Source organism: Pempheris klunzingeri, chromosome 9 (genome assembly GCF_042242105.1).
Source record: "Pempheris klunzingeri isolate RE-2024b chromosome 9, fPemKlu1.hap1, whole genome shotgun sequence".
NCBI lineage: Eukaryota > Metazoa > Chordata > Actinopteri > Acropomatiformes > Pempheridae > Pempheris > Pempheris klunzingeri.
In genome coordinates this window covers 19,705,146-19,766,093 of record NC_092020.1, presented here as the reverse complement: position 1 = coordinate 19,766,093, position 60,948 = coordinate 19,705,146, and the positions used below count along the sequence as shown (strand labels likewise).

The 60,948-nt window shown below is 41.4% G+C and overlaps 2 protein-coding genes across 2 annotated transcripts; both read left to right on the top strand.

Moving 5' to 3' along the window:
• Positions 1-6,191: 6,191 nt before the first annotated feature.
• On the top strand, positions 6,192-9,882 carry nkx3-2 (NK3 homeobox 2). The gene is made up of 2 exons (XM_070836898.1): positions 6,192-6,831; positions 7,600-9,882. Exons 1-2 carry the CDS (start codon positions 6,459-6,461, stop codon positions 8,022-8,024), a joined length of 798 nt encoding a protein of 265 aa, XP_070692999.1. The 5' UTR covers positions 6,192-6,458; the 3' UTR covers positions 8,025-9,882.
• A 4,782-nt stretch (positions 9,883-14,664) lies between these two features.
• On the top strand, positions 14,665-41,874 carry rab28 (RAB28, member RAS oncogene family). The gene is made up of 7 exons (XM_070837145.1): positions 14,665-14,889; positions 20,306-20,402; positions 23,271-23,359; positions 25,349-25,478; positions 37,167-37,270; positions 37,376-37,453; positions 41,738-41,874. Exons 1-7 carry the CDS (start codon positions 14,815-14,817, stop codon positions 41,828-41,830), a joined length of 666 nt encoding a protein of 221 aa, XP_070693246.1. The 5' UTR covers positions 14,665-14,814; the 3' UTR covers positions 41,831-41,874.
• Positions 41,875-60,948: the final 19,074 nt, after the last annotated feature.

The window sequence follows — 60,948 nt, the reverse complement described above, 5'->3', positions numbered from 1 at the left end:
GCTTACAGGGCTGAGTGCTACAGACAGAGAACGGAAGACAGAATGAGAGACAAACACATTTTTGTGTTTGTCAATGGACAAAGTTAATCGCCAACAGTTTCGATAGATTTGAGGACTTTCTACTTTTCTCATATTTATAAGATTAAAATTGATTACATTTGTGTTCAGGACTGTTGGTTGGACAAGATGTCACCTTGATTTATTTTGTTTGTCCAGAAAAGATTCCATAATCGAAAACAATCGATAGTTGCAGCACTGCTTCTTTCCCCTAAACCATAAACATCTGTCAGAGAGATAAATCTGTCATCTGCAAATGTCCAAAATGCAGAGTTTGTCCTCATGAAGCAGAATCTGCAGCTGCAGTCTTTGACAACCACTTCAGCGTCTGAAAAGAAAAGGCCCATAATATCTCAAGAATTTCTAAATGGTCCTTGAAGTTTTCATAACTACATCACCTCGCATGTTCAGAAGTGGCATTTTACATGTGACACGTAACCACCGAAAAGGGGTGCGCGGCTTTGAAGGACGTCTTTATTTAGGCGTGAGTGGAGGAGAAAAGAGAGGACCTGAGCAGGCAGAGAGAAGCCCTTCAGACCTGAGGAGCCTTTCATGATGTGCTTGAGCTGCACGCATTATCTGTTGCGTGCCAGAGGCGGATGGAAGCTCGTTTGTCAGGACAGCAGAGCCGAAAATAAACTATAAATCACGTCTGCACTATCTACACACATTAATTGGACTGTAACAGCGGGCTATCCCCCCACTTCTGCTCCTGTGTCTGCAGTAATGCAGCCATTGCTGAGATGTTTTGAATAGCTTCCAAGAGACGGAGCAACTTCTCTCTGCTTGTCTCTTGGTTCCATTTACTGTATTAAGTGTTCTGTCCCAAGGGCTCTTCCATTTAGTGCTCCATCGCATGCAAGGATAATTTTTCTTTGGCAAAGAGGGTTCAATCGTAACTTAGGCGACTAAAAGCATACTTAAAGCTGGCAGTAACTCCCCCCTTCCCTTCCCCTTTCCTTCCACTTTCCAATGTTGAGGTTGATTAAGGGTGCTATCATGGTGGATCTGATATTTGGTGAGAAATCTAGAGGGCGTTTTGGGAGCATTTACTGCAAATGAGTCTTGGCAGTGCCCTCTCATGTGTTTCTCCATCTGAACACAATTTGGCAGCTATTCTCACATAAGAACAGGAGGTGTGTGTGTGTGTGTGTGTGTGTGTGTGTGTGTGTGTGTGTGTGTGTGTGTGTGTGTGTGTGTGTGTGTGTGTGCGTATGTGTGGCGTGCTGTGAGCCTCCCTCTTCATACCAGCAAGCTAGAAAAAAAACTCAAAACCTGTCATAAACACACCCTGGAGAGGAGGGGAAACAGAGACGTTACCTCGGCGACTGGCATGTTGCTGCATCAGGAGAGATTTCTGTTTAAAACATGAGATTAAAGTTACAAGAAGAGGCAGGAAAAAGGGGGCTGGAAGGGGGGCAGGTGGGTGGAGGCGAACGTAATAGTCTAATATGCCATTAAAGTTTATTTCCTTACTGGAAAGGTGGAGGCAGTTTCACCCCGGTGTTAAACTGGAGGGGAGTAGACAACAAGTCTGGGGATATTAAGGAATCGTGTCATTGTGGATAGAAAAAGAAGACAAAATACACCTTTTCCCGGCATGGCCATTATGTAGTGAACATCTCATCTTTCCATGTCATCTTCTTCCAGGACAGCTGGTTGTCATCCTCTCCAGCAGAGGGAGCCCTCCTGTCCAGAAACAGTGATCCAGCTGCAGCCTGCTGCTGAAAAAGAGTTTATACAAACAGAAAAGTGTCTTTTTCCACGTTGTTTTGATCATTTTTGTTCACCAATTATCTGTGCTAAAACAGTTAATCAGGTAGTTCTCAATAACTTTCATTAACAATTAATCATTTATCAAGCAAAAATACAAAAAAAAAAATCTACTGACTCCAGTTACTCAGATGTGAGGATTTGCTGCTTTTCTTTTCTTTTTGTATAATTTTTAAATTGAATATTTTGTGGGTTTTGGACTGTTGGTTGGACAAATCAAGACATTTGAAGACGTCTCCAAACGCTCTGGATCACGTAGTGAGCAAACTTTGCTCCTTTATTCAAAAATGAGAATCAAAAATAATCCACAGCTGAATCAATAATGAAAATAATCATTTGTTGCGGCCCTACGCTTCATGTATCTCTCCGTTAGTAGATGTGCTTTATGTTATTATTTCATTATTTGCAGAATGTGACTGGAAATGTAGGTTTTCCTGCAATAACATCCATTAGGCACCATTACTTCTCCTCCTCTGAAGACTGATTAATAATAATAATAATAATGATAACATTCAAAATAGTAAAAAAGGAACAACATGCAGCTCATATCGCTCACACTCACCAACATCTCCAGCAGTGATGGAAAGTAATTAAGTCAAGTACTGAACTCAAGCTCAATTTTGAGTATTTCCATTTTATAATTAAACTACAAATAGTACATGATGGATTTAAAGTATGTCTTACATATTACTGTAATAGCTCTGTACTAATGAGCACTGACACTGACAGGCTGGCTGACTGACTTCAAACTTCAACTTTTACCTAAAAGTATTTTCATTGTGTGTTATTGCTGCTTGTCTTTAAAGTTAATGACTTTTTGAATACTTCTTGCACCAGTGGTTGCTTTCAGAATAAACTACCTCTCTGACATTTTTATTACACATAAAATAGTTTTTTATCACTTTTAACCCCTGTAAATGTAACAGACAACCTGCTGACCTGAAATCTGCCACTAAATCTTAACGTACTATCCCTTTAATGATGCTTGTCTTAACTAGCTGATTAAATCCCACAAAAATATGAAACACAGCGGGCGCATGCTATTCTTAAGCTACTCTATATATGGTCATAGTAACAATTATAATTTTTTTCATGCTTTTGAAGGTTTTTCAGATAGATGCACTTTCACAACAGTATTTTGATAAATATATGTAAATATATTTTCAGTCGCTCAGATGATCAGTGTGAATCACAACAAACCGGCGATGCATCTATTTTAAATCCCCCTGCAGTTGTCTGAATGAAAACCACACCAGTGTTGGTGCTGCTGTTTACATTTCCTGCCACTTACAGCTACTTACTGCTTATTACTCTTCCTCACAGTGTGGTTACCAAAACACAGAGTAACCCGTGGGGCTCTGCTTGACATCACAGTGATAGGCACACACTGACTCACTTTGTTAGAGAATTGGCAGACAGTTTTATTTATTTTCCATTTTTCTCAGGGCGAAGCACGTGTACGGGTCAGTTCGGCTGGTTTTAGGACAAAAAAAAACAACAGTATTTTTATGAAACACATGCATGAAGGACACAGAGACAAAACTCTTGTACTTTTACTACACAAGGGAGAAAAAAAAAGCCCTGATGTACCACTTGTGTACTGGCCTTGGGGGGAATGAGCAGTTTCTAAAAGAACAAGGGCAGGGTGTGTGAAAATATCCAGATGGTGTCAGTGGTTTGTGCTTTTCCCTTTTCCCAGTTGTGTTTTCACTGCTTGCGGTGACAAGCTTTCATCCCCAAGGTCACATCCAGCCCTGAGACAATGCCACATAATTTCATTTAGTCCATCCTCACAGAGCAGGACGACACAGGCAAAACCAAGTCAGTGTGTTCAGGTGAAGAGGACTCATCTCAATTATGTGATAATGAGGCCATAATGAGTATTGATAGTGCTGGTCCTGCTCCACACAGTGTTTTCTGAGGTGAACCCGGAGGCACAACAAGTCAAGAAGTCAAGATGAGGAGGTGTTTTCAGTGGCCACTAGATGGTATAATGTATGCATGCAACAGGGTCTGCACGAGGTGACAGCAGCACCGAGGTTAGATGGATATCATAACTGTTTTTCACACTTCTTCATTCTCACCATGCTCTAACTAAGATTTTGATAAAGTTTATGATTGATACAGAACATGTTTTTAGGGCGTGAATATCATAAATCAGGTGACCTGGAGGAGAGAAACTGTCATTTATGTTACGGGTCAATACGCATCCAAAACCTTTAATTCGCCTTTCTATCGATATATATATATTTTTTTCTTACCAGCGAATTCCCTTTGAATGAGACATCAGGGAACTAAGAATCAAGACAAAGCTTCAGATATTAAAGAAAATCTTTCCAGAGTAATTTAAGTTTAAAGTCTGTTTATTCAAAATACACCCAAACCCTCCCCCCCAAAAAAGACTGATGCAAATTAAAATGATTAATGAATGAAAAACGTGTTTCTCTCCTCTCAGTCAGCCTCATCATTCACCCTCTGCACCGACGGCGTCTGAGCGTTTCGACTTTAACCACAATCTCTTATCAGCTGAAACTCTTTCAGTTTTGAAAATCAGGGAGTTCACAGAAATAAGATTATTACTATTATCATTATTAGTAGTAGTACGAGACATTTTTATTATCATTATAATTATTATCATCGTCATCATTAGTGTTACTATTATCATACGGAGCTGTTGGTTTATTTAATGCCTCATTTTATTAAACAAAATTCATTTTATCGATGCAGCGATGATGCACTTTAGCTCATATTATTTATCACTGAACAACAGTCTGACTGTTTTTACTTCATACTTATTTGATACATAAAAAAATGAAGAGTCTAAAGATTTCAGGGTTATTTGTGAAGGCTGCTTAAATGAGTGAAGACTGATAAAACAATACCAGAGAAACAACTAATTATAAGGAATAAAAAAAAATGTGTGTGTGTTAATTAGCCCGCAGAATATAATCTGAAGATATGGCTGCATCAAAGCTTTTTTTTTTTAAATGCAGAAACCAAGAATAATCAAATAATAATATTTTCCTTTTAACATCTTTCTAAAATATCTCTTCCTGCGCGAGTAAAATCAAATCATTTACCAAAAATATCATCTTTTTTTATTTGCTGGTTAGTGAAGAGCAGAGGAAAAGCTGTGAGATGTGCTCTGTGGACAGACGACGTGAGAAACGGCAGAGGTCACGATGCGGATCTGCAGGGACAGATGTTTGTCCACTAAAAGCCCGACGCACAGCTGGACTCCGCACTTCACATTTAATGGAAGTGTTCATACAACATCAGGAGGCTCAACACCAGGCGAAAGGAAACAATCAAGCTTTTCTGTCACAAAAGCCATCTGAGGTTTAATTCTCACATTCAAATCTTCATGTAAAGCATTAAATAATCTGATGATGGAACGAGAGAATTTCACACGTTTGCTGTGTCACTAATTTCAGTGTTTATGGCGCTGAAATGATCATATTAGATGCCGATAACCTGCTATCACATATTCTGCCTCGTTTAATGAAGCATTTTCAACCTTAGAAATAGCCAACAGCAAGTCAGGTTGCTTGTTTTTATCTGATATTTATGTAATGCAAGAGTTTGCGCACAAGCTGAGGCCTACCTGGTCATGGCGATCCATGATGCAGGCTGCCATGGAGGTGACAAAAATGAGCACTTGGATGACTTTAAAGGTTTAATAAAAGTAGACAGAGTGACTCGGTATCAACCTGTCACAATCTGCTGGCCAGAGGACAAAGTGTCACCAAAGGAAAAAAAAAAAAATACCGTCACATTACGCGTTACGCACCGGACTCCCAACAGCCCTGTGTGGTGGATGATGAAGGGTTAAGTTTTAAAAAAGATGACTTATCCTACGAATTTATTGTCCTGATGCTGCATTCAGGTGATGCAGGGGAAAGTGGGAGACACGACTCTCCTGTTTTATTTTCGACTGGTAAATCTGCTTTCTGAAGATCTCGGACTCTTGCGCACTGGACTGTGTTTGTTCTGACTGCGTGGATTTTTGAGCATCAGCCCTCCAGCACAGGAAATTCTGCACTTTAGCTAAATTAACCTTAAACTAGTATTCGAAATCAACAAGCAATTTTGCTATCACAAGCCACGCATGAATGCAGTTTACTCTCCTGTTTGTTAGTGAATTTTCAGTTGAGATAAATGTGGTCGGTTTGCAACCTGTGCGTCAGTTTATCCTCCTGTGAAAAGTTTCGACCAAACTTTACTTGAACTTTTTACCACCCTGCTGAAAGCAGCATGACGTCGTTTACAGTGGCCAATCGTGAAGCGGCTTTCCTCCCCTGCGGGCCAATAGGAGGCGACGAGGAGTGCCTGTCAGTCACAGGTGAGGGTGGATGATGAAAAAAAGTGGGTGAAAAGGGCCGGAGAGTGGAGCGAGCCCGGGCTGATGGCAGAGCTATGCGGAGGAGCAGCATCGTGCCTGCGGATGTAGCAGAAACTTTCCACGGCTTCTCCCGCGGGGATGCGACCAGGAAGCAACACTGGAGGGAAAAGTTAAACCACAGCATTGCTCCACGGAGGGAGTAGCCTAAAATGTGGATGAACTGACATTTCCTCCACTATCCGGGCCGCTTAATTACTCAGCTTGAAGAACCTTCGCTTTTCTGAAAATGGCCGTTCGTGGCAACTCCTTGATGCCTTTCTCAATCCAAGCCATCCTGAACAAAAAGGACGACAGCCGACACTTGCCAGATTTGGACATGTGCTTCTCCAAGACGGCGTGCTGGAAAATATTTGGGGAGATGAACGGCGGGTCTCGGAGAGATGATGGGGAGGCTTGTGAGCCGACGGACCAGAAAAGCTACGACTCGGACTCGGGACTCAGCGACGACAACGACAGCAAGACTCCGGCCGTGTGCAAGTCGGAGAAGGACGGAGACGCCGCGTCGGATGTGCCGGAGGAGAGTTTGCAGGAGGAGACGGACCACGAGTCTGCAGCGGCGGAAAATGCCAAGAGTGACAGTGAGCCCAATAATGCTACCGGTGAGTAGGACAGAAAGACTCATATGCAACCGTGCACGAAGTAAAAAAATAAAGCGTGGCTCTTTAACTTCAATAAAACCACAGAAAATCCATGCAACTTCTGACTTTAAGAGTCCAGAAACATTTTAATACAGCAGTTTAATTCTGCTGCTACATGTTTGCAGAGTCCTGAGAACTACTCTGGTTGTTATTGTAAAAAAAAATCAGGCCTATTTGCAAAATCTCTCCCCATCCTGCTAACTTTTACGCACGCATTGGCCTACTTTTACGCACGATTATTTACAGATACCCCAGGTCTTGCTCACAATTTTCTACTACAGCACTAATTGTCATGGATTTATTTGAGTCCTCAGTTCATTTATTCTTCATCGGCACGATTTAACTTTGGGCAAAAGTTTTAAACTACCAGAGACACGCGGTTAATTGAAGCTTATTTTAAGGAAATAAACTCCAACTCGTGCTAAATAAACATCTACACACTAGTTGTGATGTTTAGGCCTGAATGGAAACTCTGATTAGACATTTTATACTTTAATTTGAAAACTACAGCATTCACTGTTAATTTCGAGCAATTTAAAACAAAAAAATGGATCCACTGTCATGTATAAGTGTAAAAATTTATTTGAATTTGGATTAATTCCTTTTGGTTTGAATCGGTTACGCACCGAGCTCACACGAAACGAGCACGTGTGGCCCCAGCTGTACTAAAATAACAAACAAATACAGGAACTCACTTGCATGTTGCATGTGCGTGTCTCCCTCTGCCAGACTGCAGCACCCTGGACGAGAAGAGCCTGGATCAGCCCAAACAGAGGAAAAAGCGCTCCAGGGCCGCCTTCTCTCACGCGCAGGTCTTCGAGCTGGAGCGCCGTTTCAACCACCAGCGGTACCTGTCCGGGCCGGAGCGGGCGGACCTAGCGGCCTCCCTGAAGCTCACAGAGACTCAGGTCAAGATTTGGTTCCAGAACCGCCGGTACAAGACGAAACGCCGCCAGATGGCCGCGGACCTGATGGCGTCCACCCCGGCGGCTAAGAAGGTGGCGGTGAAAGTTTTGGTGAGGGACGACCAGAGACAGTACAGCCCGGGAGAGATCCTGCGGCCCCCGCTGCTCTCCCTGCAGCCGTCCTACTATTACCCCTACGCCTACTGCCTCCCTGCATGGACACTCTCTGCATGTGCGGGGAACCAGTGAGAACTCGGTGATTGTATTTATTCCTTTTTTTTTTTTTTTGTTTTATTATTTTGCTCCCAGGAAACCGAACTAACTCTGTATTTCTTCTGACAAGAGGAGGAGACCTGAGGGGACTGTTACTCTGCTCAGTGATTGAACTGCCTCAATCGTGTTGTCCAGGCCAGACCAGGGGTTCCCAAACTTCTCCTTTCACATCCCCAAATCCTTAAAACCGCCTCCCTCTGTCGTGTAGTCAGACTCTCTGTGGAGGAACCCCGTTAAAGAAGATATTTCTCATGATTTAGGCTGTAAACTCGTAACTGTCTGAGCTGTGGGTGAGCGGGGAGACTGGACCTCCGTATAAAATGTCAGTATGTTAACCTCTGAAGAAAACTTTTAAGTATTCCTCTCTTTGCTCGGGAGCCCCTCAAGGACCTCTGAAGCCTCCCGGGCCCCACTTTGGGAACCGGCGGAATAAACAGACTGAAAAATGTCACCTTATGTTGGTTTATATTTTACATGCGCCTTCCTACCTCTGCAGTGATTGGAAATAGGCATATTCCATTGACTTTGCATATAACTGTCTCTGTTACAGGTTGTGTGTTTTTTTTCTTGCTGTGTTTGTAAAGGTAAGATATTTCAGCACTTTCTGAGCATATACGTTACATTACTTCAATGTAAAAATGCATTATAGTGTGGGCATGTACAGTGTCAGGCGGTGCAGAGGCGGATTCTTGTGTTTTTTTGGCCTGAAAGTGATCGTGTGGCAGGAAGCAAGCTGCAACAGACCAACTTCTAATTGAAATGTACATGTCTTATTTGTCTTTAAATGACTGTTTAGATCGAAAAAAACATTAAAACATATCAGGCATTACCAGCATTTGGAAGCAAGGTTTTTATTACCGAGTGTAATATTGGATACCAATAACAGAGCAGCCAGATTTTTAGCAATTATTATAAGAATTAACAATAATCATAGTATTTAATGATGCTATGCTTTACAAATTAACTTTAATTTGATGACTCAGTGGCTGATTGGCTGGAGCAGAAAGCGTAAACATACACATTGACTATTTCTCTGTGCGTAAAACCTGGGTTTTACAGTTCCTGCTTTCTTCTGCAAACGGACACAAACGTGATGTTTTGTTCTTTTATGACCAGAGAGCATCTTAAAGTTTAAATAAATTGAAATTGGCCTACATTCAATAGAAAGTAGCTTATAAACACCTGATTGAGGGCAGATGTTTGCGTTTCGGGGGCACAAACACATCTAAATCTGGATCTAATAAAACAGAAATAGTCTGAAGCCTCAATGGCCAAATACGCGTTCGTTCAGTTTCTTTACAGGCTTTATTCAAGCGTGTAGAACGGGTTTATTTTCTCCATCAAGTCCTAAACTTCCCCGTGATGTTCGTGCTGTTACACCTTGTAGATCATCTGGGCCACTATGACTTTCTTCCCAAAAACACCTGTCAAACAATGATGAATAGCTCTGTGATTCCCGGACAGGGCAAACTGACAGCTACCTTTAGGGCTGCATGTCAACACAAGGAGAGGAGTGTTCCGGGGTTAAGGAGGCCCATGTCACTGCGCCTAAATTTAAGTCAAAGAAGAAGGGGGGAAAAAAAGGAGGCTCTCATTTTGGGTTGTTGGCAGACAGAAAACAATGTGTTTTTTCGGATAGGAGAATCCTTGAGGCCTAATACTGGGATTGAAGTATGAGGGGAGTACCTTTTTAGGTGATATTCTGTCTCCAGTAAGAGTCTGAGAGTTAAGTCGGGGTCAGTAGGGAGCTGCTGCACATCAGCCATCCATCTTTGGCCTCATAAGAAAATACCAACATCCCTTGCAGACACGTATAGTTTGCGAGAAGCTTTACATCAGGGATTAAAAGAAAAAGAGGTGTTATGTGTGGTTGATACCAACAACTGCAGAAATGAGGCAAAAAGTAGACAGATGTGCAAGAAATTGCGATTGTTACAGTCCAGCAACCTCCACAAACGTGGGCAATGAAAGCATCAAAGACCCAGAGTAACGGAGGTGTGGATTGTGTGGACACAGCAGGGAGCGTGTGCATTTCAGCGCAGAGCAGCGGCTGCGCCTTTACGCACCAACACCCGGTTACGCGCAAGGTTTTTGGTTGATCCTCTTTAACCCTATATGGTAAAAAGAGAGCGGCGCCTATATGTCCTAAAACTCTGATCTCCTCGATGCAGGTATACGCGCCACCTGAGGCCATCTCCAGAGGCAGTGATGCTCCTCATTGGCTGCCGGGTGGTTTTAAGGACAGAGAAGGATACCGAGGAGTGGACCGTCCCACATAGCTTCCCTTCATACCTGCATGTGGAGATATCTGATATAGAGGGACATATCGCGGCTGTTTTTCCTTTCAACCTGCGATCGTTGAAATGCAAACACCCCCATCTTTGTGCATTAAGCCACCCCAGCGTCTCCCCGTTATTTTTTTTTCTCATAATTTATATTTAGCGCGTGGGAAATATACTTATTGCGTTTTATTAATTAAACCAAGTGTTCTTTCCCAAATTTAAAAGAGAAACTACCCCAGAATAGGTATTTTATTTACACCCTGTAACATCTACTATAACAGTTAAGTAAGTTTACGCACGAGTAGCCTTTTCTTTTTTTTTTTTTTTTTTTTAATATTATCCAAGGGAGAGTATCCCTTTCTGTGTTGTTTTTTAATCTTTTAACGTCTTTCTGCACTTGGAGCGAAGCGTGGATTTTGGGGAATTTTTATTTGGAGCTCAGGGAGTGCAGTGGCTGTAATAACGAGTTTCCCAACAAGAAATTTCACACATTTTCGCACGATTTCTGTGTTATTTGGCTTCTCTGGTCATTTCTGCCGGAATCACAGGGACAGTTCGGCTGCTCGCTCTTCACTTTTTGTACTGAGCAATTAACTGTCTTCATTTGAGTCTCCCCGTTTGTTACTGAAGATAGAAAATTGACTTTTAACGCACATTATTTCTCCCATAATACAGGGACAGGTTGTGCTCTATTTAATTGGGCTGCAGAATAATTAAATGATGGCTTTATAAAGGCACTGCCTCCTTCAGGGGTTGTTAATGCGTAGTTTTGTGGCGGAGCGACCACAGAGACTTAACTTTGGGGAAATTAAATGAACTGTAAAATGTCTCCTTTAAATGTCTCTCTAGTTAAAGGTTCACCACCAAATTACACTGAAAAAATGTTAATTAGCCTCTAATGGGTCTATATAGCGTACAGATGGTTATGGTTGTCTCATTAGTCTATTTGTGAATTAAGATTGGTTAAAAACTCTTAAGTTTCTGAAGAGTCAATCTGCCTAAATTCAAATTCACACTACATCCTACACAGGCTTTTTATTTGTTAGCCTAAAACAAGGTAAATAAAGAGAATTTCTTTAGTCGCCTAAATCATATAATCGATGAAGCACAGCTTCAGCCTGGCTGTGTGCAGTAAACTAACACATCTAACAGAGATTTAAAATGTGAGCAAATCCGTGCCCACGTTTTCATTTTCACAATGTTTTTTTTTTTTTTCTTTCTTTCACCTTAACGTACCACTTTTACAGACTGAATATCGCTCTACCTTTCTCTCAACTATCAGAGGCCTATACATTTATATTGTAAGCCTATATCGTATTTAAAAATGTATCCTATGTTACAATGTTATTCTGGTTTTACAGTTTGCACAGCATCAAGGTTTTACAATATTCTAAGACATTGATGCTGTGCAAACGGTAAAACTCGTACAAGTCAATTAAAAATCTCAGTACAACAACACTGTACTTTTGAATGACAATGTCTCAGTTATTGATAACTCTACCTAAAAATCATAATTTATGTGATCTGTTTCCTCATTTTCGTGGCACTGTGGAGCCCGATATAAGTTACATTTAATTCTGAAAAAGTTAATGGTCTTTGTGAATTCACGAATTTGTGTTGAATCCGTTTGGTCCTGCAGCTTTTAAATTCCTTGTTCCTGCAGGGATCAAATGCTTTCTCCATTCAAGGGGATACGTTTACACTAACTAACACATCTACTGAACAAACCAGGGATGTGAAAAGAAAGCAGCTGACAGACATTTTCAAACCACTGTCTCTCTGCAGCAGCTTGGCCTTGATCATTTCTGCCCATACAACCTCTCTCTCTCTAAAAAAAAAAAAAAAAAGACAGAAAAAAAACAAAACAATTAGGTTTAATTTTCCTCCAAAGCTTTCTGTCAATCACACCCTCATGTGCATGTGGTGGGACAGACCTGACAGTCGCTGCCACCTGCTTCAAAGTGGCCCAGGTGCAAATTCCTCTTCATCCCTCATGTGGCAGCAACATCCTCTGAAAGACGAGGACCGTGATTCACCCTCTGCAGCTCCACATTTTACAGAAATATTACAAAACACATCACATGAAGGTGCAGAATTAGAGACAAAGACCTGTTACCAAACACTACCAGCAAACCTTAGCTTAATACTTACAGTAAATAGATCTTGATTGACATTCCGTTGAGGAAAAGTTGTGTCCCACAGTGAGATATTTGTCTGGGAAATACCTTTTTGTCCACTTCCACAGGCTGGAGATAATAACCTTTAATGCTTTAATGGTAAAATTATTATATTATTATAATTTGTGTCCTAATCCTCCTTTCTGACAGATTCAGAGTTCAACACACAACACAAAGGCGTATCTGTGTAATTCCTCATGAATAATTTGATTTTTAACCCAATAACGTTGGTGTTTATTTCTAAAGGATACTTTTAGGTGCAATTTACGTTTAATCTTCTGGACTCCAAGGTGAAAATGCCAAAAAATATGCACAATTATTTAAGAAATTAAGAATAAAGTTCCTGTTTCATGCAGAAACATTAAACTAATTCCACCTTGAATCACGATTCTTTACATTTCCCCCTGCAGAGCTACATTTGCTTTATGTTTAAATCCGACATTGAGTGTTGAACTTATTGGGAATAATTTATGAATACACTAGAGAGAAATGTTGCAAAGGAATTGTCCTACAATGTTCTGTTTTGTCACTCTATCCAAGCCTGGAGTTACATTTGGACAATAATAGTCATACCTCATTTGGTAAATACATCAGTGTGTCATCCAGAGCAATCACAGCTGGTTTATTCCTCTAAACTGTGGCAGACTGGGAGACTGTTCAGCTGTGAATTGAGTAGTGGAAAAAAAAAAAGAAATGGGTCTGTCTATCTACCAACAGGATGCCCCAAGAATAACATTAAGATTTGAAAAGCTGATTAACGCTGCAGAGTCTGTGACAGTCTGAGGGTAAAACCCCCTAAAGATGCGTTTAAGTGTTTGCTGGATCTCCTCTCAGTTTATACTCCTCAGCGGCTGAGATCAGTGCTTTCCTCCAGGTGAACTTAAATCATCGTAATACGCGTGTGTATGTGTGCACAGGTATGCGTGTGTGTTGTGGGGGATGAAAGGTAGCCCATAAGACGACAACTTAAAGACAAGCAAAGCGTAATGTAGTTTGGTGGAAGTACATTATAAATCTTCTATATTACAGATATCTACTACAGTCAAAATGTGTCTTCAGATAACAGTGAAAAAAGTGAGTTAATAATAAGCTGTTATACTGTATAATATTGATGTATTGTTATAATAATATTTCATTAAATAGATTGATGTCTACAGGTCTGTTTGTAGAAGAACTGTATTACTATACAATAAATGAGTATTCCAGATAATGCACTGAACATATGATCTGAATAATGATATATGTGTTTGAATAAAGGAGGCACACCATGTATATGTGTGTGTATGTATGTGACAGAAAGAGAAGGCTACAATTAGGATATTATATATAATTATTTAGTTATTTGTGGGCCTATGTATGCTCTATGTGTGTGTTGCATGAAGAGACTACAAGTTGCATTTTGTGCAACCCTGTGTTGCAAACTGACTTTAAAAACCTTGATAAACAAGAAACTATTTGAAAAATAATGTTCTTTTAAATCTTAAGAGCGTAAATATTCAGATCATTTACTCCCTAGTATATAAAATACTACGTTACAATGTGGCACTTAAAGAATATCATATCTTATCCAATTAGATAATTAATATTATATCATTATTTTAATGTTTGTTGTCACATAAGGCATTACATTTCTGATGAAATTGTTTGATGTTTATTGTATTGTATAGAAATGCATCATATTTCACAAGTTAAGTGGACCAACAAGTACACAAGTGAATTGTAGCGAAGTATAAAGTAGCAGAAAATGGAAATACTCCTGTAAGGTACCTAAAAAAATGTACTTAAATATAATACTTGGCTGTAATGTTACTTTAAACCACTGATTTAAGATGCGTTTTCCTTGTTTTTGTTCTACATTTCTCTGTTTTCACTCTCACACTTTGACCTTTGTTACCAAGGTAACGACAACGCGTCACACTGGACGCAACCACGCCGCCAGTAACCGGGTTTCCTGTTTTGGTCTTTTCCCCCGTTAGTGCGAAAAAGGGGGTTTTCTCCGCGGAGATACAGAAAATATTCGCCAAATGAAATGCAAAATCGTGGCCTGCTGGCTGTGTTTTTTCGGTAGCTGTTGCCCCCTCCTGTTTTAAACGAAAAATCAGTGTACGTCGACGTTGGCGTGTGAGTGGATCATGCCGATCAGAGCAGCCGAGTTAGTGGAGTCAAAATGGCGTCTGCTTGCCCACTCTACTGCCGTTTAATCCATCTGTGATTATCTTAATAACTACATCCAGCAACCTGTGACTATTTTACTAGTGCTTCGGAGTTTTTCCACATAAGACACGGTCGGAGCATATTTTCAGCGCCATGTCGGACTCGGAGGAGGACAGCCAGGATAGGCAGCTGAAGATTGTGGTGATCGGAGATGGTGCGTGTGGAAAGGTGAGACCACCACAAAGTAACACACACGTACAAGTTAAAGACAGCTATACAACGTCAATGAGGAAGATTTAGCCTTATAATTCACACCGTCTGTGTCTTAATGTCTTGTTTCACGACGAGGTCTATCGGTTTCCTGCAGTTTACGTTGCTCATCCTGACGCTGCACTGTCCTCCCAGTCTCCATGGCGACCGACGCTAATATAGCTAGGCTAACTAGCTGCTGGCTAACCATTAAAACAAGGCAGCGTAATGTTATAAATAACACCGTAGTTGTCGACACTTGTAATGTAACTAATGTAATGTTTTTGCTTTGTCTTGTGCTGTAGACGTTTAAAGGAACAATCCACAGTTAAATAGCCCACAGCTCATGTACACCATCTTTGAGGTAGTACAGTAAATTAAATCGATATCTCAAAGGCCAATCAGTCACTATTTCAGTGCCAGTGGACAAACATATTAGCTATTAGCTACACCAGTTTGTGCTCTCATGGTCAGATATTCAGCTTTGGAAGACACATGTAAATACTGACTTTACTGTCAATGAGTACTGGCCAGACTACAATAATAAAATGAGTTGTGATCTGGTGGAAAGTGAAGTACATTCACTCATGGACAAGCACAATTGTGAATTATTGTTACTTAACTTGAGTTTTTCTATTTTATGGTATGCTATACTTCTATACCACTATAGTGAAATATTGCACTTTTTACTCCATAACATTTATTTGACAGGCTTTAATTCAAATTAGCTTTAGTAAAAATAAAAATGACAAATAAATTATGATGCATTTTTATGAATTTCGCAACATGGCAGTATTATTTTTCTTATTATTTTTTTATTACCCCCATATTTACCAGCTACAACATTAAAGTAATGCTTACACATAAAGCATCAATAATTATATTATTCTAAAATGGGCAATTCTGCATAATGACTACTTTTACTTTTGGTACTTTTATATATTTTGAATTACTTGTAATAGGGTATTCCTACTTTTATTTAAGTAAAAGATTAGAGTAATAGTAGAGTATTTCCAGAATTTCCCCCCAGGGATCAATAAAGTATGTCTATCTATCTATCTACCTATCTACCTATCTATCTATCTTCTTCCACCACCACTACTGGTGATTCTTGCGTAACACACAAACACTATTTATTTATTTTTTTTACTAGTTGAATATCTACACTTCATTCTGCCTCAGCCACTTACTCCTGCGTAAAAAGTCATTCATTAGCATTGGAGACCTCATGTGGAATAGTATGATAGCCAACAATAGCATTAGGGGTAAGTAGGGAGAGGCTGTCTGTATTTTTGATTAATGAAAACATTTTTGATGTAAACAAAGAGCACTAATGATAGTGTTTTGTTAAAAGTGTGCTAGTCATACATTGCAAGTCTATTTTTTTTAAAGTTTCAGCTGCAAGTAACCCAAAACCGATAAGATGAATCTTTATATATAAGTGGTTGCCCATCCACCCTGATCTTGGTTTGAGGAGTTTTTCATCCCAGTCAGAGTTGAGGTGGTTTAATTGATAAGTAAGTGTACTGTATGAGAAAATACTAAAGAAAATCCACACCTAAACACTAGATATTGGACATGGAGGAATAATGTTTCTTAACTGACAAAGTGGACTGAAAATGGTACCTTAAGTATCCATTAAGTAGCCAATTAATAATTATGAATCACACACCGTAATGACTTCATGGTGAAGATAAATGTTAGGATTAGTCAGCAAACAAATGGATGGACATCTGTTGTTTTGATTCTGTCTCAAAGATGCTGTAGCATTATGGATTGAAATCTGGCACTGTTGTACTAAACCTATTAAGTCTAACCAGCCCTTAATCCACATTGCATGTACCATTGAATGTAGTAGTAAGCTATGTGACTGTGGCTGTGCTTTATAGTAACACTCAGGTAGTAGCACACAGGTTTACAATGTAAAAAATGTTATTTTGTTTTTGTTTTGTTATGAATGTATCTTCCAATCTAAATTTGGTAACTCACCAAAAGCAGCTCGTTTGTATAGTAGGCGTGGAGCCTTTATAAGCTTAGGGCTAAGGCTTATTACAACAGGTAGCCATACGGGTGTCGTGCAGCACCATATACATCTGTTAATCAGCAGACTGAATTCCCCTTCGATGTATGGCCTTGAGACGTATGTGCCTAAATTAAGCGGGCAATAAGTAAGACATTTGAGGAAATTGCCTTTTAGAAATTTTAAATAGGAAGTAAAGCTAGACGATGAATTTTCATACATTTGTTGTACACGTTGGGGCTGCAGCTGCTGATCTCTGGCTGCACTGTACAGTATTACACAGAGTATGACAGTTGCTCAGCCTGGCCCCTGCAGCTGGTGGTTGTTTCCACCAGTGCACCTCTCTTCTCCTGGCCAAGGACCCTCGAATGCATTTGGCTCCAGAGTGAGGCCCCATTTAAGAAAATTATGCCTGGACAGCTTATATGACAAATGTTTCTGTTTTCTCATTTGATAGAAGAAAATGACAATGTGAAGAGAGTCATGAGAGAAGACTTTGTTTTATGAACGTTTGAACTGTGAACAAATATACTTTTCTTCAGTTCATTGTCAGGACTGCTGTTAGTCCCAGTTCCCTTTCAAAACCACTGGACTGAATCGTTCACTAAGTCCATTAAATCATTTCAAAGCTAGACTAGAAAGGCCCAACTAACATGCACAATAGTCTATTTTTCCTAGTAACACCAAACAATCATTTGCAGCAAAGCAAGGAGGTTGTCATGACAGTTCAGCTATGTTTCTTCTTCACTGCATCTCGAATCCCCGAATGCATGAGCGTGAATGTAAGGCAGGGACGTCAAGTGCTTTTCAGCTACACATCCCCTTTCGTAACTAATCTCTCCTTCCTCTGGGAGAAAGAAAATGAATGTAGCAGTAATGGTGAGACCCAATGAGAAAAATGAATGTTCTCATTCTGGAAAGTCGACATTTTCTTTTGGGGGAGGTGGGGGCAGAGAACACACACAACTCAGTTCCCAGTAGATACGCTACATTAATAACCCTCCTCACACTGCTGCCAGGTGTCAGCTCGTCACTGTCTGAATGACTTACCTGCTTGTCTGTTTTGGGCAGAAAACAGGAGCCCTGCCCCCCATTTTGAGCAGGCACCAGTGACTGACATCTTGAATGCCGTTTCCCCCCTTATTAATGTCAATTTGCTCAGCAAATTGCAATCGGATCAGTTTTTCTTGGACAGCATTTTCAGTGGTATTTTTGCTTGTGGTTGGTTGTCCATTCAGAAATATAGGGAAATGTGGGAAGGCTTGTCCACCTGAGCAAGATGTTTTTTAAAATATGGAGTCTCACATTTAGCCAGGCTCTTAAGGTGCTGGGCATACCGTACACACAGGTCTATTTTTCAACCTGAGTTATAAGCCACTCAGTTTTTCTGAATATTTGCTGTTCTCATAGGGTAAAAAGGAGCTTTAGGTACAGGCCCTGCACATTAAGGGATACTGCACCCCAGTAATGTTCATCAGTGTACCAACATTTATATCCGTCTTAAGAGAATAAAGAGCCACTTTTGATACAACGCTGCAAAAAATGTACTGCCTCTCTCATATGAGTTGCATCACATGGACATAGTCAGTTTGCCATATTTTTTTCCCTCCCTCCCAGTTTCTTGTTTCAGTAGAACTTCCCTCATTTCCCGGCATTGGTATCATTGGTGACCCTGTGCTGTTCTCTGTTGGAGTGTCAGGATTACGCCAGCTTTTACATTCGCTGGTTAGTTCCAATTGTACGTTGGAAAAAAAGGACTACGCTGAGGGAGGAGAGCCAAGCTACTGGAATGCCAAGACAAATGGCCGACTAGGCCAACACGAGCATGTGGAATAAATTTTTGCTGTCCGAGCTTGTTATTCCTGTGTTGTCAGTGATTGTTTGGGCTACTTAAATGGCCGATTTTCTCCTTGTTGCGTCAGTCACCTCTAGTAATTTTTCAGTCACTTTTGTGCCTGTGACATGCTCTGCAGGCTGAGGTTAAAAAAATGCTGTAGGTTAGTGAACTTTTAAAATGGATAAAAATGTTAATTAAGGTCAGGATTACACAATAATAGGCTTAATCAAAAGATTACATCCAAAAATCAAATCCAGGATACACATAAAGGTTTTACATTAAAGGTGGCATCCACAGGACAAATCAGTTCCAAACCGACTCCTGTTTACCTGAAAAGATTTGTGTAAGCCATGATAAGGCTTTTCCTGATATTATTACTTGCTTGGAGTAATTTGCAAGTAGTCCAGTCTTATTTGAAACATTATTTGGCAAAACCTAAACCTTCTGAGCATGAGCGGAGGTAGATAAGGACATAGGCTCAAGAGAGAGCTTAGTGGACTGAAAGAAAGATTTTACTTTTAAATCCTCTAACCCTCAGTGATTGTGAAGTACCATGTTGAAATGCATTTGCTGCCACATGAACACTCAGGGAATCCCATTGCTTCACTACTCTGTTGTGTTTATGTAAGCACACTGCTCTAAAGATAGCTAATAGACATTCAGCACTTCATTTTTTCCTCTATCCTCATCCATCAAAATGAATTAAACTTGGCATGTCAAGTCTGCACTATGAATTCCCATGGATTTCAGGAGAGCCCCTAACATGCTATTTTTTTTCCTCGTCAAACACAACAGTGACAGTGATGGAGGCTTTATAATTTGTGGCAATTATTAGGTCTGCAGTCTGGAGACATGACACATACTCCGACACCTGTTTTTGTAATTCACGTTGATTTTCACTGTCAGAACCGTGGCTGAGTAGTGAGACAGCGGAGGAGGCAGACAATTACATCAGCGTGCCTTCCAGTCAATCATGAAGCTTTTGAAGGTGCTTAAAATGGATTTGTAATGATGAAATTAATGCCCTACAGTGCATAGTTTAAGGTGGCATCACCTATGAATTATGGCTGCACACTATTGTGGAAAATAATCACATCGAAGTGTTGTGATATGATAAATTATACACTTCTATTATTAGAAATATTTGAAAATCAAATATTGTGAAAGGCTTACTTTGGCATTTGGTCAGTGTGAAGGAAATCAAACTTGTTCTAGTTGTGCTCACCACCGAAATATCACTTTTTCAGGAAGTCCTTTAATATACTGTGTATTTTCGGTGGAAGGAATTTTGCAGCATGTTGCACTTTGCCTGTGAGCCATGCTGTCATGTTTTTATGTTACTCGTTCATGTGCAAATATTGATTATTATGCAAATACTACGCATGGGATCAACATTTCTCCTTCATCCTGAAAGCATTTTCTTTTAAAAAACACCAAACTGCTTTAAATGACACTTTTTTTTACCCTTTTGGTTGCTGCGGAGGTGTTCTGGCACTCATTCTCTGTTCCATGTCTCTCCCTTTGTCTCTCTGTTTCAGACATCACTCGCCACCAGGTTTGCACAGGAGGCCTTTGGGAAGCAATACAAACAAACCATCGGCCTGGATTTCTTTCTGAAGAGAATAAGCCTTCCAGGTGAGACACCTTCATAATCTTTAGGGAGCGCTTGCTTGTTCGTAGACTCAGCACGTACATGCATGTTACGCAAGCACATAGTGGCAGACTGCAGACTTGTTAATTCAGTAAAATACTGAGGCTATGGATTTGGCATGACAGCACTGAATACACTGGTTAACTGCTGGTGGTTGTTTGTAATACTGTAATATCGACCTTAAGGTTTTGGATGTGTAAAAAAAATCCAGAATATTCACTAAAAATCTAACAAAGAGGACTGTTGTTCCTCCATCACTTTCTGTCATATTTTAGCTCTCATATTTTCTGGTACTGTTCATATTTTCTTGTCCTACCTTTTCCAGGCAGAGTTTGTTCTTCAGGTTAACTCAGGAGCTGAATGTGTCTTTTCTGGTAGCTCCTCATTGTAGAGAGTCTGCCACTTCTCAGACTTATTCACTCTGAAAGCTCTTCTCTCCAGAGCAAACAGTGTGCTTTTTTCTGACTCCACAAGGCCAATGGACAGCTTATGTCCAAATGGGCGAGCCTTGCTCATAATTCTGTGGGCACAGTAAAGAGTAAATACATTAACATTTTATATCCATATCGCTGATCCCCAGGTTCAATTGATCTTTGTCCTGCACCACATAAAACATGCATGTTCTTATTTGTTTATGTTGAACCCGCAGAAATAAAGCCACACTCTGTATCCCCCTTAGATCTGTAAAATAAATGTTTATTGACTAATGCTATATTTAGACGAAAGAACTCCATTTTTACTTCCTACCATGTGAAATGGGGATTTTCTGCATTTTAAATGGCATTGCTAAAACTCTGCCAAGGCCTAAGCTCCAGAAATCTGCAAAGTGCCTCCATTCTTTCATTACTAATAAAACAACATTAAGCAAGAGCAAATTAAGTGCTAAAAGTAAAAGTTATGCTGATTTGTGAGTTGGCTGTGGGATTCTATTTTGATTTTGTGTCAGTTTCAGCTTATGAGACTTAGGAGAACTAAACCCCCAAAAATGTTGTGGTGGAGTCAGGATGAAAAGAGCCAACCATAAGCACAGGCTGGGCTCAACTCCTTAATGCAAATTCGGATAAATGCTGTTAATCGTTTGACTTCTCTTTCCAGTAAGTTTCCTTCCTGAAACAATCGCTGATCTCTCAAGTGTTAAATTGTAACCTTTGTTTAAATACATACTACACATGCGTCTGTATCACCGGGGCAGCAACAACACGAGGTCCGACACTGGGGTTGTTAAATGGCCCATTTTCTGGGGAATTGGGTGTTGATGAGCTGATGAAGAGGAGGGTGGCTCTGCAAGCTGGGTGGTCCCAAACTTCGTTAGGACCCCCACCTTGCCTTGTATTGGAGCGGTTGTGCGGCTCTCCGGGTCTCTATGGGGCTGTAAGGGTCTTTTGCAGCAGGGGGGAGAGTAGCCTATAGCCAGCGCTGGCCCCTCTCACCATGAAGGCCCAGCTTGTCAAACTTAATGTACATTTTCCAACGCAGGGAGAGGTGAGGCGAGGCCGACTGGCACACAACAGCCTCCTCTGTGTGTGCTTTTTATAACAATACCTCTTCCAGATGTCTCTGCCAAACCAATGAGGTACAGGCGGTGAAGGGGATTGACGAGAGGTGAAATTTACTTGATAAGTTCTCTCAAACGCTAACTAACGGAAGCCTCTCTGTTTGCATTCACTTCACGTCACATTAAGAGGAATTATCTTATCGATGTGCCTCTTTTTTTTTTGTTATCGGATTCGAGGTTTCTGTTTTGGACTGCAATTGCAGTTTCTACTTCTTGCACAGCACAAGCAGAAAAATGTCAGCACAGTCGACTCAGCGTGAATCTTTGAAACATAAATAAAGCTAGTGTCCAAGCATGGGTGGGGATGGCTCTTTATAACACCAAGGAGCCGTTATTCATTGCACTCCTCAATGTAGCTTTACATTGACACTGTATAGTCTAGATGTAGTGACTGTGAACCTCAGCCTTTCCTTCCTCTGCTTTAAAAAGGGGACTTATGAAGGGGTTGAGTCGCCCAGTCGTGTCCACAGTGTATGCTCTGCTCCCCATCGCCGCTCCAGCCCAGCGCAGGGCCCTCATCACACCAACATAAACTCCTCGCTGTCTGGTCCTCCCTCCTCCTCTTTTTCAACTTTTTTTTTTTTTCAACCACCCCTTTCATTTTCCAGAGGAAGAAAATATTCATTTGGAATTGGTTTTTGTGCCCTTCTCTCTCTCTCTCTTCCTCTCATTCACTCCTTCTTTCTCTTTCCACAGGCATAAGGACAAGGGTCTTCTTTTCCTCTTATTTTGTGTTTAATTATTACTATTTTCCTTAACAGCACATAATTCTCCTCGCTTTCCTTACTTGGCAGGATATGGCACAATGCAAACAGCTCTTCCCAGGCTAATAAGAAGTCATTTTTTTGACTGCCAGAGCATTGAGAATGTTTAAATTAGAGGGTAAGCGTACCTATTCATCCCCCTCAATCTCTGGGCTGGATATTCTTGGATGTGAGGTGTGGGTGACCTGCCAGGCAAGAGCGCTTAGCATGAAAGATTAATCGCTGATTTATTATTTCCATTATGTACATCAACAACGTTGACTTTTATTATAGTAATCACTCACCCAAAATACAGGCTCCAGTTACAGCTGACTCGTTATTTCCTCAGGATTATGAGCTTTGTTAAAACAAACACATTAATGATTAAAAAGGACAAAAACATCCGGAGTGGAAACCCACCAACAAAGTGGGAATCTAAACTCTGAAACATCTATGCACCCTTTTATAGAACTGATTTGTACACATTTCTTGTAATTTAAATGTCAGTCCTGTTTTGATATCTGAGGTATTTCTGTCTCTTTTCTCTGCTGCAGGCAATTTGAATGTGACCCTGCAGGTGTGGGACATTGGAGGCCAAACGTTAGGAGGAAAAATGCTGGACAAATATGTATATGGAGCTCATGTAAGGTCACACACACACACATATTCACACTAAATCCTATCCTATATCCCTCATAACAATTATGTATGCATCTCTGGTTTGTGTTTAACTGAAGTCTTTTGAAAAGTTTCGTATTTCTCCAACATGAAGCAAATTGACAAACTGTGTTTGACTCCATTAGCCTGAGGAATGATAGGACATGTGACAATGTGCAAACCAACTGCTGCAGATGATTGTGAAAAGGTGATCGGAAGCACAGGAAGAATTGGTCTCCAATTCCCTAACTGTCCGTGTATTGGTGGCTGTGTTCAGGCTTTTTATTACAGCCTCGGCAGCTTCATTCAGGGCCCGGCACGCCCTCCCTCAGGAGCCAAATCATAATAAACTGTTATTTGGATTCACAGTGGGCGTAGCAGGTCAAAAGATCTTTAAAAGAATCAACAAATCTCACTAACTTTTTACAGAGTTGTTACAGTTTGACGTGTCAGATTGAACTAATGTTGATAAGCTAATACTGCATATTGGAGGTCAATACCGTTATTAACTTTAAAACAGTTTAAATTAAATTAAAATTGTACTATTTTTTCACATGTCCAATATTTGATAGTACTCGTCTCATACATGGGAAAAGGGAAAAACTACTAATGGATGTATTTACTCTCATTAAATGCCTGTCCTTTGGCAAACTCTTTTGGCAGACACTATAATCTGTGTCGTATTAGGTTGGACATGTGCCATCAACATCAGCATCCACAGGTAGCCGTGTGTTGCTATAGACGAGTGCTATCTGTCACCTCCAGAATGGCTCTTGTTTGAAGAGGCCTACTTAAAGGCTGTAGCTTGTCTAGTCCGAGAGCCATATGTCCTTTACTAGAGCACAAGATGTAACATTTGGGCATATGCAGGAAACTTGTCACCATATACCAGCTATATACAAGCACACTTTTGTCATGTTTGTCTGTACAAGCTAGACAAACATTCGTTTCTTTTCCATTCCATGAATCTACCAGGCTTTAAAATTAGTGAAAGTGACGTGTTCTCTGTTATAAACTGTGCTCTGGTAGTTTGTGCTGTGTATTATTCATGCCTGCAGCACTTCCTTTGCTGTCTCTCTGCTGCTCTAGCAAAATGTCGTACATCATTGCCACATTACGACACTTTGCTTAGGGAGTTTCTCGTCAGCGCTGTATGGAACTTTCACACCTATTGTTCGGCACAGTGCGTCCTGTAATCAATCATAGCTGTTCGCAGAGACTCGCAGTAATTGTCAGAGGCCTAAGCTGTCGTCACCGACCTGGCGTGTTGTGACAGTGCGTGTCTGCCGAACAAAAAGCAGCAGACACCCGTTCAGTCGTGTTGCATCACGCAGTAAAAGTAGAGACATTTACCAGTTGGCTCACGCTAATTTCCAGCAAAAGTTTAAGTAGTGATAGCAGATAGTTATGCCAGCAGCTCTTGTATCTGTGTTTACTCTTTGATTAATGCATGTGTTCATGTAAACGGCTCCTTCTGGCCTGAATGTTTGCTCAAAAATGGCTCTGGTGTTGTTACATGAGTGCATACAGCCATGAGGATTACATAGGGAGGAGGGAAATGTCTTTTGGTAGACAGCCTTCATTCATTAGCTCAGATAGCAGATAACAAAACCTCACTGCTGGTGTGCATCGGATTCTGGGCAGTGCTTAGAAAAGTGGGAACTCTTGATGTGCAAACCACAATTTTCATTTTCAAACAGATTCCATGTGAATTCACACAGTCGTCCTTAGATCATAATAGCACTGAACCTCAGATTATGTGTGTGTCCCCTTCTATGTGAGTCTGTCCCCTACTCTAAGAAGAGGAGCAGTGCCACCTACTGTTCCCTCGCTCCCTCAACATTACTCATGTTCATATGAATGAATATCAAACGAAGCTGTGTTCATATCCAGTATCTCCCAGTGAAGGGGTGCAAAGGTGAGCTGCTCATCACACACTGTGTCAACATTGCTCCGTTATGCTTCTCCAATGCAGGGTGTTCTCCTGGTTTATGATATCACCAACTACCAGAGCTTTGAGAACCTGGAGGATTGGTTCAGCATGGTGAAGAAGGCCAACGAGGAATCTGATATCCAACCCGTTTTCTCCCTTATTGGAAACAAAAGTGAGAGTTACATTCACACAAACACACAAACACACACAAATTCATTGTTTTTCAGCAGGGAAGTACTACGTACTTTGAAAAACGTGCGTAGTTGCGTAGTCTGTCAAACTTGGAGACTGCAAATGAAATTAGGGTATCTTTTATTTGTTTGACTGAGTTTTTCTCTATTCACTTCACCCTGACACATTTTTCACTTTGCGTGTCTGTGTTTGTGTGTGGAGGAGTGAGTGTTTGATGGTAGCAGACGTGTTTGTTAGAGCACCAGATAACTGATCGGTGTGATAAGCCCGTTGATAAGAGAGTGAGGTTTGGGAGCGATGGGAATGCTGATGTTTGTGAACTCTGGGGAGTGACTGACAATGATTTAAGATCCCCGGGCCAATGGACCTAGGGCACCGCTTATCTGTGCCCCCCCTCCCCACTCCGTCAGTACCCGTCTGGCTGCCACCCCCCCTCCCCTTACCAAGCCCAAGCTCCTGTCCCGAGTCGTTGGTTAAGGAGAGGAACTCGACGTTAACCAGACGGCTCTCCTCCTATCAGCCTGCACCCATCCACCCATCTTCAAAATAAAGACTAATAATGATGACTCTTTTTAAACATCCCCTTGACAGATGTGGAGTCATGGCTGCCGCCGTGTTATTGTAAAGTGGGGCGTCAGTGTGTGTGTGTGTAATGGTGACTGTCCACCTTCCCGGCGATGATGAACGGTCAACAGAGTGGTGCCTGCACACAGGAAGCTCTCGCTAATGTTACTCAACAGGGGCCACAGGTCACGGTTTAATTCGCCTGTCTAGAGCAGATTCTCTTGTCTTTGCATCCGTTGCACCTCCTAATGCTGCGGCTTTAACGGTGGGCGCCTCTGTATTTAGGCTAGGTCTTGACTGTGTGGGTGAGTGTGTGTACTGTAATATTTAAGTAGTGTTCATCCCTTCTCCCCCACACTCGCGTAGTCATTCTCCCCCTAATGGCTCTATTGCTGAGAATGGCCCATGAGTGTTTTTTCTGTTCCTACAGGCTGAAAAAAAGAAAAACAAAATCCCACACAGATTGCCCCGCTAGGAGCAATCAATTACCTTGTGAGACTTTATGAATCCCTGAACCCTCCCATGGACTACTTTTTCAGGGAGCTTGACGAGTGTTAGTCGTGCTATCTAGCTGGAAACGTCCACACCTACATTTTTGTTTTACATTTTCGTCTCCCCACCACAGAAAGCCTCTAACCTTTTTAAGTGTTGTAGCATTTTGGTTTTTTTTCTCCAACTTGAATACTTGGCACACGTTAACAATAAGCTGAACATATACTGCATTCTTTTGGGAGCGGAGTTTAGATTTCTTTTAAATGGTTCCCATGATGTTGGACTGAGCAAGGCAACATGTTTGTGACAACCGAAATAGAAGTACAGACATAACAAGGAGCTTATAAAAACACTACAGATTTATGTCTCTGTGAGGGCTTGTCTGTGGGGAGATTGTGGTGTTTCACCACTCTGATTTTTTTTTTAGTGTTTCCACTTAGATAAACTTAAGGTGAACACTGGCTGTAGGTCACATGCATAGTAGTGCCCACTTCAGTTGCTGGCAAGAGCAGAAAGAGATTTACATATGCAGCTGAAAGTTTTTTTTGAATGTGGTAAAATATCTATTATAACTTTAAGTGTTCTTTTTAACATAGAGGTACAATCAAATGCGACTCTGTTTGGCTTATTAACAGTATGTGTCCTACCACATACACTGAGCTTGAATTTCCTGAATTACCCCATGCCTTCCCTCTAGTTTAATTCAAACACTGTCTTCTTTAGCCAGTGCACGGTAATTGAGCTTATGGACCAGACTGCTTCATTAATGATGCTGTCCCCTCCTCTCCTTACCCTGGCCTGACTGCCCTCCTGTGCCATGTCACTGCTGGGGAACAACCTTTCCTTTCTTCGGCTTAGCATGGCCGGCTGGGGTTAAGTGTGCTTGTTAAGCACCAGTGTGCTGCACCCCCATGCCCTCTACATGCTGCCCAGAGCCCTGCGTTGAATAATGGCACCGCTTGTAACAATTCAGAGAGGAAGCCAATGAAATGTTTTATTGAGGGCACACATTTGAGCACACAATTATTTAGGCAACTGAACGCACGCGCACACACAGACACTCGCAGAGAAACGTGCACTTAGGTGAAGCAACACACTCGTGGAGTTTCTGGGAACACACGGGTAATGGAAGAATGCTAAGCTCTTGGTCTGTCTAAACACACTATAACTGTTTATTACAGCGCAGCCCAGTGTAACACCGTATGGTACACAGGAACCTCTCGAGAGAAATGTTGGCTTGTTGCGTAGTCATCTACTCCAACACTCAAGTGTTTCATTTTTTGTAGACTAATAAGTGCAGTGTGTTTTGAAAGGGCTCCAAACGATAAACTCGGTCGCTCTTTCGCTTACAACACCTGTTTATTTGCTTTTCAGATCAGAAATTGTCACTGATGTGAAAAACGTCGCACTTTAGCAGCACTAATCCATATTTTACAGGGTTTTATGTGTTGTAAGATACACACGTTATCATGAAAAGGCACCATAACCATTTTGAAATGTCTTATGTTACTGTTCAAAATTAGAACACATATTTCTTTGTAGACATTACGCCTGTGTCGTTTATCAAACCAATTTGTTTTTATTAAGTGGGGATCGCAGGACCCCTGCCCGCTCCCCACCCATCTCCCTTCCTATTGCTAGCGCACACTCTCCCTCAGGAACTCCAGAGCATCCATCATGGGCTTGTACAGCCCTTATTTGGGTGACTTAAATGGGTTCAGTTCTCTTAACCCCTCCTCATCACTCATGGCTTTTAGCTCAGAGGTTCTAACACTGTTCACTGCCGAGCCACTCAGGCCTGCCATGGGAAACGTCCCCTTCTGTAGGGAGATAAGGTCCCCGCATGAAGACAACTTCTACACTCAATTACGTTTTACCTGTCTGTGCTTCTGCTGTTTCTTTCCACTTTTCTTTCTTTTCTCAGTCCCTATCTTGCACCATCTCTCAAACACACATTCATTTTCATCCCTGTGCAAACATTAACTCTTTCAATCACACACTTAGACCTACTCTCAGTGCTTATCTCTCACATGTGTAGACTAACACTTCTGCTGTAGCTGCCTTTACTTACAGTACCGCCTTTTCATTGGCTCCGCGTCTCTGTTGTGTTTAACAACATGCGTATGTTTGCTTTCTGCACGCTACGGCAGATCTCACCGCATACCGTTAGCCGTCGCACTTCTCTCTCCCCAGTTTTCCATCCGGCCATGTGAAAGTTAAAGCGAAACTTGGATCTCCCCTAACTCTTGATTCTCCTGAAGCATGTCCTTGCCACCAACATTGTTGGTCTTGAGTTGTTGGCCTCTTGGCAAGGCCTCAGGTGGAGCTGAAGCCTCCCCCCTCCCCAGCTCTCTCACCCCCGTCACCTCCCTGCCCCTGTAAAGCTGCCACAGTTCCTGTCTGTTCAGTGCAGGCCTGCACATTTTCTTAATAGAGAGATGCTCAGAAGTCCAGGAGTGCAGAGGAGCTCAATGTGCTTCTGTTTTTGGTTTAGCTCAAAAATGTTTTTCCTGGCTCAACCCACTCGTACTTAGGTCCTCTTACAACAAACTAAAAGGTCCTAATTGCCCCCAAGGGAAAGGTTTAGCCACAATAGACATGTGGTGGGACAAAAGCCCAGTGCTCTTACCCCGGCACCCTCACCCCTCCCCAGATAGAAGGGATGAACACGTCAGCAGTGTCTGTTTTGCACTGTGGGTAGTGCAACCACAGGTTCGACACTGTAAAACATTATATATGCAGTATATAGACGTTGTAAGGCATGCTGTATGGTCGGGTAAAGATCGGGAATGTTTACAGTTTACTGCAAATCCAGTGTTTCCTGTTTCTCTTCACATTTTATTAAAGGTAAAGGGTCAGAACAGACGTGTGTATCAAATTGTCTCAGTAACCACACTGACTGTAGCCTGCCGTCTTTCTGTAAGTCTGGAATAGATGGGAAATAGAGATTTGGGTTACAACAAGGACACGGAGGGATGAATGAAGACTTACAGCTGTATTACACTGCGGCTGATAAGTCAGTGTAAAATCACAGCTGCAGATGCTGAGTTGTGCGTCCAGGAGTGATTAAGAAATACTTTGTAGGGTTTGTTTAAGCCTACTCAGGTGGCTCATAGGTGGTCTTTCCCACACAGAGCAATGCAACGAGTACCAATCTGGTGCTTGTTGCTAAATGAACTAAATGGTAAGATTTAATTGTAACAACTGTTTGACCCAGCGCCGGTCCCTACACTCATCTCTCTTGACTCTCATGCCTGTCGAAACATGGAAAGTCCTCATTCATTTTAGCCATCCATAAAACAAATATTGTTGCACATGCAGTAGATGATCAGTCTTCGCATACCTTCTTGTGTGGTAAGTCATGGGCCATTTGAGTTGCACAGCACAGCTTAGCCACCTGACCTGAGTGCAGCCTGGAACCCTCATCACGCTCAGGCTGTACTTTATTTCTCTGCTGCTCCACAACATTGATATGGAGGAATTCCTGGCGGGGCCTTGCTGACACAGGGTTGGGTAAATAACTGATTGATCTGGATCCACAGGCATATATTATGAATATATACGAAATAAGAACATAGTTTTCCCTCCTTTTTTGCTAAATCTACTTTTTGTGGTGTAAGATATTACATCACTGTCTTTGCACGCTGTGTCTGCTTCAGGTTTTAACTCGGTTGACATTTGCTCAGGCAGTCGAGAGCAAAACACACTTTCTATACACAGACCAGTCCAACGCATCATTGCTTATAGGAAGACTTTATAATTATAAATAGACTTATGGTGATGCGATGCGTGCAATTACGAAGGCTCCCCTGTGCTCTGTATAATTATTATAGCTCATAGTTACGCTGGCAGCTCACAGAGGCATGTAGTACTGCTCGCCCGTAAAAGACCACTTAGTTTAACAGCGACAGGAGAGCTTGGAGGACATGGCCAGTGAAACCCCGGGCAGCGTCTTGTGCGGTCGGCTCAGAACTGGGCCTTTTGTTCACTTTTCACGAGTCCTGGGAGCCCGTTAACCCAGCCTGCAAGGCCCTCGGCCCCATGTTTTACTGTAGAAGTGACAGCCTGACACTCCAGCTCTCTCCCTCACTGCAGAGCTACTGCTCGACCCTCTCTGTTTTACATTCCCTGACCGGTGAGGAAGACCACATTGTTTTACTAGCCGCTGTGGAGTATCTGATTATGTTTTAAAGTGTGAATGCATGTGTGTGTATGAGCGTGTGTGTTTGCACGTGTGCGTGTCTGCACGCCGTTTCATGAAGAACGATCAAATGACAAGATGAGCTGTGATCAATGAGCTGTCGACAGAACACTTCTGACCTAGTGGAAAGCGAGTCCCCTGACGGTCCCGGCCCGTTTCAGGCCACCGGGGCAGGGGCGCCGCAGCACAAAGAGCGCTCTGTCTCTGTCAGGATCCCCCCGAGGACTCCTGCACGGGCCCCGCTCACCTCTACAACACCAAGCAACTAACAGCACTTCATCTGTCTGTACTCCCTGAGAAAAATCACGATAATATTATTAACTTGCCTTTAAGCTTTAATATAGTAAGTATTTCTAATTATACCACCACATGTTTAATTCTCATAGATTATATAATGTCCAGTGTCATTAATAGCTGTATAGAATTGGCTACACATTGATGATATACTATTCAGCTGTGCTGGTGCAGGGATTATGATTTCCTCCAAGGATCTTTTTAAGCCAAACGTAATATTAAAATAATTTTAAGTTTCAGGTACTTTTGCATTAAATTTAGATGTTCCAGTCCTCTGAAAATAAACATTGCCTGCTGTAAACAATACCTACTCTGTTAAGGTCTAATGAAATGTGCAAAAGTGCCGTTTGCATAGTTACTTGACTTCTGAATGACTGCATAGTGTCTTAAGAGTAAAGAAAACACAACTTTGTCTGTGACACTTCTGTATGATACTGTATTTCAGAAAAGCCAAATGAAAGTGGGAATTAGCCAGAACTTTGTTGAAGGGGAAAAGTAGTTATTGTTTGCATTTACATTATGCCGTCCATGTTTAAATGCAGGGAAAGACTTATCACATCCTTAATATTTCAAAACACACCGTTTTTATGAGCTTGCTCCAAGTCATATAAAGCAGTTGGACCCAATCATTTAAATGCTTCACATAAATTCCACTAGTCATTTTGTTTTACAAGGCACTTGTGCTGTGAAAGTTAAATCAATGTCTAATTCAATCAGACATCACACAGAATGATTCATTCTACTTTTACTGACTTTTTAAGGTAGTAAAGGTTTTTCTGTATCTTGTACCGGAAAATTTAAGGGTAAATAAAATGTCACTTGCAATTAATCTTAAATGGAAAACGGGAAAATTATTCTGCTTTTCAGGACTCATACAGTTTAATATCAACTCAGATGGCAAAGTGCCTCAGTGTCCATCGACTTACTGTTTTTTTTTTTTTTTAGTAGCTCAGGTTGGGATATATGAAACCTTTATTAAGACAGATTAATAAGCACACTGAGAAATATGTTACCCTAAAGTTACCATGTGGAGTCTGTGACCACTAGTGGCGCTGATGAGCATTGTTTTGGTGTATGGTCGAGGCAGATGGGCACCACCTGAGGCAGGTTCTGCTAAAGGTTTCTACCTGTTAAAGGGGAGTTTTTCCTCACCACTGTGCCATCACAAGTGAGGATTCTTGAATCATTGGGTCTGTTAAACAGTATGGTCTTGACCTGCTCCATATGAAAAGTACCATGAGATCTTTTGTTATGACTCGGCACTATATAAATAAAAAGTGATTGATTGATACCGGTCATCATAGCTTGTGCTCTAACAGCACTCGCATATTAGAGCCACAAACTCAGGGCCAGTAATCTGCCTTAAAAGGCTGCAGTGCACTAATAAAAGAAAAGAGGAAGACTGCAAACTGGTATAAACAATGCAGGTTTCCAAATATTCAAAGAGATTTGAATGTAAATTTTACAAAAAAAAATCAACAGCATACTTTTTAAACAGAAAACTTTGTCAATACAATATAAACAAATCAGTTGTATTCGTACCTCAGTTCGGATCAGTACACAATAAAAAAGACAATTAATAAAGGAGTCCTTTACTGTATCTTAGAAATTACGACAGTCTTGGAACCAAAGAGAACTCCTAAAGAGGTTTGCAGAAATGTGTCTTGCTCAGAATAGCTTTACAGATAAAAATATACTGAGCCAGTCAACTTTGGAATAAAACCCCAATTAAGAGTGAGTGGTTTTAATATGGTAACAAATGTCAATGTGCTGTGATAAATGGAGTCCAGCATGAGTATAGAAGTTACAATGAATGTTGGAGCTACAGAAAATTTCTGGCATGTTTTTAGTGGTGCCTGGTGAGCAATTTGCTCAGACAGTTGTAAGTCATCTCATTAGGAATTGGACATAGTTTGATAATCCTCACCCTCACTGTACAGTCTGAATTGCTCCATGGTCGTCATTGAGGGGAAACTGAGGCAAACCCTCTTAACAGGGTCTTAAAGCGTAGTGTGAGGTAATGTTGGAAGTGATAGGTTCTCCCCTGGGGTTGATTAGGCTCAACCCTGTAACTTTCACTTAATGTGATATGACCCCTCAGAGCCCCAAGTCTCTGACAACACACACACGCCCACCATTACTACCACACACAGACACATAGACACACACACAGTTCACACATTTCCCCTCAGCCCTCATTCTCCCCACTGCACCAACTGCTGTTTAGTTTAAAACGGGGCTGCCGGCAATTAACTGTGTTATGTCAAGCTTATTCTCTGGCTGTTGCTCGCTAGGTAAACTGTTCCAATTGGTCCCCAGCAGCCGACTTGGTAGAACAGTAAGTAGGTGTCTCTGTTATCACAGCATGGCTTTAAAAAGCCCACTGAGGATCACACAGTGTGGTGTAGGATTTCAGGCTGGTTTGCCAATGTAGAGCTGTTAGCTTAGTGTTTCGCCTTGGCAACATGTGTTGGTGAACTCTTAAGGATAAAAAAAACATCCTTGAAATCTCTTAATGTCCACATTTGGCCTGTAACTGTATCAGTGAGAATAACAATAGAATATGCGTGGAAATACAAGATGCAGTGCCTAGTGTGAATTTTCCCCTTTAAAGTGAGAGAGTGTAACTCCTAAAGAAGAAATAACTCAAATCTTAAAATGAAAACTTGTATTCATCAATAAAACCAGCAGCTTATGTTGGCCAATGTTAGCAAACTTAGATAGAAGCTGCCCTTAAATGGACATTTTGCTGACCTAGGTTCATTTCTCTAGTGATAATTACAGGATAAAAGAGTCATAAAGTCGGTAAATTGACTCAGTAATATCAGTTACAAAGCATTAAGCATTATTAAGGTGAAATTTGCTAACATTAGATTAAATCAGCCACCATAAACTGCTGAACGTACCAGACCAAGTAAGACTGTCCAATAATGTTTTTTTTTCCAGCATAATGTAATCACTGGACGTAAAAGGTAACGTTAAGTCTATAAACAAAGTACACCGCAGTCACATGACTTCAACACCATTACCACTAAGCTACACAACAATTTGAAAATTCTATATAAATTGATAACTCTACAAGCTGGAAAGTTTGATTTAGAGTGGTTTGCAAGAGCTAGTTAATTTCAGAGTGTTAGGACCCATTTCTACTGCACTCTTGCTGTACTGCCATGCACTCTGAAGATCCATCCAACCAAAATCTAACCTCCTTACTAATTTTTTTATTAACAGAGAAAAACCCCTCCAAGTCTGTCTGGTTTCAGGATAATCAGCTCTGCCAGAGAGAGGATTCTTTCCATGAAGGAGCTACGCTGACATCCCCACAGACACTAACTTGTGGAGAGGAACATCCATATTTTCTTCTCGTTTGGTTATGTTCCCATTTATGTAATAGGTCACCGCAATAACAAACCAGTTATTTACGGTAAAAGCCTAATTTATCCGCCAGATATTAATCTCCAACTGTTGTCTTGTAATTCACCACAACGACAGGCAGACCTTTTAAATAAACACTGGTGGTGACCAGAGCGAGGGAGGGCCATCGCTCTTGACGAGTGATGATCCCCTCCACTATCTCTATGCGCTCGGAGGCCTAAACAGTTTATTTCGTGTTTGCAGTCACTTCCTAGGGGTTGTTAAGCTGATGTACAGTTTGACAGAAATGGAGGGAAACCAGATCATCGGAGGAAGATTGTTTTGACCTGATAAGTAGAAATGGGTACATTAGGGAGAAAAATGGAGCAAAACACTAAAACTGTGGGATTAGTATTGTATTCAGTTTACACAGACTGATGCCACATGCTGAAAAAGTCTTTTGTGTGAGAATGTGGGTCCACCTACAGTATTATGTTGTGAGTAAAAGGAGCTACGTACTTGTTCACAAATCATGAACAAAACGAAGGACTGTCTTTTTATGCTTACTGACCGTACGTATCCATTAGAATGTATGTTACTATAGTCTCACCAAATGTCCATTATGTAGATGTTCTGGGGCTTCTGATCTCATGAAGTTTGCTCAGTTGTCGTGAAAATGTTTTCGAGGACAAGGGAAATTTGAAAAATCAACAATCCCATGTCAACTGGTTAAAACGTAATGTGCATGTGCCTTCCTGCCCAGGGATGGAAAGCAGCTAGTTAGAAGTTTGGAGCCACTACACATCAAATAACACTAATTTTTACTTTTTATGTGACATGTAACTGCTGCTGCTTACATAACAAGTGACATTTATTTACAGTGTACTCAGTGCACATCTCTGGTGCTTCCGCTTTAACTGGAATTTCAAATTTGTTGTTTACAGTTCAGTGGACATTTCAGCTTTAAGTGCAGATTCAACTGGTATCAGTTCTTAAACTTGAAACAAAAATTTTTAAAAGGCTGCAGTAATGACACAAAAGCAACCTCAACTTCAACTGCATGAACTTTTTCAACTAAAACAGCAGCTGCCCTACAACATCTCGCATACAAACAATTAATTCTATTAACACATTTACACCAGTTTGCACCTGCAATTGTTAGCTTGAGCAAACACTTAAATCTCTAGTTTTACAGGTTTTTTTCTTAGATTTTCCCTGTGGATCTAAATTTCTCCTCCACTTGATGCACAAACCTTCAGGCAGAATCCAGAAGCCATATTCACTCGCACATCTTTTTTACCTACAGTAACGTGCCATCCTCAGCTCCTGAGCCACTATGTTAACGTTGGCTAATCTGACTGTGACACATGATTGATAACCTTTCCCAAGTGTGCAGGATCCAAAGGATTAGCAGTGTTTACTTCTAGTAGCATGCTGGGTACCTCTGCTGTTAATGACTGGAATTAATAACCCGCTGACGCCTATGAGACAGCTATGTTTACGCACGGGCAGAGACATGACAGTCTGCGTTGGACATTGAGTAGTTGTAAAAGTGTCTGCCCTTGCCCAGAAAGGTTTGTGTTTATATGTCACTTATGGTGATGGTAATATTCGTTTTAGTCTAAAATGATTCTTTCCAAATGTATTTTTTTTCTTTCCCGTGGATTGGCCTCTAACATTTTTGGGTCATATGACTTACTGAGATATTAATAATGCAGGATTAGTGCAGTGTTTACATTTCTTCCTTGCTATGTATCTATCTCTCTCTTTCCTGCTTTTCTGGCTCTATCCCTCCCTCTCACACACACACACACACACACACACACACACACTAAGGGGCATGAGAACAGGGTAAATCCTTGACAACTTCAATGAAACCTCACACAAAGAGTAAAACTCGGGGGGACTAGAGAAACGCAACACCGTACAGTAGTCCGATCTCCTCCAGCTACCATAGACATGTATGCACCAGATACCGGGCGTGGCCGCCTTTCCGCACAAAGCCAGAAATAAAGAGCGAAGCTATTGCTTTCAGCAGCAAGACCCCCGGGTGACCTTCCTCATCGACCCCAGCATGACCCCATAGTGAGGAAGGAGAGAAGCAAAGCGCCCGGTATCACTGCACAGGAGTCAAATGCACATCACAATAGCTAAAAAGGAAGGCGCTGTCATTGTGTGCTCACAGTAAATCAGCGTGAAGGTGACAGTCCCAGTTCTTGGACCTGTGTGCCCACCTTAAAGGCCGGCACACTCATAAGTCAAACTGTTTTCTCCATCTACACTCTCACTGTGAGTGTAGCCTGAAGACTTCGGTCATCCACGTATTGTGTCTTAAGCATTTCTCCACAGCTGGGCTGGTTTGTCTTTTTCAGGTCAAATAGAGGTTCATGGCTTCGGGGTCCAACTGTACTAGGCTTATATTGAGGAATGTGTCACATCAAGCTTTAACACCAGCTGGGAATGGAAGCTCTGGGCTACTGAACTGATCATTTCCACTCTCAAACCAGAGTCAGTAGACTCTGCTGCTGGGTTTGAAAGCAACATAACAATTGAATTATGCTTTGTTTTCACATGCCTTTATGTGCACTATTCTTGTACACTAGGCAGATCCCCCTCCATCTTAACTCAAGTGTAAACAGTTATCGTTTCTGTTTATGTTCAGATATGTGACAGTTAACCCAGCTAGAGTGCTGTATAACCACCATATAAATCTATCTATCTTTTGTAGGTTTTCTCTCATGTCATGCTGTGTTTCATCCACAGTCGACCTGGAGCACATGAGGACGGTGAAGGCTGACAAACACCAGCGCTTCTGCCAAGAGAATGGCCTCGTCAGTCAGTTTGTGTCGGCCAAGACGGGGGACTCGGTTAGTACCAACGGATTCAATAAGTCACAATAAAAATGTGATGTACAGAATGACTTTGATGAGACTTGTCCTATTGTTGTTCTATCTTGTCATCTCTTCCTCCAGGTGTACCTTTGTTTCCAGAGAGTGGCTGCAGAGATTCTTGGTGTGAAGCTAAACAAAGCAGAAATAGAGCAGTCCCAGGTGAGCCACAATGGCATCAAGACCATTCTCTCAAATTTCACCAGAAATGGTAAAAGAGTGAAAGGAGCTGGTGATTTTTTTCGGGTTCTTCTCCCCTATCATTGGGTGTGATGTTTGGCGTGAACTCAAGGGAGGTCACAGTGAGTGTGTTAGGTCAATGGAGGTCACCACACACTGTAAAGTACCTTCTGTTGTGTAAACATGAGTTTGTTACGTCTGCCCCCCGTGATGGTCTACCTGCCACTGACAGTGCCCATCTGTAAATAGTCCCACATTGACCACATTAGCGCGTGAAGCCAGAGGTTAAAGGTAGGCAGTTGTAGGGGTGAGGAGGTGAGGATTTTCTGATTTATGTGGTTCATCTCCCACCGTTTTGGGCCATAACAGGATCCCAGCTTGCCAGCCAGGCCAAGGTGCCCAATGGTGGCAGCTGTGGGATTTACAAGGTCGCCTCCCCCAGAGGCATTAATCCTTGGACTGATATGACCGGTTGGAGCCACACTGGCTGGGTAGAGGTTGATGAGCCTGGGGGCTGAACAGAGGTCAGGACCCTCAGAGAAGGGAGAGCATGTAAGGGAAGGGCTGGCCAAATTCTCAAGCCCCTCTCCCATCACCAACACCACTGCTGACGAACTGAAAATGACCATCGACTAATGGAGCTGTCCATCTACGCTCTTCTTCCTCCCCTCCCCTGATAGCTCTGTCAATAAAGCAAAGTGCTTTAATCCAGGCTAATCAAGCAGGATGAGTGGCTGTATCCAATGTGTTCTAAAGGGCAGAGACACAAATCTTTACAGTGGGAAGTGCTTTTTTAAACTTTATATGTAAACCTCTGATGCAGTTTCACATACAGCTGTAACAGTAAGGTGTCATCCTCATTATTGTGGCCATAACTTTTTGTGCACCAGTGTCTGATGGGACTCCAAAATACAGATAACAACACAACTGAGACCCTACACACGTGTAAAATGTGATTAGCTGGCAGTATTTTATTTTCATGATTGTGTGAGAGACCTAATCGCTTTCTTAGCTCCATCACTATGTTTGTGTCAACAGCAGTTCTAAAGCAAAAAAAAAAAGATTTTTCTGGAAATCTCAAAAGCATACGGATATAGCTGCAATCAATTGGTTGTTTGATCTATAAAATGCTCAAGAATAGTAAAAAATATCAAATTCCACAGCCCAAGGCGGCTTTTTCTGATGCTGCATTTTGTCCAAGCAACCGTCCAAAAACCCAAAGATATGAATACGGTATAAAACAAAGAACAGCAGCAAAATCCTCACTTTTAGGAGGCTGGAATCGGTCAATGTTTGGCTTTACTAAAATAGTTACAGACTAAGTTAGTTTCGGTTCTAGTTATGTCTACAGAAAAGACAATCTGGCTAAAATATGAAGAGATGACACACTGAGTTCGTGTCATGGATATAGAGATGAGGCTTTGAGCAGGTCATGGCTCTGGGTGTTGCCGTGGGGCCAGCGAAGCCTCATTATCAGCTGTCAGCTTTAGAGAGCTGAACATGAGGGTCACAACCCCTGACAGTATTATATCTGCCTGGCAGCCCTCTCCGTCATGGTCCTCTGTCTGCTGGATCAGATAGCAAGGCCGCGGATCACTCACTGACTCCGACACCAGGCTTCGGCAGCTCGTTAATCAGACAGCCAACCAGAGCCTGCTATTCAGCCATGTGGTCTCTTCTTCGGTGGTTTGCCAGAAACGCGTCCAGCTGCCTGCTGCACCATTTAGATCAAATGTGGGCCGCTTTGAACTTGAATTCCCACTAATGCCCAAGCTTATATATTCCTAAAATTGAATGGAATAGAATATTTCAATGTGAGTGTAAGTCAAAACTTCCAATAGTACAGCTTCAAAATGCTCTAATAGATGTAAAGATTTCCATAAAAAGTGGCCGAGGACCCAGAGGAACATACAGTTTGGTTTATATTGGCAACATAAAATTAGACCACTAAACCAGTGAGGAAATACTGACGAAGATGAAGCAATGAAGGATTTTTTTTGTTGCCTTCCCCATCCCTTTAATGATCAGGCTTCACTTTTATTTAACATTTATCTATTGAGGATAATTTCTTCAGGGCTAATAGGAAAGCTACAACCAATTTATTGTAGTGCCAAAACGATTACTCAGCCAATGGATCAATCAATCAGCAGAAAATGAATTGCCAACAATTCTGATAATCTAATATTCTTTAAAAAAATATATGAACCATTTTCTGGATTCTGCTTACTAAAACGGAGTTTTACAGATATTTTTGACTGAATGATTAATTCAGACAGATCAAATAATGACAAAATCTGTCAGTTACAGTTCAATGTGAGATCGTTGGGTCATAGTTTGGTTTTTAACTAGAAAGTCCTGTGTAAATACTTATTTATATATATTATTATATATATATATATATATATATATATATATATATATTATTATATATATATTACTTAGTACATTGTTGGCCTAGCTGTGCACTTTGATGTCATGCTTGACTTTTATTGTCTGTTTCTCACATTTCTTCTTCATTTCTCCCACTCTATGAAATCTGCATCCTTTCAAAATCATTGTCCACACCCTTCTTGGCTTTGGTCTCCGTTCCTCTCACTCTTCATCCTCTCGTCATCCTCTCCCACGCTTTGGTCCCCATCCGTTTGCTTCACCTCCCTCCATCTGTCTGCTGCTCTGACGCGTTGATCAGAGGATTGTGAAGGCTGAGCTGGTGGACTACCCGCAGGATGAAGGCCCAATTAAACAAGAGAACAACCAGCAAAGCAAAATATGTTCTGTTCAATAGCTGGAAGTATGTCTATTTATGTAGGTCTGTCATAGATCCTAGAGAGAAAAAACTGTCTGTAATTTTGTAGTTTGATTAGAATCACAGGTCTGGTGGATGTATTTGGTGCCTGTGGTAGAGGATGTAGAGAAACCCTTCAGACCAATAGAGCCTAGTCACACCTCCCCTGTTGTCATGTGTTATCATTGATTTGACAGTATTTCACTGAACTGTTCTAGGAATCTAAGCTATGTGTGTGTTTCACTGAGTCGGCTGAGAGTGATGTAGTGAGGAAAACCTTCATCATGGTAACAGAGATGACTCCAGTTTGACCTCCAGCTGCCTCCTGACCCATTTTGGGTGGGGGTGCACAAATATTCTGACCAGCATCTTAAATCACTGCAGGGATCTTGAGCCAACGAAGTGTTAAAGGGATAGTTCAGTGTTTTGGGAGATGTGTTTATTTGCCACGAATTAGATTAGAAGATCAATGCCAAACTCATGTCTGTGCAGTACATATGAAGCTACATTCAAGTTTTTGTACGAATTTAGCAAAGCAAAATGTAACATGTTTGTCAGTGATATTTGGAGGTGCTGCTTTGACAGAGCCAGGCTTCCTGTTTCCAGTCTTTGTGCTAAGCTAAGCTAACCGGCTGCTCTCTGTAGTTTCATATTCACTGAACAGACACGAGTGGTATCAATCAATAGTACATTCCAAAATGTTTATTGTTGAACCATTACTTAAATACAGTACATGCATTTTTAGATTGCAGCGTGTTAGTCTTTATTTCACTGTAATGAACAGAACAGATGAGTCTCATTTATATTATCTCCCTCTGTAGCGCTCACTGTGAAATATAGTGGATTTTATCTGTGGCCTGAGTGGAGTTTTTTTTTTATTTTGTTTTTTAAAGGTCCCATATCATGCAAAATGCATGGTTTAACGTCTTGTCAACATAAATGTGTGTCACCGGTGTGTCCAGAGAACGCTGCACTATGAGAAAAGACCATCCTCCCTCTTTTTCCTGCCCCATCTCTCAGTAAACGTATGTGAAAACACGCCATTTAGATTCGGCTACTTTTATGATTTCATAAGGGGATTTGTTGATCATGTGACGTCCTCCAGTCCTTCAGCAGGCCGAATGTCCTTGACCACTAAAAACTTTCTGAAACCATCTCGCTGTCCGACATTGTATTTTCCTCACTAACACAATCGCCTGGTAACACGAAGATGTCGAAGGCGAGAGCGAAGCAGCAGATTGTTCTGCTCTTCTGAAACCGAGCGCGGACAGAGGCTGAAAACAGCTGCAGGGGCCACGTCTGCTGAGAGAAACATTACAACATGTAAACATGTAAACCTGCTCTAGTCCCATAAACAAGTATGAACTTTAAGATGAGCAGAATATGGGACCTTTAATTAAGCAATTAACTTGATTGATTTGACTCTTTGTTCGTATTGTTGCGGTTTTTAATTCTTTTTGTGCTCATCCGTCTCTTTTCAGCGTGTGGTGAAGGCAGACATCGTGAACTACAGTCAGGACACCGTGGCCAGGACAGTCAACCCCCCCCGCAGCTCCATGTGTGTGGTGCAGTGACCCCCTCCAACACGCACACACACACACGCACACACACACACACACACACACACACACACACACACACACACACACACACACACACACACACACACACACAGACATTTATTTACTTAGGTCACATATTAATTTCCTGCAGACTTGCTGTAACCCCAACCTTAACCACTGACCATAAAATCAGCTTTTACCCTATTGGGGAGACGGCCTTAGTCCCCAAATGGACAAGCTGTCCCAAATCAACTAGTCTATAGTCTGAAATGCATCCCCGAAGGTAGTCTAAGTCAAAGCACACACACACACACACACACACACACACACTTAAATATGTAAAATTGTCTTCAGTCAGTATTCCTCTTTCAGGATTTTTTGGGGTGACTGGATGAAATGTGCGTTCTCTGTATTCCTGTGTGTCAGTTGTACGGGTGAGATGAAGAACAGACTGTGTGGTTTCGAGGCCTTGGCCTGTAGTACGGATACTTAGCGGGAATGATTTCTCGGATGGTTTACCAAAAAGGAAACGAGACCTCCATTTTTTTTTTTTTCAAGTTTACATGCAGCTATCATTGTATTTCTATGATTCATCTTGAGAATATATATATAAAAAACTCTTCAAGCGATTACTTGATTTATGTGTTAGTATGAAGCCGGTTGTTTAAAGGAGAGAAAGACAACTGCTGTAATGAGTCAATATTTTTTATATATAATTATATTTTCCTCTGGCATTGCTATTAGGCACATTTCTTTTATGCTGCAGTACATTTCTAAAGATAACACCTAAAGATAAATTGGGAGTTGAAACCAAAGGCTCTCCCACATGATTTTTTTTTGCGATGTTCTTTAATGTCTGTGGTGCTGTTCAGTTTAACAGGAGGGAAACAGATGCTGTAGTGGGCTGAGACAGAAATTTTAATTTGCCAATTAGAGTCTTGCACTAGCAGTGCTGTGACGTGAACTGTGTACTATCATTTTACATAGAAATATTCAAATTTTACAATCTTAAATCAACATTTAATTTTATATTCTTTATTCTTCAGATTATATCCAAATAATTTACATCTCTTCAACGGTACCTTCCCTTCTCACAACATTTCCAGTACAGTTTTTTCATTTTTATCATTTAACTTTTCGTTTTCACATGATGTGACATTCCCGGGTTCGTCCTGTTAGAGGACAGTTCAGATGCTGTGCTGATGAAGCTAGACGAACATGACTCAGGAAGTGTCGAGCTGAGCATGAGCTGAGCTGAAATGTGCAACATTTTAGTCGAGGTCTCTACATAGCCTTATTCAACTGTCCGTTATAGAACAGAAGTTTGCATTGAAGAAAGGCGATGAGGCATGAAATGCTTCATAGGATCTTCATTTTGGCCACATTGTAATAGCCAGTTTGACAGTATGTGTATTGTTAGAGACAGTGGAGATATCATGTGTTTAACCAGTTTTGTCAGAATAGTTTCTACATGATTGTACATGTTGACATGATGGGATTTAACGTGGTGTCCACCTACGGAAATCTCTGCTATGTGTAAGATATGTGTTTGTACAATAAAAGTAACCTCCGCTCCATTTCAAAGCTCTTTTTGTTAATGAGAAGTTATAAGAACCCATTCTGTAAATTCTGATCATGTAAACAAAAATGTACTATTTAAAAAAAGGGAGAATGTACAGTTTAAAGTGAATGTTTAGTTGACGTTATACAGCCACAAAGAGTTGTGTTTCTAAATAAAAATGGTACATGAAAAACAAGAAATGTTTTGTGCATGCGTCTTTAAATACAACATTTGTTTGTGATGTTTTTTTGGAGTAATTAATTTCTATAAATTACAGAGTATCTGCAGATCTTGAAAAGTCTTAAAAAGCTTTCAAATGAAGGCCTTAAAAGGTATTTAAAAAGTCTGGGGCACTTTAATTTAAATAATTATATCATTAGAGAATTACTGTAGCTGGGATGTTCTGAAAAACTTGTGACGCAATCATAAATAATTCCAGGCCACATCAGTGTAAACATATATTACATTTCTCTGTGGTATTAAAATGTAACTTGGTGAACCCTGAAGAAACCCCGAATTAGTGAATGATAGTTTGTGCGGTATAGTTTTACCAAAATACGAGCTCTATGAATTTGTACAGGCCGGCTCATCACTCAGCCTTTGTTCGCTTGTTAACACATTTGCTCCTTGGTTTCAACGCAATTTTTCACTCCATGTTGCGAACACAAACCAATAGGAACAGGCCCCGGAGGTGCTCGCAGGAGTGGCAGAGGATGGGAACTGGACTATAACTGATGAGGGCATTACAGATTAAGGATGCATGTGCTGAAATTTAAGCATAAGGACTGAAACTTGACCACCCCAGAGATCCCCCTCCATACAAACTAACCTAAGTCTCTGGTAGCTAATGAGCCACCTGGTCTTTGTTCCGTAAATCTTCACTAAAATAGCCCCTAAATCCACTCTGGACAGATGATACAAACGGCTTTATAAATGGTTGTAAGCTGTATTAATTAATCACCTAAATAGTCCGGCCTTTTGTTGCTGTCACACAACTGTAAGAGGGTTCTGGTTTTGGGTTTAGCCTTTTTTTTTGCTGAGTCAATGTCACTGAAACCGCCGGTGTATTTAGAAGGATTAAGTGCATTTGAAACCACAGAGACGACAAAACAAAGACTGTATCTTTACGGGAATATCTTGCATTTCATCTTCTTCTAGGGGTGGGTAAATGTCTCTCTCCATCTCTATGTGTTGCAGAGCTACTACAAACAACACTGAAACTTAATGGAGAGTGAGGCAGCCCAGCTGGGGTCATTCCAGCACACGTGCATTGTTTCGCTTCAGTGGACGTCTTAGGAATTGTCTCTGCTGAATTTTTGTCAGGAGCTGTCACCAGCGCTGACAGGCGAGACTTGCCCTGGGCTTTGCTGCTGTTTAGACAGGTGTTTTTGCAAAGAAAACAACTGCAGCCCGTTTCCAGCTTAGACGTTCGCAACACTGACGTTCCTCTAAAGACGGAAGGAAAGAATATCACTGCGGATAATGCCTGGGTAGGGTGAGGCTTTTGACAGATTGGCAAAAGTCAAGGGCGATTTGCGTCAAAATGAATTTGTCTACCTGTTTCTCCAGCAGCTCCATGTGAATCGTTTTGTGTGTGTTTGTCGGTTTTGGTGTTTGCTCTCTCTCCATTTGGGTACACACACTAGCAAAGATTCAGAGGTAAACAGACGAACTGTACGACGTATTTGTTAATACTGAGTTAACCACTGTGACACATTAAATTTGCTCACTACTTTGTAGTCTCAGAATAAGTTTTGGTCCACCATGAAACCAAAACACTTCTTCCCTCTGAAGGTCTCTTCTCTGAGCTTTCAGCCTGTATTTACTTGAATTCAGTGGGCGCGAGTCCTGCTTTTTTGTACTTCACTTTCCTCCTCCTCCCCCTCCTCCTCCCCCTCCCCGTCTGTGTTTCTCATTGCTGAAACTCTGTGATGACAGTCTCAAAAAACCACACACGACAAGCTGGTAAGAGGGCCATAGTTGTGGGTTGTGCTTTTTTGTGTGTGGGCAGAACGGGGCCAACACCCTCGTGATTACCCACTCACCCTCTTCCGTTTTCCACCTGTGCAGAGTGCCAGACCCACAGCGCTGAGGGAGTAGGCAGGACTGAGTCAACCCCTCTTGATGAGCTCCAGTCCCCCTGGTCCCCACACTGGCTCCTATTCTCTGTTAGAGCGCACTGGGCCAGCCAGCAGCGAGGGGAGTGACAGGCAAGGCAAAGCCGGGCCTGCGCCGGGCCAGAGCTGGCATATTGAAAGCCCTGAGGTGAGCCAGCAGTGTTTAGTTCCCAGGGTACTTCAGAGGATCGCTCTCCTCTGTCGTCTGCGTGTCCCTTCCCTGAGTGTGTTTGTGTGTGTTGGTACAGATTGTGATCTGAGAACTCTGCCTGTCTGGTTTGCAGACAGACGGGACTGTCCTGGTGGGTGCCGTGTGTCTGCTCCTAGCTGAAAGGCACATGATTTATTTTAGGGGCAAGGATGTGGGCATTCAGAGGGGTCATATTTATAGTCCGCTGGTCTGGTGAGAAGACCTGCCAGTAAAAGCAGAGAATCTGAAAAAGAGGCACGGGGACAGAAAACTGGAAGCCTCTCTCTTTTTAGAGGCCATGGATGAATGCTATTTTCAGTGGGCTGTAATGAATAGCACTTAAAACTGAATAGCTCTTGTATTAGATTTTAGATGCAGAGGGGAAGGGAACAATGAGAGAGCGATAACAAAGCAAGAGCCTCTTTACAGAGCATCTGGTTGTTCAGATCAGAAATTACCCATCTTGTCTTGTAACACCAGATTATTTGCCCATGATCACTAGTCAAAGGATCTTTTGATCATCAATAAACACAATAAGTGTGTAACATTAAATATGGAAATGTCCATAGAAACAAACTGTACACTCAGAATGAACCACACCGTCATTAATCCAACTGTCAATCAATATACTACTAGGGAGTCAAAGGTCAACACAGACATACGTTGTATTTTTAATTCAGCCATGATGTGGAAAGAGTACTGGTGTTTGGAGCGGAGCTGAAATGAGTTGATTGGGTTGATCGTAATTTTTTTAGCTTTCAAGCATTCTGATCAAATGTGAAGCTTTTGATAATGAGTGAAATATCTGTTTTAAAACCAAAAATTTCACAATTTTCTAGATATTTTAAGGCCAAAACATTAATGAAGAATACAATTTTCATATTAATTAATTATAAGAAAAGTGTTCTGAACAACTGTGGCGAAGTGGATTGTGCTCAGGAGTGATTTCTGGACATTTTGACACTTTCTACTTCAAATTGCTGAAAGTTGAGTACGTCTGCTGTCCTCTGTGAAGGAGCGAGCTGAAGGAGCTACTTTAAAGCCTCCAGGTGCAGAGAATTTGATGCTCAGGTGACAGATTGTTGGTGTCACACTTGTTATGAGCCTTCCTCTTTGCCTGCAGTGTTTAATCTACCTTAACCTACTTTACCTACAATAACTGCACAGTTGCCGATGAATTAACAAAGCATGGAAAGATCTTTACAATGTTTTGTAATCTGTAAAACACTATTATTTCATCTTTTTGTGGCTTGTGCAAGTTTTACATTCTGTGAAATGTCTCCCCATGTGTGAGATATAACCCAGTTTTAAAACGAACTGAGCTCATTCTCACTGAAATGCCGTGACACCGCCAGGCATGTTATGCTGTGCCCACATCATAATGAAAGGTCAGAGGTCGTCTCGTTCCTAAGAAGCTGATGATGAATGAATGTGGCCTTTTCTAAGATGATAAGTGAGAACTCCTCTGACCTGCAGGCCTGTACATAGATCATGTGTTTGATAAAGGATCGGCTCTGTTAGACGAAGACACAGTGATATCATCATGTAAAAATGACGGTAATCATCCAACACTCGAACACTTACCCTCATCTCAACGCTTGAATTCAGCCTGTGCCATCCCTCAACAAAGAGACGGTTACTGGGTGGGACCAGCGTTGGGTGTCACTACTTACCGCATCTGTTGGAAGATAAATATACATAAAAGAGCTAATGAGCACAGTGAAAATATAAGCAGGGAGGCCGATTACAAGGCCATTACTCAACTCAGCTCCTTTCTGTCTCTTTTGCTTTGTGATTCCTCCCTCATTGTTCCCCAAAATACTTTGGATACAAAACCTGATACGAGAGCCATTCAGTTTTTTAAGTGCTATTCATTACAGCCCACTGAAAATAGCATTTATCCAAAGATGACACTTTGAGGCTTTTCAAAAGACTACTTAGGAGATGCTGCCGCGCTTTGAGACACTGAAAAGTGTGAATATAAATGTAGACGTTCCACTGTGGCTTTTCTTGAGGTGGGAAAGTATGGCTCTGGGATTAAGTAAGTGCCTCTGTGGAGAAAGAAAACGGTCATAGCCAAAATGAATTGAGCATTATTGCTAATTACAGAGGGCATTTCCCTTCTGGATTTGTGGAAGTATGCTAATTCCATGTTCATCTGTACCTCAAATTATGTCCCATTTAACGTGCGACTGAGTGGAACTTTCACTCCATGTTTGACTGGAAAATTCATTCAGTGTGGAGCCTCAAAAATGAGACAGGCCCAGCAGCCTCAGCGGAGAGACAATGGTGTGTGAAAATGGCATGTTACACAGTACAGGTCCGTGTTTATTGACATCCATGAGTGACTGCTTCAGGTGTTCGCTTCTCTCCGGGGACGCACGCTCAAAAAGAAAAAAACTTCTGATGAAATGTGTTGAAAATATGCGGTGTCTCCATCCATCCTGTTTCTTTCTAAAGAACAAAGGCACCGGGATATGAATTGTTCCACCAGGTGTCTTTGGAAAATGGCGGCTTCATGATGTGCACAGAGGGTACATATAATCACTGAACCTCCACAATGTCAACTTTTCAGGAATCAAGAAAAACGACATTTATTTTTAGTTTGACGGCTTTGCAATCCTCATGTTATCCGCAGGGACTAGAAAGGGTTTGAACAGGCCGAGAGGTCGGACAGCTCAAGAGAACAATAAATTATTCGCTACATTTATCTGAAGTGAATGTAAAAATCCCCAAAAGTTGAGGGTGATGAGAGTCTTGCTCAATTTTTGATGGATGAAGCAAATATTTTTAGGAACATAACTCCTATTTTAGTATAACTTGGCCAAGTGGCAGACTACACGCTGGAGTCAGACTGTGGACTTGTGTGACGTTCCGCCAATGTGCCAGAGATCAGCTTCACTTGACAGCACCAACAACGAATGTTTCTGTGTGTTATCTTGGTTTCATGAATGAAAAATAACCTGGAACAATTTGTCGTGACTGGAAAAAGAAGATGGGCTCTGGTTTTTGTTCCTTCAGCAGGGAACAGAGAGATGTTGCATCCACAGGTTTGATTCATTTACTATAAATACTCTTAACGCACTGGTGATTAGTCAAATTACAGCTTCAACAAACGTTTCAACAAATGCTGTCTGTTCTGTTGGGTCAGTGTCACTGAACATGGAAGGAAGTCCAGTTAGATTTGAGTTTGAAGGCTTATCAGACACCAAAAGCGTCTTTCGTCACATCGTTTGTGAGGTAAACGGTAGAAAAGCAGTGTTCACATTACAAAGTCAACTACCCAGATTGAGTTGCATGCATTTTATTCTGTTTTTTTGCTGGACGACCCAACCACCTCAATGGAGTGATCCCATTAAAAACAATGACGGGTCTGCGTTTTACCATGCTGGGCTAAAGTCAGTTTGAACTGCGTCTCTTCAGAGCTGCATCCCTGCAGCTGGTAGGAATTCCATATCTTACTGAAGGGCACCTCAGCAGGGTGGATTTTGGCTGTCAAGGGGAATTGAGCCCAGGCCCTCTGGCTGAAGGACTGTGACACCAATCACAACACCTCCCTGCTGGTCCAGCCAACAACAATATATAGTCAAATGTGGGACTGGCACGACACAGAGCAGCACCGAAATGTTTAAATCACGGGATTTTTCTTGAAATGTTTGAAAGAAATGTGCTGAGACAGTGCTTGGGTCATTTTTTGGTGGTAACGGACAATGTTCTCTCGCTGGATTGCCAGTAACAAAAATTGTATGCTGGAAAAAGTAGCAGCCTCATATTGAGAAGCACGAAAGCACTGATATAATGCGAGGTGACGTTAGAATTCCTTTCTCTGTCCAACACAATGTGGGCAGTGTGGAAAACCTGGATGGTGTGATTTTTTTCAGAGTATCCATCACAGCGTCACAAACCCTACAGGTCTCACTTATAGCGCACAGCACTGTTAATCAAAACCAGCCTGTTCTGGGGGCTCGAAGGTCATCAGCCATGGAGAGGAAATTATTGATGGAAATAAAGGTGCTGGACTGCCTCAAAGGTTCACCCTTACATACGTGCTAGATGTGGAGTTTCTAGACAGGCCGCGTTATGAACAAGGCAGAGTTGTTCACATCTGATTTAAGGGCTGCTTTTGTCATGACTTACGCCAAAGATGGGCTCATGCTTTTATTGGCTGTTTAGTCTGTTTCCATTTCTTGACCTGCATTGAAAGTCCACTAAAAGTTAATAAGTCTTTAATGTTTTCTTACTTTGAAAATTGCCTATGGACAGAGTGGAGCCTGTGATTTACTGACTCCAACCGCTTGAGCTGCACATCAAGGGCATTTTTTTCTGTCCCGTATTATAACATATGAAATCACTTACAAGTAGCTCCTAATTCACAGTGGTCTGTCAAACCATTTTAATCGAGACATGGAGTCATTACAGCATGTGATGACATTGCGTGTGTGCGAGGTATGGCAGGTCGCCATAATTTGGAAAGAAATGCCGCAGAGAAAAGTGTCACAAAAGAAGAAAGGGACCCATGAGGGTCAAGTTCCCGTGTGCAGGCTGTTGTGTGAAGTGTCTGGTGATTGCCACGCTGTTCTGAGGACGCTGCTGGACAGGGAGGTGAGAGGCAGGTTAATTACTAGACTGAGAGGGAAGGGTGAGGTGCTTTACGTAGCCCTTTGTGGCCTGCTGTCTTGGGTTTCCAGCACAGAGAGGTTTGAGCAAACGGTTCTGGTGAAGATGGCAAAGGATGCCGCTGCACGGGCCAAGTCCACGCTAAAGTTGCCACTTCGATCACTGATGACAACAGCTGGGAGTCCCGTGTGAAAAACATTCTCAGTCATACTGTTACACCGTGCATGTGAAATCCTATATACTCAGAAGAGGACAATGCATCCTGTTAATCAGATGCACCCTCATAATCAGAATTAACTTTATGAGGATGGTACTTTGCCCCAATTCAAATCAGTAGCGACTGATACATCAATATCGGCCAATGTTATTTTCAATTTGCAGTCTTTCTGTCACCATGTTATTGACACGGGCAGAAGACGATGATGGTCCATCTGTCCATTTTCTGCCGCCTATGTGGAGCTGGAATGAGCAAGGTGGTGCAGATGTTCCTCTGCACAGCAATGTTATTTAGTTCTCAAGCCAGATGAGATATATAAACCTGTTCTGGGTCCATCCTGGGGTCTCCTACCAGTTGGACGTATCTGGAAAAATCTCCAAAGGATGGCGCTCAGGGGGGCAACTTGAGTGGATGCACAAACCACCTCCTTTTCATGGGAGGAAGCAGCGGCTCAACTCTGAGCTCTGTGCTCCTCAGTCTTTCTCCAAAGGTGAGTCCAGCAAACCCATTTCGCCTGCTTGTATCCACGATCTCATTCTTTCAGTCACTACACGGAGCTCATGACTGTAGGTGAGGGTTTTAACCCTGCTGTGATTGGCGCAGTTGTTTTTCAAACTGAGGAAACATCCGTCACTGACAAAATTAGAGATTAGATTCAGAGGTCTGGAGGTCAGACTACAGTGTGAAGGGAGTCTCAGACAGTAAAGGATCCTTGCCCGGTATCCACATGGTCTGTGTTATAGTGTTATAGAGTATGCATGGCCTGTTTTCAAACGTGAATCATATATCCACATCATTTTAATGATCTTCATTTAGTTTTTGCAGGACCAGACAGAAAGTCTACACAGTATGCTGTGTAGCTGCCTGAAATGTCTGGAACATGACCAGGTTGTTAAATAGTAATTTCATTTAAGTGGGGGAATTTGTCGTAAATAAAATATTCCTTGAATCCAATGTTTTTAAATTTAGATTCTAGATTTTTTTTAGTTATAAGAAAGTCACTTCACGGGCTTCACTGGAAAGATGTTGACACTTCTATGACCTGTAACATAAACAAATCCAGGATTTCATTTGTAGGATCAAACTCAGTATTTTAGCTTAAAAAAGAATATAATCATAATATAAAAAGGCAGTCTTCGTCATTGTTTAAATAAAAGTGCTGTTATCCTGTTAACTCATTTTTATGGCTGTCTGGTAGCAGTGGAAACAGGCACTAAATTCAGCGTTACCGTATATCACCTTCTAAGTTAATATGACATTTTCTTATTTGCGCATCCAGCAGTTTCTGAGCGACATTAGCATTAATTTGGAGACATGTAAGTCCAATATTCACATTCCTTTCAGCTCAGTCCGAGGTCTCTGCCGAGTGTGACCCAAACAGTAGAGTTATGGCTGTAAAACCAAGTCAGTGAGTTGAAACGTCCTATAAAGCTGCAGAGCTGGGCGATAATCCTCAATTATTATTAATAATTCGCCACTTCAAGCAACCCCTTTCACTTGTAAGTGGTCCTGTGATACATCGACAATATAAAAATATCAATTATAGCCGCCATTACCATCATTAACCAATAGATTACAGTAAATGTTCTAGGCTTTTAATACTGCACAACAAAGAAAAGACCCCATCTAGATAGATAGATAAATCCACATGAGATCAGAGCTGATACAAACTCATAAATGTATATTTGCATTGACTTCACATACTTTACTCCACTCACAGTAAGGAGCACCTGCCCGCTCTGCACTAAGGACCCATGGCAGCGCCCCTTCACTTTCAATTTTTCAGTTTTTGCTCCACTTGCACAAATTGTCATTTTCCTCACCAGCGCTGTGTCTCACTCACTTGCGTGAACACATGGAAATATCATTAATACAATCCAAATGGTTTCTTTTGGATATTTATTTTAATCCTTATTTTTGCCCCAGGCCTCATGAATCCCTTCATTATTTTCCAGTGGAAGGCCAAAGGGAGGAAACACTTGATTTACAGTCCCAGAAAGCAGCTCCAGCATGTCTCTACAGGTAGATTAACAAAAGCATAAATGCTGATATTTACTTTTTACTATTGGAGCTCCATTAAAGGTTTGTATGTCTTGAGACCACTATGTTATGTCTCAGTTTATTTTCTTGCCCCTGAACACAGTCCAGTGTTTTTTTGGGGTTCATTAAGTAAATGAACAGGTGTTTCCCCCCTGAAGTCTTCATACACAGCTAATGAGCCAACTTAAGTGTGTTTAAATTATTAGGCAATTAGGGACGGGAAATGTAGAAAACGCTGAACACAGGAAGACATTAGGTGTGTGTACACGCACGTCTAACTTGTACAATGTGGAGTTTTCATGTGTGATTCAGGAGAAAATCAGCAAGCTTTTTTGTGTGTTTTCAATAGTAAATGTATCATTAGTGATTATGCACTTATGAAAAATGGCAAAGTTAAAAATGATGTTTGTTCTGCCCAAAATTGACCGCAGCCTCATTTCATGTTAATTTACTTCTCTATTAATGTAGAGCTAATGAATAGAAATAAGCTCTGTTTCAGTAATTTGTAGGGCAGCGGTTTAGAAAAAATAAATACATTTGTGAAGAATTTCATTTTAGTTTTGTCTACAGGTGAAATACTGCTATTTAATAATGGAGTTTGGAGCCACAGAGTATTATTGCCTTTTTCTTTTTATGTATAATAATCTATGTTATGTATATTATTCTACTTTTCTACCATTTTAATATTTGATATTGGGGATCTGTATAAGACAGCAGTTTTAGTGGAACTTGATTTTAGTTGTTGCTCGTTGCACCACTTTAGTTCTGACTGAAATATCTCGGCCATTTCTGTGTAATTTTGTGCGTACATTCATGGTCTCTTTGACTCCAGCGCCATCATCAGGTAAAAAATCTAATTTGTCCAATTCTTTTGCTGCCTTGAAATAGAGCTTGAGACATCATGTACGCGTTATACTTGGGGTTCAAGTGGTTACGTCGAGAACACCGTTGCTAGGCAAGATGGACGCCAAAAGACTAGCTCACGGTCAGCGACCACAACCCACCAAGTCAAACAATTAAGCTAGCGAACAAGTGATGTAATGTTAACGCAGGAAATGTGAGGCCGCTGGGAATATCAACATTTTCCTCAGACAAAGTACTAAGAAAAAGTCTCCAACTAAAGTTATGATACATTAACCTACCATCCACCAAATAATTAGCTTCCATGGCCTCCACCATTTATAATAATTGTCAACCACACCTCACAACTCATGAACTTGGAGCTACCACAGTGAGGGGGGCGCTCACATGAACACGGTAAACACGACCCCATCTGAAGGCACCGTTTGCTTTATGACCTAAAACCCCAAACCATTAGCTTCAGTTGTATTTTGTCTTTAGTGCTAATTAGCAAATGTTAGCACGCTAAACCAAGATGGTGACCATGGTAGGCATTAAAGCTGCTAAACATCAGTATGTTAGCATTGACATGGCAAGCATATTAGCATGCTAACATTAGCATTTAGCTCAAAGCACCATCGTACAAAAACGCTAACATGTCTTTAGACTCCTGTTCCACATTAACAAAGTTTATTACAGCTCATTTGTTTGTAATTTTGCCAAAGTTTGCTTTTATTTTACAGCTCCATTTTATCCCAGTAATTGTTTTATTTCACGATGTCGTGACATAACTTTTAATCAAAACAGACAGGACAGAGGTAGTTGTGTGATTTGGTGTCCACTCATTCAGGTTAAAGTAAAAGCCACATCACTTGTTTTGATGGAGAGGTGCACTAAAAACTAATTAAATGAAAATGACCTCACTACCTATGTTTGATTAATTGTCATATTTTAACAAAATAACATTCAAGCTTTTCTCCCACACAACCAATACCTGAAACTCAAGATGATGAAACCTTATGCAACCTAAAATTTTGCCTCAAAAATATTCCACTTAGTTCAGCCTGTAACACGAGACATTTTCCGTGAAGTAGTTCATTAGGCTGATTTAGTTCAAAGAAACACAAACAAAACATTTGACGTGTACGCTGACAGGGCCCCGCTGGTTGGCACTTCATCAGCTTGCTGTGTCTCAATAATTTACCACAGTCACAGTTGGCGCATGAAAAAGAGAAACTATGTAGCGCTCTGGGAGGAAAAACCTGATCTGTCTCCTAACAAGGGGGAAGTGTGAATATGACAAAGCCTTCCCATCTGACACCCAACCCAACAAACAGCCATCTGTCATCATTATAAGTGGCGCCTGATGTGCTGCACTTAAGAGGCACCTTGAATCTTTTATGCTCCACCGCCAATTAAGCTGGGCCAATTATCTTCTGAATTATTGAGTCAAATTCAGAAACCCAATCACTTATTCATAAACAGACCTATAGCTGTGTTTCATAATCAGCGGAGGCCCCTGATGAAGAGTACCATCCAGTGTCAGAAGTGTCTTCACGGTGTTATTAATTCATATATTTTGATGAGCTAACCTTGTCTTTGTGTCAGCTCACTGCCAACGTCTTCCCCCTTTAGCGACGCCAGCTCTTTGGTTATTCATATTCCTGGCCTCGGACAATAGGAACCTCTTCAAACTCCATAACAGATAATCCTCTCACCGCAAAAGTCACCTGTCTCAGGTGTATCGAGAGAGAATGTCAGCTGAAACATTATCGCCACGATGGACCCTGCGAAAAATATTTTCATCCTTTTTGTTCGTTTGACAGGACTTAACACCACTTACAGCCTTTCTGACAGGTCCAGGAGTTAAATTTTCCACCATTATGTTCAGGGGTGTGGAAATTAAATCATGCAACAGGGGATTTGATGACACGTAATATTCATTTTAACAGGAGTCATTAATATCTGTGGTATCCTGTGACTAATCCCAAAACTGGCACAAAGAAGCGGGGTGGAGAGGAGCTATAAGAGGGGTTTTCTGTATCCATCTCGTCTTCTGCCTCATCTTCACAAGAGAGCTGCCTGAAAGAAATTAATCCCCAGTGGGCTGTGAATGCGAACGAAATCTAGTAAAACAAGGTCACTGTGGTTCCGCAGCAAATTTAATTTTCGGAGATTAAGAAATGATTTTGAGCTTTTGTTTCCTCTGGCAGATGAGCACTGATTTACCGTCACTGTAAACCCTGAATTGGTCTCTGCTGTTCATGAATTTCCACCATGGTGCTGAAATTGTTTCCAGTTACTGCCACAACGATGCAAGGCATCTCTACTGCAACCTCTACTACCGCTCCTCCACATCTACTACTACAACCAGAGAAACTAATTGTGATAATAGCCTTAATTTATACTTGTTTCATATCACAAAGTGTTTTATGTAAAATCATGAGCAAAAATGTAAAAGAAAAACGTGAAGAGCTGCCAAATACAATAATCATTCATTACATTACAGACCAAAAAAATCAGTTTGAGGAATGAGCACCGCTGGAAAAACAAAAACTGCCAAAAACTGGAACAAAAGCGCACAGCGTTTGGTTTTTGTGAAAGGACGATGTGGGCATGAAAAAAAAAAAGACGGTAAAATACAAATATCAACCAGCAAAGCACAGAATAGAACATTGACAAATATAGTACTAACTATTAACCATAAATTAACTTTTTATTTCTTCATTTTTCATGTGTGTTGGATTAATCAGCAGGATGAAATAATAGGTCCAATAACATGCAGCTACAGGGAGAAATCCTCAGTGAAATACAAAGAAAAAGGACTTAAGGGAGCAATGAAATCACTGAATTAAACAGACTGTTTTATATCAATGCATTAAACTGTAATAGTCATTTATTTCCTGTTATTACAAAAGTAAAATGGTGAGATTTGATTGTTATTTTTTGTCAGAATCAAATCTTAACGTGAACATTACTTTGCTTATGTGGGTCGGACAGTATCTGTAAAACTGTCTTACTGCTTGTGAAATGTGCACAAAACTTTTTCTTTTCCCTCACGCGGGTGTATTTATAGTTGCAGCAGCATCTTGTGACACCACAGAACACCGCAGACTCTACACCACGTCAGCCGATCCAACACCGGCGACCCACCAGCTGTGAAAAGTGTTACCCGTCCAGGTCTGGCTGTGCTGCTGCTGCTGATTGACAGCCGATTTAATATTTGATGAGGGACTAGGGATGAACCAAAGGCTGGTCTCTCAGAGTGTGTGATGCAGGGAACACCCAAACCTCCGCTATTGTTATCCCCCCCGTCCTGGCCTGCTATTCATAGAGCAGAGGATAGGGTTCTGCACTCCCACTCTGAGAGTTTCACCGAAGAGAGAAACACAATGAAGTCAGACTAACAAAGGTGCCTGTGCCCTTCTCATCACTATCATGTGAGCTCCTTCATAACGGGATTGCAGGGTGATGGACAGTGTAAATGGAGGAGAGGGCTCGGCTAAGTTTTCTGCAGATATTACACTTGCACTAAAGTCGCAAATTACATTGATCTAATGCACACACACCTTACACCTTAATGGGTCTTGAACAGGAATAAAAGAGATATTTTTTGGTTTTGGATCTAATTTTTATCTCTGTGTGCTGAGAATCAAATCTAATGTCTGTTGCTGCAGAAGATGTGGACATAATTTAGTGCAGACCAGCCTGTGGACTTAAAAGCTTTTATTCTGAAGAAAACCATTAATTAAATGCTTTTCATAATTATAAACAGTGCGTGGCCACACTTTGCTGCTTAATGGTGTGGTCATGTCTTTTCTGACATAAAAGTGCACACAAAGACACGAGGATGACTGAGAAGAGATTATCACACATCCTTTTGTCGGTTTTCAAATTAATGGCATGAAATAGATATTGTATTGTACATATTATTGTGCACTTTTAGATCGACCGACCAGGTGAAACAACAGGCTTAAGCTAAGTAAAACTACATTTTCAGCACAGACTTTGCTTAGTTGATTGTGAGGTTCATCCAGTGCTGCGGCATTAACTTCCTGTCATCAACCAGAGCTCAGCTAATTCCAGATTTGTTCCACCAGCTTCATGGTGTTATCTCAACCCCCTTTAACCACCACCCACCTCGGGGACCCCTGACCTCTGACACGGTGCTAACAAAGTCGCCATCACTCTCCGCCCGCCCCACGTGTAACTCGCAGCACCATGTAACAAGTTCACACTCTTCTTTAAAGGCTGTTGAGAGGCAGCTAACTCAGATAGTTCAGGAGAAAATGAGTAGGTTAATTAATGCATTAATGTGAACACCAAATTTGTATATGAACTATTTGCATGAAAGAGGTGATTTAAATGTGAAGCTGACAAACATGAAAAGTTGTTTTAGATGATTTATTTCAGTGTTCTTGCAAAGATATTCTGTGGAGGAGTAACTATTAAAGAGGAGAGAAATGATAAAGTCTTTCTCTGAGTTACAGCTAATGCATCGTGATGGTGATGTACCTGAGCTCAGACGCTGAGATGAAATATACAGTATCATATATCCTGCAGGTGTCTCTCTGTGGCTCAGCGTGAATCCGTGGGATTTACTGCTGGACTTAGAAGGGCACTCTCTTCATACCACCTCTGGCAGCGTGCCTGAAGGAATCAACAGCTCCAGCTCTTTTTTTTTTTTTTCTTTCTTTTTTTTTTATAATGACTGTCAGGACATCCATGAGGGAATTTTGGCAGGTTGGAAAGAAACATTGAAACCGATCCTCCTCTTTTTGCCTTTTTCTGCCCAGCTCTTAATCCATAAACCATCCCTGAACGGGCCCATCTGGCATCTGGTGGCCTCCTCATGGACTCCCCTCAACCCTAAACTCACAGGACAGCCAGCGAACAGACTCTGGGGCTTTTCTTTTCTTTTCTCCGTGCCTGTGATTTCGCTCTGCCTGTCCATATTTTAGGCATTTTCTCTTCATTTCCTCGTCTCTGTCTTCTTCCCACCTCCGTCTTATTGTCAAAGTGGCTAAATAATGAGTTAGTCTGTCCAAAGTTAAAGACTGCCCCGATATTCAATCAAATTGAGCTGCAAGATTTAGTTATTAAATCAATTAATTGTTTTAGTCATTTGCCACTGATTCCAGCTTCTCAAATGTGAAGATTTCATTTGTCATATATGACAATTAACTGAATATCTGTAGGTTTTGGACTGTTGCACGAAACTAACAGGACATTTAAATGCATCTGATTAGGCTTTCGGAACACTTTTCACTATTTTCTTTGGACGAACAACTTTAAAACAAGAGCAACTCTCCGGCTAATGAACGGTGATGATTGATTTTCATCCGTATAAAAAGTTTTGGAAGGTAGACCGATAAATCACCTGTGCAGAAATTTGCTTATTGCTGATATAGTCATATAATATATGTTGAATACAAGTCATTAATGTCGCCCTATAAATCGTACATGTTTGAGGTAGTTCAGTGACACAGTCTATCATAATGTGTCCATTACAGAGCACTGATAAGGTCATTTTAACTGCAAAATGTCTGTAATATCTGTTTTTCTTCTGTAACAGCTAAATGTGAGCGTTTGTGATGCATGTTTTACGTAAAACATAAATATTATAGAACCAAATATTATTTGAAGTTGTCTACATTAATGCTGATAGAATACCTGAGCTAAATGATTTTTTACTGCACTTCTTTCTTTTTCTTTTCTTCTTTTTCTTTCCACAAAATAAGTAAAAGTTGTTATTATTAGCTGCCGTACAAAAAACTGTGCCTGGAAAAAAAATTTAATAAAGTTGGGAAAACAAATCAAACAAGACACCAGACATTTGATGCCAGATTTTGGTACCCGACAGAAACATTCACCAAAAAATAGTGAGGTTCAAGATAATATTTGATGCTTTGCTGACTGGTAAGTAAATTGATCAGAAATATTAAGCTTCCCACCAACAACAAAAGAAAACAACCAGCCAAAATTAAAGATTTTGAAATAGGTGAGTGAGAACTACACGTCTTCCTAAATATGTTAACCCTGATGTAACCATCAGTAACCATTTTTACTTATTAAAGTCCGAGGGCACAAAAGTCATAAATAAAGTGAAAACAATTGACCAACACTGGGGTCAAAGGTGGGTTGCACTGCATGCATGTGATATCCCATCAGTATTCATGAGCTACACACCCACACACGCAGCAGCTCACAGCACATCTTCTTCTCCCAGGAAACATGCTGGAGTCCCACTGCTTTCTCCTCAGCGCCCTCGCAAAGCCACAACACAAACAGTGGCGGCCATATCGGGCCCCAGCTGCCGACATGTCTGCTCAGCAGCGTATTTATTTAAACCTGCCGCTGGCCCTGGCGGTCCTGCGCAGGCCTCGCCGGGGGCCTCCCCGGCTTGTTTGAGAATCCATTCACACCTGCGCATTAAATTACTGACACTAATGTTACTAGTAATGCTTGGACCAGCTCCCATTTTTGAACCCATAAACCTGCAGGAGCTGAGAAATATTGGGCATGTTGGTGAGAAAAGAAGGTGACAGATTCAGACATGATACAGGGGGTGTTTTGTTAGATAAGCACAAGCCGGTCTGTGCTGTGTTTTTATTTTCTAGCTTCACAAATGTTTGTGTCTGGCTGTGTTTTTGCCACGTTGCCGTGATTGAATAATATCACATGATGTCATACGTGCACGGGTGTTGGCAGTTGGGTTAATATGTATATTTTCATTGTCAGGGGGTGAGGATGACGTGAATATGAGGCGTTTGGATTAGGCTCTTTAAAGCCCAGCACTCTGACAGTAAAACAGAAGACTGTCGCCTCAGGGTGGGGGTGGGTGACACATTGTTTGGCTGTTACCTGGTTGCTAAGGGCTCAATGGCTTTTGAACTTGAGAGGTGTGGAGGCATGAACACCTGCGTGGCCCCCCTCTCAGAAAACGCCTGGATACCTTTCACCTTGTCTCAGTCCGCGGCACTCAGCGAGGGGCCGAGAAGAAAAGAGTGGCACAGCGGAGAAAGGAAAGTATCTGAGAGACGTCTCCCCGGTTGTCATCTGGGGTCAGAGGTCAGAGGTCGGCACAGAGGGGGTATGTCAGGTGTTAAGTGGAGCAGACAAGCCAGTGTAGGGCTTGTTAAATGCTTACCTGGCGACCCGCTAACCTGCGGCCAGGTGGGAACACAAAGCATCGCGCTTTAGTACAAGATTACCCAAACAGGATGGAGATCACAGGAGACACAGGCCACCTGATACGGTCAAAGGAGTTAATAAGAAATAATGGCTTCAAACTTCAAGCTTGATTGACAATTTTGATAAATGATTTATCATTTAAATAATTTCTCAAGATGTCAAAATTAGCAGGTTGCAGTTTCTCAAATGTGAGAATTTTCTTTTTTTTCTGGTCTTGTACCAAAGGAAACTGAATATTCTTAGTTATTAGCAGCAGAAATAAAGTGTGTACTTCATGCAGTATAAACGAACTTGTACTTGTACTTTGAGTATTTCCATCTGACAGCTATAGTTACTTTTAACTTTTCAGATTAA

Bases quoted from the DNA above. Each gene is read 5' to 3' on its own strand.
- nkx3-2 (XM_070836898.1), top strand. From the start codon at position 6,459: ATGGCCGTTCGTGGCAACTCCTTGATGCCTTTCTCAATCCAAGCCATC. The intron at 6,832-7,599 runs GTGAGTAGGACA...TCCCTCTGCCAG, and splicing joins TGAGCCCAATAATGCTACCG to ACTGCAGCACCCTGGACGAG.
- rab28 (XM_070837145.1), top strand. From the start codon at position 14,815: ATGTCGGACTCGGAGGAGGACAGCCAGGATAGGCAGCTGAAGATTGTG. The intron at 14,890-20,305 runs GTGAGACCACCA...TCTCTGTTTCAG, and splicing joins GAGATGGTGCGTGTGGAAAG to ACATCACTCGCCACCAGGTT. The intron at 37,454-41,737 runs GTGAGCCACAAT...GTCTCTTTTCAG, and splicing joins CAGAAATAGAGCAGTCCCAG to CGTGTGGTGAAGGCAGACAT.